This window comes from Pelobates fuscus, chromosome 4 (genome assembly GCF_036172605.1).
Source record: "Pelobates fuscus isolate aPelFus1 chromosome 4, aPelFus1.pri, whole genome shotgun sequence".
Classification (NCBI taxonomy): Eukaryota; Metazoa; Chordata; class Amphibia; order Anura; family Pelobatidae; genus Pelobates; species Pelobates fuscus.
The window spans coordinates 37,297,709-37,358,656 of NC_086320.1; the positions used below are offsets into that span (position 1 = coordinate 37,297,709).

The 60,948-nt window shown below is 39.3% G+C and overlaps 1 protein-coding gene across 1 annotated transcript; it reads right to left on the reverse strand.

Moving 5' to 3' along the window:
* Positions 1–20,285: 20,285 nt before the first annotated feature.
* On the reverse strand, positions 20,286–60,327 carry FAM83A (family with sequence similarity 83 member A). The gene is made up of 5 exons (XM_063450263.1): positions 59,794–60,327; positions 39,673–39,840; positions 39,201–39,325; positions 21,855–22,021; positions 20,286–20,960 (listed from the first exon to the last, which is right to left on the reverse strand). The coding sequence occupies exons 1-5, from the start codon at positions 60,274–60,276 to the stop codon at positions 20,446–20,448; spliced, it is 1,458 nt and encodes a 485-aa protein (XP_063306333.1). The 5' UTR covers positions 60,277–60,327; the 3' UTR covers positions 20,286–20,445.
* Positions 60,328–60,948: the final 621 nt, after the last annotated feature.

Below are 60,948 nucleotides of genomic sequence, written 5' to 3' on the forward strand. Positions count from 1 at the left end.
CACAGATATACACACTGACACAGATACAAACATACACCTGCACGCATACACATACCTTGGCACACACTCAGATACACACATACACACACACTGGCACACACAGATATACACGCTGACACAGATAAAACATACACCTGCACGCATACACATACCTTGGCACACACTCAGATACACACATACCTACACGGACATATACACACACTGGCACACACAGATACAAACATACACCTGCACGCATTCACATACCTTGGCACATACTCAGATACACACATACCTACACAGAAAAATACAAAGACCCTGGCACACACACAGATAGAACCCTGACACACAGATTGTAATTGAACAGAACAGACAAGAAAACAACAAGACATTTTCCACCTCTGCTTACTTCCCAGCTCAGCTATTTTAGTAAATATAATCTACAATTTCCTTGTCGATTTTCCTAAATCTTTGCAATTCTGTTTTCAATTCACTACAATTTTCTGTTTGATAAGTGAACCAGTGAACTACATGTTTTAATATCATAGCAGGAATATCCCAGAAAGCCTACGGAAGTAGTTAGATTGGAGTCAAGGAGGCTTATTCACTAAATAGTTTAGTGTAATGACTTGAAAACTGAATATCAAAATTATTTGAAAAAATCATTCAGCAGGTCAGCTATTATCTCACCTTGGATACTTTACACTGAATTGTAACCATTCACTGTTTAATAATTACTAAGTAAAGATAAAGAGGGGGGGGGGAAACAGGATTATTAGTTACTAAAAATGTGCCGTGTAACAAGGATAAAAACCAATGACGCCTTGGGACGCTTGTTTGTTCGACAAACAGCATTTCAATGCAATCATTTTTTCGCTGTTCGACTTCCGGACGCTGTACTGCCCCAGGCTTGATGAGTGACGGAGGGATGAGTAACAAACACATTGTTCCGCGCTCTGTCCCTGAGGTGAATGAACTCTATCGTCAGGCCTTTAGATCTTTAATACTTGGGGATCTATTCACTAAACAGTGATTAGGCTGGTGTGACACCTGAATTGTAACATATGGAAAAAACAAAAAATAAGAAAGTTGTAAAACAAATTCTCTAAAATCTCAATTTGAGCCTGAAATTTCAAGTAAGTTCTCAGTTCTCAAATGAGCATAACCGAGAATCTGATAAATAGGCAGCAAGACTGCTATTTAGAGAAATATTTTTTTTTAAAAAGTGTTTTCCATTCATTATTTAACATTTTTGTATTACTTTAAACCATTGAGTTGGAGTACAAAACTTAGCACAAAAAGGCTACTTTAACATAAAAAAAAAATGGGTTATCAATTTATTCATCAGCATTAGTTTATATTTTTGGCTGTCGTGTGTAAATATGTAGTAAAGTGATTTATCATTTTTTAACTTTGTGGTTTTTTTTGTATTCATTATTCACCTCTCTTTAAACTCAGTTTTGAATAGAATCTTTTTGTTTACTTATGGGTTAAAATAAGTAAATCCTATTAGATTTTTAGTAACAACTTCCCATGATGCATCACTCCTGCTCGCCCACACAACGCCTAAGGCTCTGAGCTCTGAGTACCCGATCCCCTAGTGTAGAACAGCTGTATGTATTTACCAAGCACTTCAATGATCAAACGCCGTGTGTCAGTCAGCCATTCTTACAATACACAAACACCAAGGGAATGGGGAGGGGGGCATTCTGACATCATTCTATAAATATTTCAAGGTACCACAAATACTATAGCTCCTTGCTACATACATGATTTATATATACGCTGTTTGCAATCTTATTATTGAAGAGATATGAGTCATAGAAATGTTCTGATTAAGCACATCATGGCTTATTTGCAAGGGGCCTGGAAATCTAACACGGAGCTGCATGACATGGGGATCTGCTTATCCACCAATTCCCCCCACCAACTTATATGGAGGGGATTAGTTCCCCGTCCCAAACACTTCCTACAACCATATCTTCCTACACCCTACTGTTACTGTTTTACCTTCCACCAATGCTTATACATTCTTTGTGTTTTAATCAATAAACCCTCTGTTAATTTTTTAACTCAGTCTTACAATCAGTTACCTTTCTTCGTTAAAGAAACAATATAGTCACCCATTGTCCTGGTCCTATTAACCCTAATTACAGGATTAAATCCACTTCTAATGGTGGGCAGTATGACAGTCACTAGAGGCATTCCTGCTGCTCTGATCGAGTAAAACTTGTCCACGTGTATTGGTTGCCCTCATGGGAAAGCATTGACTCAGTGTTTTCCTACTGGGAATTTATAGTGTGCATGTGGAGCTCGAAGCGCATGCGCATTAAATCCCCAATACTCCTTTATAAGAAACATTGGGTTGGAAATCATTGGAGGAGGCTACTGGGGGAGGAGAGCAAAGCAGCACCAAGGAGTTAAAATGTGAATATAAGTAGGGAAAGGGATATAATTCAGATTTATGGTTCCTAACGCTATAGTGTTCCTTACATAGAGCCCTCTACATCTCTAATATTTGGGGATCTATTGTCTAAACATATACAAACAAAATCCAGGAAAGTTGTAAAACAAAATCTCTATAATCTCTGTACCAAAACGTTTTCTTCTATAACATATGATAGCACAAGCGTATTCCATAGGTGCCAACAGTCCCGAATTAGCTGTGACTGTTCCGTATTCTGTGGTACTGTCCCTCTGTTTGAAATTTGCCGGCAGGAGGGGGAGTGGGCACTTGGCCAGAGAGCTTCAGCAATACTCCGTGCATGGCCTGCTGCCCTCCTTGGGGGAATGGGGGGGGGGTCAGGCTGTCAGTCAATCTGCCCAACCTCTTTGAAGCAGGGCCCGCTCCCTTTTACAGACCCCCTGCCCTCTGCACACCTGCTCACTTTCCTGCTGATCTCTGGCCCAGAAGGTGGGCAGGGAATGTTGGTAGCTATGTTTTTTGACAGTAGAACCCCAGGACCCTTTAATATAGCATAGTGTCTGGCGTTATAAGAACATTACAAAGAAAGGTGACTCTTTTCAGACTAATAACAACATGCATTAATAAGTAGGAGCAGAAAGGTTTGGTGAATCTCCCATTGATTTCTTTCAGTTGGTAATCGCTGCCTCCTGGATAGACTGTTTCCAACTGATCTGTTAATGTCTCCGTCCCGCTTATGGAATGAATGATAGTTCCTGCCACAGTTTCTCTGTCTTACAAATCTCACTTCACGTGTATATCAAGACTCTTTTTGACTATTCTTTTATGTTTTTATTAAAAAGTTACTCCAAGCATATAACCACTACAGCCCGTTTAACAATGGTTTGCCTTGTTACCTGGGCTCCTGTCAGTCTCTGATGCTTCCCGGAGGTCCGGTGATGCACTTCTAGCTTCTGCCGTTCAGAATTCATTAGCTGACAGTGCCACCTGACCGCTCTCAGCCAATGACTTTAATTCTGCGCAGCAAAAGTTGCATGGAATTGACATTAGCCAGCCATCTATGATCCTGCTGGAGATGGAGTTACACCTCTGGCAGCAGATGGGTTAATCTCTGTATGTGCAGCATTACAAAGGAGAATGAAACACATACAGACTCCAGGCACCATAACCACTTCAAATCAACGAAGTGGAGTAACCCTTTAAAGAAGTGAATTCATTGCAAAACAATGTGGAGATTGCTGCAAAAATGTAATTAACATAAGGTAAGCGTGATTTTGCCACATTTAAATTTCACTTGCATGCATTATTTTTATGCACAACAAAAAACATGTATTGGAGAGATTTGACCTCTTTTACAATTTTTATTTTATTATCAGGAGGTTGATTTTTATACTGTGGAGAGACTGTATGTTTTAATTAATTAATTACAAACGACTGTTTGTTTTAACTTTTACCAGCACCCACACTGTCATTTACTATGAGTGTATTGTGGAGATACACAAGGTGTATTATGGCGATTTTATTGAGTTTGACATTGCAAAACATGCAAGCAATCAGTTGTAACATGACAGGGCAGTATTTTTTCCATAGTCTTGAGCCTCCTATATCTCTGTCCTGGAGGGTTCTATCACTACCAGGTTTTTAGCATGTACCTTCTACCGTTGTAGTGAGTTGTGATTGCATGTGTACTACGAGAAACTCCTACAACCTGGTGTATAATAACATAGATCTGGCCAACCGCCCTCTCGAACACTAAGCTGGCTTTTGATAGTCACAGTGTAAAGTTGTGATCTATATTTACCAAGGGCCTACTCACCATCCCACACTTCGAGGCATTTCTTGAAACCAAGGCAACTGATGGCTGTGTGTTATGGTAAAACTCTCAGGCTTCTTCCTTTGCCTTCGGGCCTCTGACATTATTAGTGTACAGATAAGACCTGAGGGTTTTGGTAAAGTTAACTCCTATAAATGCCACCTATGAATATAACGTATATTTATATCTGTTTGTCATCTTCCTTTCATACACAACATATTGCTTATTTATCAATATACAATCAGTCTAAATACATTTTTAACTTTGCGCACGTACCGTGCAGTGCACACCTGAGCCGAGCTTCCGTAGCGCTCCCTGCATGCTTTTGAAGGCCGGGGGCCAGCTAGGAGGCTGTCCGTGAGCAGGCACGCCAGTTTACTTTCCTGGGTCGGCCTGCCTACTATGGTCGTCGCCAATGACATGGGTTACATAATTGGCCACGCCCTCTCATGGCTCTGCCAAACTTATCCCAATTTCATACCTCCTGTTTTTGGTCGTTATATGCACACTGCGCATGTGTTTAGTTGACAGAGGCTTCCACGCCTGCTAATTCATGTGTTAACATAGCCTGCATTTAGCTTATTCTATTGTTTAATAATTTAATTTCCAACCATCTTCCATAAAGGAAGGGGGAAAAAAAGAATCTAATTTTGAAGTAATAAATTGCTTTTTCCACTATATGATATGATGTGCATATAAATTTTAACACACGTCTTGACTTCTTGTTTTTTTTTTTTTTTTTTTTTTTTTTATTAAGCAATTTTCAAGTTTACAGTGAACATCATTTGTACCTATCTGCATACAATTGCAATGTTTACAGAAAAAATTTTTGGTTATGTGGTATCATATATACGCGAAACATGTGTCCACTCCAAACAGAATTTTTTAAATGAGAACTGGGTTTGGGAGGGAGGGGAGAGGGAGAGGTGGTGGGGGGGGGGGGGGGGGGGAGGGGGGAGGGAGGTTGGCCGGGTAGAGAGCTTAAGCTTGAGTTATCCAGTAACTATTTTTGGTTAAAGATGATCCTATCATGAATCTATGAAAGCCATAGAATAGAGGGTGTTTCATGATGTATCAATAATTGTACCACGGTAGATTGCTATTCCAGAGGTAGGATATCTTGGAACAATTTGTGACATTTCGTAGCATTTTTGTAATAATTTGTGGCATTTTGTAACATTTTGCTGCCATTATTCTCATTGTAGGTATAAGTAGGCTAGCGGCTATGATGGTGAACTCGGCTGTCGGGACCTCACACCATGTGCTATGGTATGGCAAGGGGGGGAGTTCAGGTTTCCAAAGGCCTCCCAGCTTTGCCAGGCTTGTTTCCAGAAAGTTGTAGTGGCATGGGAAGCTATTCTGCTCGCCAACTCGTATTGTCGGGTTATGCTTATGAGTTGGTGACATTGGGATAAGGTTGGTGCTTCCGCTTTTTTCCATGCCCTACTAATTAGTGTTAGGGCCGCTATGTTGATTTGGTAAATCAGATACCTGGTTGTTTTTGTAAGATTGGGTGGGTAGTTGTGGAGCAATAGGCAATCCAGGGTTTGAGGCATGTGGGCTCCCGTACATTCTTGGATCAACTTGGTGATCGCTGCCCAGTAGGGACGTATTATCGGGCATGTCCACCATATGTGGATCATTGATCCAGCTGCGGAGGTACAACGCCAGCATTTATCTGAGGCTTCGGGATATATACGTTTGAGGCGAGTGGGTACTAGGTACCATCTATATAAAATTTTCCTTGACAATTCGGTATGGTTAGCGCTACACGTGAGGTTTTTGGGAGTGAGAAAAATCTTCCTCCATGTTGCCTCAGGTAGACTTTGTCCCATATCTCTTTCCCATGATGCCACAAAGGGGTATCTGAGTGAGAGATTATGTTGCAATATGTTGGAATACAGCGTTGAGAAGGTTTTGTGCGTTGGTGTCAATTTGAGTATGGATTTCTCGAAGCCCGTCAGCCGAAGTTCACTTACAGTGTTACTTTTTACACCTTGATGTTTCGTTAACCATGATTGGATTTGTCTGTGTGAAAAGTAGGCTATGGTTGGGAGGCCATGGCGGTTTTGTACTTCTTGGAACGTTAGAAAGTGAGTATCTTGGTACAACTGGTGTATGTAGTGTAGACCGTGTCGTTCCCAAATTCTATAGTTAAAGTTGGGGATCATGGAGGTTAGAGCAAATATTGGCATCGCTCTGGAGTGTGGGGTTTGAGAGCAGCAAATGTGTTTAGTTTTGTCCCACACTTGTAGTGTCACCTCTGTGGTTGGCAATATGTTGGCGGTCTTAGGTCTATCTCGTTTGGGCGACCAAATTAGAGGTATAAGGGTGTGTGGGTGTGTCGCGTTGTTTTCTATTGTTACCCATTGTGGTTGCAAGCTTTGAGCGTGAATTGGTATCATGCTATTGAGGATAGCGGCTTGGTAGTATATTTGAAGGTTGGGTGCATTCATCCCACCTTCGGGCGTTTTTTGGTAGAGGATATGTGCTTTAACCCTTGGTTTTTTGTGGCCCCAGGCGAATCGGTTGAGTAGTCCCTGTGCTTCCTTAAAGTATGCTGTTGGGAGGCGGATGGGCAGCGTTCGGAACAAGTATTGGAATTTGGGGATTATGATCATTTTTATGGCAGCCAATCTGCCAGTCCATGATAGGTATTTTTTGCGCCAACTCGTTAGTGTTGCTCTAGTTTCTTTCAAGAGTTTCTGGTAGTTGGCTTTGTAGAGGCCTGGGGTGGTAAGTGTTAGGCTCAGTCCTAAAAAGGTAAGGTTATTCGATTTCCATTCAAAGTCGTACGCATTTTGTAGGGATGTTAATTGGTGTTTCTGCATATTGATGCCTAAGGCTTGTGTCTTGGCCACGTTGAGCTTATAATATGAACATTTGCTAAATTCCCGTAATAGTTAGAGGAACGTGGGGATGGAGCTGTGGGGGTTCGTGAATGTGAGCAGAATATCATCTGCGAACAGCGTGAGTTTATACTCAGCCGATCCGACCCGAACTCCATGGATATCTGGGTTTTGTCTAATGAGGGTCGTGAGGGGTTCCAGGGCTAGGACATATAGCAGCGGGGAAAGGGGGCAGCCCTGTCTTGAGCCATTAGATATATTGAATGGAGTGGATGTGAATCCCCCTCCCGCTACTTTTGCTATTGGGTTACTATACAGGGTCTGGACTACCGAGATAAATGTATCCGGGAATCCATATTTCCTCAGGACTGCGAGGAGGAATGGCCAGTGCAACCTGTCAAACGCTTTCTCAGCGTCCAGTGAGAGGAATACACTGTGCTCACCCCTCCTCAAGGATTGCATTAAGTTTATTACTTTACGTGTCCCGTCACTTCCCTGTCTCCCCTTGATAAATCCTACCTGATCTTGGTGCACGATTGTCGGGAGAATATTAGAGAGTCTATTTGCATAGATTTTTGCAAATATTTTTATGTCTGTGTTTAATAGCGAAATGGGTCGCAGGTTTTGCCCTTTATTTGGGATTTTACCGGGTTTGGGGAGGGCTGTGATGTGCGCCATAAGCATATCTTCAGGCGTAGAACCTTGTTTGGTCATTGTATCATATGTTTCAAGGAGTTGTGGTGCCAGGATGTGTGCATATGTTTTATAATAGATGTTGGGGAATCCGTCTGGGCCTGGCGATTTCCCCGGGGGAAGCGATAATATCGTTTGTGTGATCTCTTGTTCTGATATAGGTGCTTTTAAGGTATCGGCGTAGTTTTGTGGAATGGGTGGTAGGGAGATGTGCGCTAAGAGAGACTGTATCTCTGTCGTGGTGGGTTGATGCGTGTGCGGGTCAGATTTTAGATTGTATAGTGCAGTGTAGTAGTTGGCTAGCTCATTGACTATATCTTGCGGGTTGTATAATTTTTTCCCCTCTGCAGTTAAGATATATGGAATTTTGTTGTACCCATATTTGAGCCGAAGTTGTGCTGCGAGTATCTTGCCTGTTTTATTATTCTGGTGGTAGTTGCGGGTTTTGAGTTGTTGCATCATATGTGTCGTTTTTGACATAGCCATAGTGTTTAGTTGGTCAGTAAGGTTTCCAATTTTCTCTAATAGGGATTTGGTGGGCCGTATGTAGTGTTGGGCAGTGGTGTCTCTGAGGTCCCTCAGTATTGCTATGTGGTTTCTTTGTGTTTGCTTTTTAAGGTACGAAGCTCGACTTAGAAAAAGGCCCCGCATAACGGATTTGTGCGCCTGCCATACCATTAGGGGGGAGGTGTCTTCAGTGTTGTTGGTAGAGAAATATGCATTGAGCTCTGTTTGGATGGTGTTGCGGAAGGTGTCATCTCTCAGGAGAGATTCATTCAGCCGCCAAGGAGCATACCCTCTGGATGCAAATTGTGTCGATATGGTCAAGATGTTGGGTGCGTGATCAGACCAGAGAATGTCTCCAATTTCATTTTGTAGCACTCTCTTAAGGAGGGGACCTGAGGTGAGTATATGATCTATCCTCGAGTGTGTCTTGTGGACTGAGGAGTAGTGGGAATAGTGGCGTTCTGTAGGGTGTAGGGCCCTCCATGTGTCATAGAGATTAAACTCCAGTATCAGCTTCGTTAAGGCCTGGCAATTTGGTTTGAGATGTTGGCGGCGGGAGGCAGAGGTGGTCAGGGATGTGTCTAATGTGTGGTCTAATATGTGATTTAAATCCCCGCATATCATTGTATGTTCAGTTCTAATGTGGTCAGTTTTGGAGAGAACTGGGTGTTGGGGCTGTATATGTTCACTATGGTATATGTAACGTCGTTAATCGTGCATAATACTATGAGAAACCTTCCTTGACTATCTGTGATTAGTTTAAGTAATTCAAAGGAGAGGGATTTGTGGATGAGTAGAGATACGCCTCTGGCTTTAGAGGTATGTGCAGCGTGGAACTGCGTAGGGTATTCATTGAGGCCAAATTTTGGAATGCGCTGTTTTACAAAATGTGTTTCTTGTATACATACTAAATCTGCAGAGGCCCGCTTGAGGTCTTCTAATAATTTGCGGCGCTTGTGTGGGGTATTGAGACCCCTTACATTTTGAGAGTAAATTTTCATATTAGGGGGCGCTTGCCCCGGGGATAGCGTTTTCATAGCCATTGGTATGGGCTTTGGGGATCAAGCTTCCCAACAAGGGATGGACATGGTGTTATGATCGAGTCTGCTGGGTTAGAAAAGCGATAGGGCGCTTGTCTTGTGCTCTCTTGGGTCGCAGGGCGAGGTGTTGTGGTTGGGGATTGAGAAGGGATGTGTAACCGGGAGGGGGAGAATAGGAACACTATATACATAATTCCCCATCCATGGGGAGTGGTGCTTGAGGGGTGCACCTCGGGGTTATCCGTATTATCTATACGGTTCACGTGGCTACTTGGGCCTAGTTGTAATATACCTTTATGGCTTAGAGAAGTCACAGCAGTTAGTGGGAATTAACAGTAAATAGAAATATGAAGCATAAAATATATAACAGAAAATCAACATTTTCAACAGTGTTAGCAGACATTATACATTGCGGCTATATGAGCTTTGCCCCCCTCCCTCCTCAATGCAATCGTGGTTAAGGAGCTATAATGTTACCCCATCAAAGTGGCATGAGTTTGAATCCTGCCTGGTCGTGGGATCCTTGTGTGTTTCCCTTATGGGTCTTGGGCTTTTTTTTTTATTTTTTTTTTTATTTTTTTCCCCATATACTAAGATTGCCCCTATGTGTTGTGAGTTCCACTGCCCCTGTCCTTATTTGTATGCCAAGCACCTCTGACGGGAGTAGAGTGACTGATCTATGTGTCGTGTGTGGCATATTAGTTAGTTTCGAATTTCCCCTAGGGGGGGTTGGGGCTAGGGTATGCAGGGTTTTTTTTTGTTTTTTGTTTTTTTTGGGGGGTGTTACGGTTGCAATACTTGCGTGCCCAGCAACCTAATTAGTCCAAATCAGAGGAATGGAAGGTGCATTGCTCAGTCCTGTTTTTTTTAGGCTGGTGTCCAGTCGCTGTTCAGCTTAGTGGGCGAAGAGGAGGAAGGTTGTTGTTTTGCTTGGGAGAGTTGTAGGCCCCATGCCCGCATAGCCGTCATTCCGTCCGTCGGTGTACATAGAGGGTTGAATTCGCCATTTCTCCACACGAGGAGCTTGGTGGGGTAGCCCCATCTGTACCTGATGTTGTGGTCTCGGAGAGTAGCAGTTACTTGTTGGAAGGCCTTCCGTTTCTTCAGAGTCGCTGCAGACAGGTCCGCGAATATCTTTATGTTTGCGAATTCGGATGGCAGTCGGGCTGTGCGGCTGTTTTTTAGGATTAAGTCCTTCACATGGAAGTAGTGAGACCGAAGCATCACATCTCGCGGTATGGTGGCTGTTAGGTGCTTAGGTTTTGGGATCCTGTGAACCCGATCGAGGAGCAACATGTCGGAGGGGATGTCTGGCACTATTGTGCTGAAAAGGTCCCTGACGTATCTGGGTAAGTCATCTAGTGTGACGGTCTCCGGGATTCCCCTCAGGCGGAGATTGTTCCGTCTGGATCTATCCTCAGCATCCATTAGTTTTGTTTCCATGTTTTCTATGGTATTTTGCAGATGTGAAACTTTATCCGCTAGCTCATTATGCGCGGTGGCGTATTCCGCCATTTTCGTCTCTGTGTGGGCAGTTCTGGCGCCCAGATCGAGGATATCTTTGCGGAGTGTATCCACGCTGGCTGTCCATGACTGGATCAGTTTGGCTGACAATGCATCCATGGCATCCTGCAGGTGTTGCTTCGTTAGTGCTGTACCTGGGGTTAGATCTCCTATCTCTGAGGGCGATCCGCCTTCATCTGAGGAGCCACCGCCATCTTGGGCCCCGGCCCGTAAGGATTGAGCCGCGTGGCTGGGTTTCTGTGCGAAAAATTTCAGTTTTGCATCCTTGGATGCATTCTTCTTTTGTTTGTTTTGTGACATATTTGGGTCGGCTATGTTCTGTTAGCTGGTAGCTTCTCTGTGTTGCTGAGCTGTGGAGCCCATGTGCCGGAGCAAAATTTTAAGCAGCCATCTTGCTCGGCAGTTAGCCACGCCCCCCGACTTCTTGTTTTTAAAATAATACAGTGGGAAAAAAATAGCAAAGACAACTAAAAATGATTTGTGGTTTTAAAAAAAAGCCCACTACATGAAATTCTAGAATGTGTTATTGAAACAGAGTAACCAGATATCATCCTGAAAATACTTGAGCCATACTGACTCTGTTTCGTCTATTAAATAATTAATTAAGATATTAAGGTATTAAGGTATTCAGTGACATTTAGTATATTCTCCAAGTTATGTAATTGAGATTTCAATGAGTAAGACAACCTTGCTTTTTACCTGTGTGTTTATATGTCAGCTATACGTTTTTTCCATACTTTACGTGGCTCTTTACGTGCTGGAATAATAATTCTGGCTTCCTCCTGTACTAGAATACAACATTCTGGCACTCTTCGGTACTACGTTCTTTTGTAATTTTAATTCAGATCACTGTACCTCTAGTGATTACCCTGAAGAGAACACCTAGCAGAATTACTCACTGAACTGGGATTTTTAGAGGATTGAAGGGATCTGCAGATAAATATCCAAAATAGCCCATTTGTAAATTTTTCTAAATTAATTATCTTTAAAAATATATATATTTATTTAACATATTTTTCCCATTAGGGATATTCAAGTAACAGAAGAGAGAAATGTAGTTCGTAAGTACAAACATCAGTTGTACAGAGACAATCCAATACAGCTTGTTATAGCACCTATGATCAAACATACATAAGCTGGGATATTAGCCGAGGCATTTTCTAAATCAGTCAAGCCTTGGTTTACACATTCAGGCACGTAGGTCGTATATTATCTCTGGTAAATTAATGTAAAGAAATAAATGCGTAAAGGGTGAATATGAGAGGTGGATGTAGAAGGAAACGCTGAATCTGCAACGCATCCAACGCCCCCCACCCAGCCCCTTCTGCCACTACCGGTCACAGTGCCCCAAGTTTCCTCATCCTGCTGATCTCTTTTCCTTCAAGAGATCGCCGTGGGGTAGCAGTCTTAATGTTTAGTAGGTCCCAGTTTACCCATTCTCCCCTCCCCCAGTTGTCCCAGTGTGACTAAAAATGTAAGCATCCCAGGGGTACCTTTGTTCTGTGTGTTTGGTAACTGTGCCTCTTGCGGGGGCTATCAAATATTCTGCTGCTTTAATCTCCATGATTCTATCGAGCTAGCGTTGCTTAGTGGGTGCCTCTGATTTGTTCCAGAGGGCAGGTACAAGTCATTTCACAGCAATCAACAGGTGACTTAGAATCATTTTTTTGGATTTGGAAATTGGAAAGGGTGTGGAATTGAGCAAAACATTTACAAATGCAAATATAAGTGGGGCATGAAATATTTTAGTGTGGGCATCTCTGACAATCAACCAGTATGGCCAGAGCCGTGTTAACGGATGGACATGCTGGGAAGTTGGCTGTGGGCCCCATGGACTTGCCAACTTTCAGTGCTTTAAAAAATATAATAAAGAATGTGTGTAAATCTACTGTTTCCCCATTCCTTTCAATTTACTCTTACCACCACACATGCATGCAAAAAGCTTTGTCTCATTTTCTGAGTCTCCAAAATTGAATCTTAGTTGTTTGGTTTCCATGAAAAAAATTATTCGCACAAACCATGCATGCAAAAGTATAATATATAACAAATGTTGTCATTATAGAAGATAGTAAAGATTGTGCGGGAGACTGGGAGAGTGAATTTCATTCCAGGAGACTCCCGATATATGGTAGGCAGGACCCCAGTGCACTGCTTTGCCTGGGGGCCTACAATGCTGTTAAGACGGCCCTGAGTAGGACTGAATAACCGGGCAATCCCACCAAATGGGCATAAGAGATCGGAGTCGGGGAGTCTGATAAAATAAGAGATGCAGGTCGGGGAGGCTGATGAGAAGACCTTGTGTAGAACTTTGGGGATATGGTACCACTGAGAGCAGATTGTAGTTAACTCCTGATATCTCAAGCTGATAGAGCTCTTATGGTGCATAATAAGAACTTTAACTCATTGACTGTCTGAGAAAGAGGTGTCTGATATTTTCTCCCCCAAAATCACTATCTTGACCTAAAATATGCAGTTTGCTTGCCAAATGTCTGTAATTCCCTGTCAATTGAACAAGCACCATTACACATCAGTATAGTATCTCTCTGTAAGAATAGCCAGTACGTTAGTATGTTGCAAAGCTTGTTTTACAAGGCCCCGAATACTTCTGTCAAGATTAATTTGTTCCTGTTTATTGAACAAAGAAAATACAGAAGAAAAGGGGTGATGATAAACTAAATATAGGGTGACATTTTGCAAACTTGACCTATGTGCAGTCTACTTACAACAGGCTTTTGAAAAGAAAACAACAGTAACATAAATGTTTCTCTGGGAAAGATAGGAAAGGAAGTAAGTGATGGTATATTTAGTGCATACTCCCCAACCTATCACAGCTGTTGCCATATAAACTATCTTATCATGCGCAATCATTGGAACAAGATGCGTCCTTATGGACATATCATAACTTGATCGAATCAATATTAAAATAACAATTTATTTAAAGGTTAGTTTTCAAACATTAACTTTTTGTTTCCTCCAGGAACTCTTAATTTAAATAAGATAAAATCTGCAAATTGTATCTGCATGGCATTTCGTACTTCTACTACAAAAGAAACAAACAAAAATACGTTTACTCTTCTCCCCCTACCCCTCTTTTTTATGTCATTAGAGTAATTAACAAACCAAGAATACAGCTGTGAAAAATGTTGCCACGAGTAGTCACAAGAAATCTCCCCTGCTCTGACATGGGTCTGTGACGAGACTCAATCCCTGCTTACAGTGCCTTATTTAAACCTTGCCCTCCTATTAACTCTGCATTATTCACTCGAAACTGTCCCTTTCTTTTGTGTTGTAAATCTTTTACTTACAGAACTAAAACAGCAACATTGGAATTTCAGCTCAAGAGTCTCATGGTGTCATGTAAAACATTCGAGGAACAATATGTTTTTGTGTTCTTGTGTCAATCTTTAGCTATTCCTCAGGTCACAGATGTTGCTGAAAATTGTTGTGTGGTTGTGCTTTAAAAACAGTGAGAGTTGTTAATTAAACTCAAAGCTCTAATACAACCCCAATAATCCCCTAATCCCTCCCCAGTTTTATTTTCCCCAGCTTCCTAACATCCCTATCAACCAGCAATAGTTAGAATTACACTACCCTACACCCTTAATTCCATAATAACCCCACCCTCATATACACCTCTCTTCAACCAGCTACCACATTACCCAATCCACTTTAACCCCTTAAGGACACATGACATGTGTGACATGTCATGATTCCCTTTTATTCCAGAAGTTTGGTCCTTAAGGGGTTAAACGGGCACTATAGTCACCAGAACAACTACAGCTTAATATATGTGTTCTGGTGAGTATAACCATTCCCTTTAGGGTTTTGCAGTAAACACAGTTTTTTCAGAGACAAGACAGTGTTTAAGTTACAGCCTATCATATGGGTACTAGAGGTGCTTCCTGAGGCAGTGCTGCACAAGAGGTGCTGAATGGCCACGCCGAGACTGACATTCAGTGTCTCCACCTTCTGCATGCAGGCACAGAATTTTCCTCATAGAGTTGCATTGATTCAATCTATCTCTATGAGGAGATGCTGATTGGCCAGGGCTGTGTTTGAATTGTGCTGGCTCTGCCCCTGATCTGCCTCCTTGACAGTCTCAGTCAATCCTATGCTTCCCTATGTGAAAACATTGTGTTTGGCTTTGATGAACACTTCTGATGATGTCAGCCAAACAGGAAGATCAGGGGCAGGTAAGATTTTGCTATATTTTGTTGGGTCCAGATGGTGATTTTAACACCATAGGTTCAGGAATACATGTCTGTGTTTCTGACCCTATAGTGTTCCTTTAATTATTATGACGTTACCCCAATTCTCCCCAAGCATCATAATGTCATAATTATTGCACACAGGTAAAAATTTAAATCTCTGCTAGAACATCGATTCTCCACTGTGAGGATCCACAATCCCCAAAGTACATGAAAATGCAGAGATCCACAGGCATCACAATGTAATACCACAAAGGGAAACATTAATGGATCAATAGGACAAAGGAATACACAGTACTTTGGCCTGGTGGCTTTAACCATGTAGATACATGAGTAAGGTCACCAGGCCAAATATTTATTTTCAATCGGCAAAATTCAGCCTGAAATGACCAGGCTGTTCTGTGAATAGGTATGTTGAAAATGTTGTCTATATCAGCTGTTTTGGTTTTAAATTTTGCAGTTTTGATTTTTATTCGTCATAAACCCCTTAATAACTGTTATGGATTTCATTATATAAGAGGCGTTGGTAGGTTCCAGAAAAAACTTGGGCTTCAGCCCGCAGAATAACTTAATGACCCCGATACTAACAGAGAGGTGGGGATATGTCCTGACAATTCCCCATCTTTCAATGTTATGTCCCCTCGAACAGTGTGTTTCTGATACTCAAAATATTGCCACTTTCTAATGAAAGTGCTCCATGTTACCTAAGTAATAGAGGGTTCAGCAAACTGTGTTCCCCAGTTCCTCCTCCCAACAGTCACCTTGTGGGCACCACCACCTCCCCCGAAGTGAGCTGGCAAGGCACTATACTAATGATCTTCATTTTTATAGTAGGTGTCGGTATGATAAAAAAATAAAAAGTGCTCTAATATCATCCTGCAATCTCCACCAGCCGTGGAACTTTGAGGCTTCAGCCCCCAAAACTTTCTCCTAACAACGCCTGTGGATTAAAATGGTATTCGTTTTAGACCTGTGAACCAATCCTTTTCAGCTGCGTCGAACGAATCAAATGTCAGTTACACTGTGTGAATGAATCGATTTGTTCAGCCATAGATTAACAAGCATGTAATTCGTTCAACGTAGCCGAATGGGATTTTTAAGTCTTATTCCTTTAAAAAGCAGAATCCATTTGTATTCTCGTTCGGCTTTCTTTTTCTTCATGTGTTGTAATTTAAATACCATGCAAATAGGATACTTTTAAAAGATAATAAAAATAGAATTTAAAAAAAAAAAAAACTTAAAGAATATTGTTGTTTGACTTGTTCTAATAAAAAAAAAAACTGTTGCAGTGTTGATGTAAGAAATTCCAGTGGCGTTTCCCAAGCATCTAACTTTGAACAAATCATGCAAATATTCGGAGCGTCTCTGAAAAAATAATAATTGTAGGTTATAGTTTAGACGTAATTTTTTGGGATATTATTTCTAAGTGTTTTTGTTGTGAGGGGAGCAGACAGGAAGTTCAATATTCATAACAAATATTTCCCGTGTTGCAATTTTTCAGTATCTTTGGTGCCTGCAAGTCTAACACATTGAACTCGCTAACTGTTGAGGTTTATAATTTTTACTAACGAAATTGTATATACGTTTTTTTTTTCCGTTTGTTTGTGTTTTTTGTCTGACAATATTACATTATGACATTGATTTTCCTTGATGCTTCTGACCCACGGACAAGGGCCAGTGATGCCTTTGTGTAATTTATTTTTGCGGCTGGTGTGAGTGCCGTTTAACTAGCCAATCCCTTTATAAATGATTCTCTTATATTCCTTGTCCCTTTCCCATTGATAGATGAGCATCATGGTTAGTGTAGTCCATTGACAATAAAGGAAGACTCTAATTTAAGAAATGCAATCACTTATTGCTAAGGTTAGAGTTTCTTCTTAGTATTTTAGATACAGGGCCCCCATTTCAGAAGAAAAGAAAGAAGATTTATATACCTTTAACCCCTCACTGCTCCGGTGTCATCATGTCCATCCCTTGCTGAGATCATCAATGATGATACTTTTAAGCAATCCAATGCTTCTCTATAGCAAAGCATTCAGGGCTACTTTGTAAATTACCGAGCTGTGCCAGTCATGATCTCTTCACAGAGAAGCATTTATTCTAATGCATTCTATTAGGATTGCACAATACTCTCAGAAATCAAATAAATGAATACAATTTATTTATTTTATTTTTATTAACGGGGGTATTTATTAAAGTAAGAATTCCAAGCGATTTTCACATTTAAGACCAGAGTAATCAAACTGAATACATAGCTGACAGAGAGGTTTTCCAATATGACTATTTTTACCTTAAATTTGAAATTCACTTTGAAATCTCACTTTTCTGAAAAACCTGTTAAACTTCTTTCAAGGAAAACAAAACGCCTACAGTCTGTACACACACACTCATCGACTCTCACTGACACAGATTTTCAATGACACATACACACATTCTTTGACCCATAGAAAAAAACACACACAATATTCCATAAACACACACAGCCTCACTGACCCATACCCACTCACAATAAGTGACACAAGCTCAGTGTTCCATACACAAACACAATGTGGGGTCATAGAAACCTCACCAATCAAAAGACTTATCACCTTTTTAACTTAAATGTTTTACATTGAAAGTCACCCTTGGTTAGTAGGTTATGACCACATAAACCCCAATGCCATCCGGTGCTAGTCATAAGTTCCATGAAAAACTGTTTATATTACCATGGTTATTCACTAAAGTATGGGGAATTCAAAGCAATTTTCAAATTTAAAGTCATAAAATTTAATTGAATAGAACATATAGCTGATTTGGAGAATTTTTCCAATTATGATATTTTGACATAAAATTCTAAATCAGCTTTTCATTCACGTTTCATTTTTGGTATTTAACAAGTTATCAAATATCCCTGAGAGTATGGATTGGCTTAGCATTATAGAACTAACTACTAGTATGGGATATATACCCAACCCTGGTATCGTGTGATGTGTGATGTAGCAATGCTTGTAGGAGATATGATGTCATAAAGCAGATGCAATGTCGGAGAGCAAGATGTGATGGGAACTTATGGGTACGGTTATAGAAAGTGGGTGTGATGTCAAAGAGTGCTGCAACGTCAGTGCACATAGTATGATGTCATAAAGTAGATGGCGATGTCACTATGATAGTGACAGCAAGAGTAGTATCAGAGAATAACAGCACTATATGACTTGCAGGTGTAATTTCAGAGACTGTGTATGATGTCAGAGAGTGGAGGGAGGAAGGAGGAAGTGTAACTATGACATGATGTCAGAGAGTGAATGCAGTGCCAGGATTTGATGTAAGAAAGTGAATGTGATTGCATTCACACAGACTTATTTGCTAAAGTGAAAATTCAAAGTGGATTTCAAATTTAAGGCCAAAATAGCTACATGGGGAAATTATTCTTAGTTAGCTTGCTTCACTTCAGCTATTCTGGCTTCAAAGGAACACTATAGTCCCCAATACAACCTTTGCTTAATAAAGAAGTTTTTGTTTTTTTTGGCTTACAGATCATGCCTTTTGAAGTTTCAATGCTCAATTCTCTGCCATTTAGGAGTTAAATCACTTTTGTTTCCGTTTATGCAGGCCTAGCCACACCTCCCCTGGCTGTGACTGACACAGCCTGCATGAAAACAAAAATTGGTTTCACTTTCAATCAGATGTAACTTAGTTTGAAAGTTTTTATTTCCTGCTCTGTAAATTGAACTTTCATTTCATACAACAGGCTCCTGCAGGGTCTAGCAAGCTATTAACAGAGCAGGAGATAAGACATCCTAAATTAAACAGAATTTGCAATAAAGGAAGTGCAAACATTAGATGACTCTTTACACAAAACGTTTAGGGAGACTGTGCAAGTCACATGCTGGGAGGTGTGGCTAGGGTTCATAAACAAAGGGATTTAACTCATAAATGTCGGAGAATTGAGCAGTGAGATTGCAGGGGCATGATCCATACACCCAAATTGCTCCTTGAAGCTAATGTTGTTTGGGTGATTATAGTGTCCCTTGAAATTCAATTTAAATTCACTGTGAATTCTCACTTTAGTAAATATCCCTGCCAAATGTAAGTCCTAATATGCTGACCCTAAAGAAAGGGATGTCAAAGTATACTTGTATATGCAAATTACTATACCACAGTAAGTGTCTATAAAACAGTGTTAAAATTGCTGTGAACTTTATTCACTTGCATTTGTGATGTATCAGGAGTGTGTTTTCTCTAACATATTCTTTTAAATTGAACATAGCATATTTTGTCCTTTTTATTTCATAATGTATAGTTAGCATTTTTACCTATGCGTATCATAAAATATTTGAAATGTAAGAAAAATATCTTTGCTTTCAGAAAATACAAAAAGTAGACAACATTAGCAATTTTCGGAGAAAATAATGTATATTTATCCCATACACGTTACACAAATAATACATTTTAAACATGTACAAGATTTAATATCTGCATCCATTTCTGCGCAATACTCTATTTTTAGGTTAAAAAATACATTTTTAACTTATTTGCACTTAGGCTCCTAAAAACACAAATTTGAGATAATATATTACTTGAGTTATTAGAGAATGCCTGTATCTGTATATTAAGTAAAAAAAAAATTGTTTACACTTTAGTCTAGTGTAGCTTAATTGTACCTTACTGTGAGATTTCTAAGCATCTGTTGTTACAATGTTGTGTTACAATGTTAACACATCATCATTGTTCGTTATAGCAAAGCGGCAGCCATAAAAAGTTTGCAAACGTATACGCAAAATGTAAAAAAAGGATATCTCATGAGAGTTTATTTGACCTGATCCAGGAAGTGAGGAGAACCTATAAAAGAGTTTCAAATAGTCCATTGAGTCTAGCAGTTTCCTTCTCAAATCTCTTTTTCCCAGTATAGGGAATAAGCAATAAACTCCCTAGAATTATGTTTCAGTACTACATGATAAAAAAAAAAATAACTTCAATGTTGGATCGCCATTTGATAAACTGATTCTATTACAGGGAATATAATCAAATTAAAGAAGAAAAAATCCACAGCTGGATATTAATTATAAATATTAATTTCACCAGCTTTAACCCTAAAAGGAATCTGATGCACAGTATTTAATTGGTTTAAAAAAAAATGATTCTTCACAGCACCTACTTGCAAAATCAAAAGATTCAGAGATTGTGCATAGATAATCTTTATTTTTCTCTAATTGGTTTTAAACTATGATATATATACCCTGTTATATTTTTATTTTAATATTTGTGCAGTTTCATTCTTAGTGCATACAATATCAGTGCATGGACCAGGGGCTGCAAATTTGCAGCGGCTGCTGGATTTCAGTGCCCAGCATGCTCAGCCAGCAGAGGACATGAGCTGTCCAATTGTGACAGAGGGAGCCACTTAGTTTTAAAATGAAAGTGTGGTAGATTAAGTAAATAATCTCCAGCTTTGAGTAAACCTGGAGGTGGTAAAGTCTTCGCGCCTCTCTCTCAGTGACCGATATATGTTGGCGTTCTTGTTGTAAAGGAATGTAGGTGTCTCTTGCACATGATTCCTTTGGTAATAAGTAGGCTGATAGTTGGTTGGAGAAGTTGGAGTCCTATAAGACGAGTAATTATGGAAGGAATTCATTCTGTGCAGTGATGTTTGGGCAGGCGTTGATGTGTTTGTTGGGGATGAGGATTGCCGGACAGGTGGTGGGATGTTTGTTGGGGATGAGGATTGTCGTACAGGTGGTGGGATGTTTGTTGGAGATGAGGATTGTCGTACAGGTGGTGCAATGTTTGTTGGAGATGAGAATTGCTGTAGAGGTGGTGGGATGTTTATTGGAGATGACGGGCGCAGCGAAACCTGGGAGAAGCTCGTTGCAGAAGAACCACTGAGCTTTTCAGACGTCGTATTGGGGCTGATTGCAGAACTGCTGTCGGACATCATACTAATACCTGGAATTATATGAAACAAAGAGATATGGATGAGCTATGGTTTCTGGTTCTTTATTTATTTATTTTTTAATTCTTTATTTTCGCTTGAGTGGTAGACAGTGGAATACAAAACAATATTTGACATATATAAACCGTCATGTGATAATAAAGGTAACAGCGTTGACATCATTAGTAAAACATTAGTGCCAGAGGGCATCTTGCAGGTTTACAGTTATTCATGACCATGGTGGAACATGGGTATAGTGTAACGGTGGGTACCAGCCTAGTGGGGCCAAGTCCATGGAGGCTGCTAGTCATGTATTGTGGTCGGGGAGCCCCTGTCTTGTCCGTGATATGCCACCGGGAGTCTTTTCCGGCTATGTTTCCGCCTGCTGGCAACAGGGATCTTTAGTCACTAGTCTGATGTCCGCCCCTCAAGTATCTTATTGGTCGGTTTCTGGCTCTTTAATTCAATTTCAGGTGCCTCATAATTGATCAGCAAAAATGTTTTTTAAAAAAAAATAGGAATAGATATATATAAAAGTATTCATAATTAAAATGCATACATTTCCTCTATATATTCTTAATTTAATTTGATTCAATTCACCTCTATGAGGAGATGCTGATTGGTGGAAACCAGGTGAATCAGTGAGGGAAGATACATTTAAAAAACTAAAGAGGTGTCACCAAAGAAAGCCACGGTAACGATAGCTTAACAAAGCCAAATAAATTGTATTGTGATAGTTAAAATGTTTGGAACTGTGTCTTTTCTTCATTTGCAATCACACAATTAAATCTACACGTCGTGTTCCCAGCGAATCTACATGTTATTTTAGTAGGAAACTACAAGATTTGAAAGTATCCCGAATAAATATATATAAAAATGACTAATACTGAAATATTCTGTGCTCTTACTGTTTTGCTGCTTTAATACAGGTGCCATTGGTGCTGGTGTCTTTAAACCCATCACTGGCTTGGATGAGCTATACAGATGTTGGAACTCCTCATCGAACAATTCCACCACACGTCCGGAAAACTTGGACAAGAAATTCCGATGAACTTGACCCGAGAGCCATGTGAAACTGGAATTAAATAAAACAAATAAACAATCTTTGAATTTTATATGAACTAATTATGTACAGAGAAATAAGGATGAAATTCAAATATATATATAATTTATTTCAGTACATTATTCGTATCTTTTAACATAAGCTACGGTTAAATTTCCGTTATATCTGCTGCTATAAATTCACCCCTCTCCCATTAGATTCAGGAGAGGAGCTGGGGAGAAAAGTTGCATGTATCTGTCTCCTCAGCTCCTTTGTGCAAGCAATATAATTATCATGAGAAGGCTTAAAGGATCACTAAAGGGTCAGGAACACAAACATGTATTCCTGACCCTATAGTGTTAACACCACCATCTATCCCCCCTGGGTTCCTCATGCCTCCATAAATATAGCAAAATCTTACTGTATTCAAGCCTGAAGCTGTAGATCTGCATGCTGTTTGCCTCGAAAAAACAAGCAGTCTGCTGACATCATCAGAAGTGGTAGCCTGATCCAATCACAATGTTTCCCCATAGGATTGGCTGAGACTGACAAGGATGCAGATCAGGGGCAGAGCCAGCATGATTCACACACAGCCCTGGCCAATCAACATCTCCTCATAGAAATGAATTGAATCAATGAATCTCTATGAGGAAAGTTCAGTGTCTGCATGCAGAGGGAGGAGACACTGAATGTTTGGATGCATTTTAGGCAGCCATGACCCAGGAAGGATCTCTAACAGCCATCTGAGGAGTGGCCAGTGAAGTTATCACTAGGCTGTAATGTAAACACTGCATTTTCTCTGAATGCAGTGAAGGTAATGATTCTACTCACTAGAACAAATTCAATAAGCTGTAGTTGTTCTGGTCACTATAGTGTCCCTTTAATTAAAATCATAGCAGCTGCAGATATCAACTTCTGCCCAAAAGCATAGCACCAAGAAATCCCATATGTTCCAGCACTTCAATGAGACAAGGAGTGCCTGCATTATGCAGTGTCGAAATTGCTCTTTGTTTGTCGCTTCTTTGCGACTTCTTATAATTACTTGATAAATAATTACATAACCTGAGTGAGTTTAGCTGCTAAATATAAAGGAAAACATTTATGACAGCAAAAAAAATTTGCCAGTCAGAAAGCTTTACGGAGTTGAAACACAATTTGAACAATTTAGGTAAAAAATCCCGAGTTACAAAATACCCCCCACCCCACCCACCAGCTGTCAATCAGTCAATTGGTCATGTTACTTCCTGGTCTGGTTAGCTCAGTGGAACTACACTCAAGAAGAAGGAATTGTCCAGAGCACCTGCCTTGCAATGACTACTTATTCAGATGCATTGGGCTGTAGTTGGACAGCCACAAAAAACCTGGGGACCCACTAACTGAGATGAGTAAATAATGACAGCTATGGGAGTCCATAGTTTTTTTTCTGAAGAGGAGGAATTTTCTCAAAATTAAACACTAAAGTGAGAATTCAAAGTGAATTTCAAATTTAACGTCAAACTAGCTGAAAATAAAACATTCTCTAACTCAGCCATGCTTTAGTTTGAATACTTTGTCCTTAAATTTGAAATGGACCTTGAATTTACATTGAATCCTCAATTTAGTGAAAAACCTTGTTACTGTTTTGTGAACTGACCTCATAATAATGTTGAAACACAATTAGATGAGGAGAAAATATTATTCGAACAATGGGAAATTGCCTTAGAATAATCTGAACGAGGAGGACAAGGCAGGTGTGTTCACAAATGATATTTAGTTTATTCAGACCAATAGAGTGTACAGTTTTACTTTAAACAAACAGACTATGTAGCATATATTTTTCTGAAGTTTGTATGGTTAGTTGAGACTTATAAACAAACTACAGGATTAACTCCTTCACAGTGAGTTTATTCACAAAAAAAAAAATAATGTTAAGTTCTGAGATTTTCATGTCAAACTTCTTGCATAAAAACTTTTTTTGGGGGGTACAACGCCTTCTAAAAAGTTGAAAAACTTAAGAAAATGTATATATTTATGTATTAGTCAATAAATTGCAGATATTTAGCAGGGAAATTAACCAGACATCAGGTGGATCACAAGGCTTTCTTAAGATTCAGAATTATGTGTGCAGACGAACAGACCTCTTTTAGAAGCCACGCTACGTATGACATGATAAAAATATATCATTATATAAATACTGATTTTGATAATATATATATATTCGAACCTATGCCTCTATCTGATTTAAAACAATGTATACATTAAAATATAGGTACATAGATAACTTTTAACAGTTCCCTTTAAGATGGATTTGAAAACCTGTGGTCCATAGCGCATGGAAATATTGTATATCGGTTTCCCAATCTGTAATGATTGTAGTAAAACTTTATCCCAATAGAAAAAAAAATTCTGATTTCAGTGCGTGCATTTTGTTTATATTCAGTACCCCCACGGTAATTTAAAGGGCAGGGCTGTGATCTTCTGATCATGCTGATTAACTACGTTGGAATGCAGGACAATAATCACAGAATGTTTTCCAGCAGTGAATGATAATTATGAACAAGTAGGAACAAAGTTGACATGAAAGTGCATAATCTTACTGACGGCACCCCTGGCATTTACACACATATACCCTAAAGCCTGATCGGAGAGATATGTCCAGTTCTTCATTGGAAATGTTTACATTACTCTCGACCCGAGGGTTGACGATGACATACAGGTTAGTCTATTAAATTCAAGATGGTCCACTTTGGAAGCAACCAAACACAAAACAAAAATGAGAAATTATGAGATTACAATCTAGACAGGGGATTGTAAATGTGACCAAAGGCAAGAAGCCATCCATCTCAAGTGACTGACGAGAACAAGAGTGAAAATAACAACCGACCTATGAAGGTTCCTGTAATCCTGGTTTAATTAACTGGATTAAGTTAATGACTGCAGCCTGCCCAAATGAAAAGTTGTAGACAGTTTGCTACAGTATATTGCACATTTATATAACCTGTTATCTGAACAGATTCTGTGTATTACCAAAGGTGAATCTTGGAACTCCTGGCCACATACAGATTTTAAAGGCAATTAGATTTCAGGCAGGTCATAGTGTGCACCACACCAACTTTCATCATGGAGGTGCTTCAGTTTATAGATAAAAATGTTGTCCTATCGTCCACATACATGCAAGCCTATAGATGGGTAGGTCCAATGGTTCTTCTTAACGATGCAGAAGCACACTGTCCCTTAGTTCACGACAACATGGACAGTTGTGGCCAGTGTCCTAAGGGTCGATGAGTGGATCCAGAGTTCATTGAGCAGGAAGGCATACAGTTGCAAAGTTGAGGTGCCCCTAAAGATCAAAGGGGGCAAGTATAGCCTACAACAATGGGTCAGTTGTACACTGGGAGGGAAAGTGACTCAAAGCCAACCTAGACTTAGGAACCACATTCAACAAAAAAAAGTCATCAGCAGTTCGACTTTGTAAGATATAGTATGTTTTTCTACCGTCACATTATACACCTGTTAATACAAATTAGCTGAGAATCTAAAAGAAATGCCTGATGAGGATGCCAGTTTGAGAAGATACACCCAAACTTGGCACTCACTAGTGCCACCCTTTCCAATGTGCACATAATAAATATGCATTGGTGCCAAGAAAACATATTTACTTTGACTGCTGGCTCCATAATTTACACCTGTTTTAAAATAAAGTGATAAAACACAAAAGAGCTGTCAGATAAAAAAAAACAAGAAAGTGAGATTGCATCACATTCATGTGAAAACACTCTCCCTAATGAGTGTCATAATTTGATCATTATTCTTGATTGCATAAACTCTTTCAAGCAAATCAAGGAATTGCTAACTTATAAGAAGCCTTTACGCACCCCACAATTTTGTGGCATAACAAGCGAGTTCATAGGGAATCTTTAACCTGTCCTTCGCTCCTAACCTGATAAGATAATTGGAGCCAAACAGAAAATATATTATTATATATGCTAAATTGTTGAGACATTATTAACTAGACTCAACATTTTGGCAAATCAGAAACGTGACAAATAAACAGAGGGAAACATAATGCATGACATTCCCGAATGGAGCAAATGAGCTGCATAGCTACCAACCTGCAATCACATTATGAAGAGCAATTCTGGAGCAAAATACTACACATAGAGCAATTACCGTGAAAACCAATGGAATGCTGCAAATAATTGCTATTTTGTAACACTTTGTTCTACACACTGACAGGCCATTTACCCTTGCTACCTGCTAAATCAGTCAATACAGGTTATTTCTATGGCACGTTATATCCTTTAAATGGATACTCAGGAATCAGTTATGATCTGTTCATTAAACTGGAGATAAGGAATTATGAAAACCCTCAATTAAATAATCCTTTCTTTGTTGTATGTTTCGCAGTTTTTAAGCTCTGAACTGATTTTCTTTTATTCTTCAGAAACCTCTGAAGAATGGCTAATTGTATTTTTTTTCTCAAATTCTGTCTGTTCCAATTAATGTGTTTTCATCTTTTTCTCTTTTTCCATTCTAAACATTGTTTTGATGTTATAAAAGAAGCGTGGGTTCATTGGCTGCCGAGAATTATGGGAAGAGAAGACACCCGGAGGTCCTATTTACCCACCCCTGACATGACAAGATAAAGATATGTTTTTCTACATTTGAAAGAGACAGTATTGATCTGGCTTATCATGGGTTATTGATCATTATATTGGTTTCATGAGTGTTTCCTTATTAATAATGGTTTGATTAAAATAAATCTTATCTTGCATTATATTATTCAAGTGTCATCATCACAAACAAACTCCCTCTTAGATTAAATTTGTCGTCTACAGTGATATTGTCTTTTTTACAATGTTATTGTATTTTTGACATCTACCGTATATATATATATATATATATATATATATATATTTTTTTTTTTTTTTTTTTTCTATTGTATCCAACTAACAGATCGGAGTAGACATCATTATGTTATTCCTGTGGATGGATACAGTCTGACAACTTCCAAAAAAGAGGAAAATTATGACCAAGATTTTCAGCCTAGCTGGAAACACAAGTGAGATATTGGGCCCCAGCAACACAAAATTCCCCATCTCCATGAACCAGACATCATATTGTATTTATGTAATGTATTGCCCCATTGCGTAATTCTGCTAAAGAAAGACAATGTGCTGAAATGGATTGTAACATATTTGAGACTTTAAGTAGAAAGCTGTAGAGCAAACCCTCCATGCTGCAGAAACCCATATCTTATTGTTAATATGCATTGCCTCTCACCTCATACATACATTCACTTTTGCTTTATTTGACCGGCCTGGAATTCCAAGAACATTCTAAAAGAATTCCAGATTTCAGGGAAAATAAAAACAAAAAACTTTAGCTAACAAACCCTCCAGTGTAACACAGTCTACAATTATATTGCAGTTGTAATGTCACTAGAGACATTTTCTAGTATGAAGCCTCAGTTATCCAAATGGTAACAACCCTATCCTTTGTATATGATGATAAGGTTAATTTGTCACCTGCATGAAACTGCATGTTTGTAAATATGAGAAGAAGAAAAAAAAAACTTGCTTGCCAAGTTTGATAAGTTTTCTGCAAGTTCCTGTCACTCAGTTAAGGAGTGAACTATTGGATCTGACAAGTTAATTGAAGGGTAATGCTTTGGAAAATGATAGCGAGGCATGAAATATCCAATTGTAATAATCAGTCTTCGTGCCAGCTTTCACATGCTCGGTGTCACAATGAGAACAACCCCAAGATGTAATTTAGATAATTATCTCAGCAATCATTGTTAAAGTCAAGTGATATCTGATGATAAATTCATTGGGATAGTCAAATATTAAAAAATAAATATAAAATAAAAAATAAAAGTATTTAAAGCTTGATCACCCTATGCTTACCTTCTTCTCTTCCTCATTGATAATCCGTGCTACTTTTTAAATCTTTTTCTCCTAACATACATGTGACAAAGTAGGGACTATGGAGGGAATAAGTCCTTGTCTTGCTCATTGTGAAAATGTTTATGGAGGCCCCAGTGGTCTTGCGGGATCCCCTAGAGGCCTCAGTGTTGTACACGCGTGCATGCGTAAGAGTACAGCACTGACGTGGGCTCCTGACAGATGAAACGCCAGGAGATTAAGAGGACCCATTGGAAACAAATGTCGGTGGACAGTAAAATATACCTTCCACATCATTCAGACACTAAGGGGTGATGACACCATCGGGGGTCTTTGCAAATCATGGAAAGATCCCAAAAGGTAATAGAGTCGCTTTGACTAGTAAAGGTACATTACGCTTGACACTAGTTTCCAAGTATATCCTGTGGTCAAGTAGTGTTAACCAACTTACTGGATACATATTGTATCAATCAACATCATATGAAAAATGAGAAATAATATGGAATATGTGGCAATGCTTACAAATCTATCCCTACATGGATCATTAAGAGATAGATGAGTACTGTCACATTTTCTGTCTTTTTTATTATTGAAATAAAGTTTTTCTTTCTTGTTTATATTATTCTTCTATTTCGAGTGAACAGTCTTGCATTTGTTTTTATGTTATTTTTCGACTTTGGAAAGATCAACGACTGGGGTGACTTGACAGTAATTTAAACTATGACTCCAAGATACTATAGTGTCCTATCCATTGAACTATCACACTGATATCCCTGGTGAGGTTACTTCTAAATCCACTGAACTATCTCACTGATATCCCTGGTGAGGTTACTTCTAAATCCACTGAACTATCTCACTGATATCCCTGGTGAGGTTACTTCTAAATCCACTGAACTATCTCACTGATATCCCTGGTGAGGTTACTTCTAAATCCACTGAACTATCTCACTGATATCCCTGGTGAGGTTACCTCTAAATCCACTGAACTATCTCACTGATATCCCTGGTGAGGTTACCTCTAAATCCACTGAACTATCTCACTGATATCCCTGGTGAGGTTACCTCTAAATCCACTGAACTATCTCACTGATATCCCTGGTGAGGTTACCTCTAAATCCACTGAACTATCGCACTGGTATCCCTGGTGAGGTTACCTCTAAATCCACTGAACTATCTCACTGATATCCCTGGTGAGGTTACTTATAAATCCACTGAACTATCTCACTGATATCCCAGGTGAGGTTACCTCTAAATCCACTGAACTATCTCACTGATATCCCTGGTGAGGTTACCTCTAAATCCACTGAACTATCTCACTGATATCCCTGGTGAGGTTACCTCTAAATCCACTGAACTATCTCACTGATATCCCTGGTGAGGTTACTTCTAAATCCACTGAACTATCTCACTGATATCCCTGGTGAGGTTACTTCTAAATCCACTGAACTATCTCACTGATATCCCTGGTGAGGTTACCTCTAAATCCACTGAACTATCTCACTGATATCCCTGTTGAGGTTGCCTCTAAATCCACTGAACTATCTCACTGATATCCCTGGTGAGGTTACCTCTAAATCCACTGAACTATCGCACTGGTATCCCTGGTGAGGTTACCTCTAAATCCACTGAACTATCTCACTGATATCCCTGGTGAGGTTACTTATAAATCCACTGAACTATCTCACTGATATCCCAGGTGAGGTTACCTCTAAATCCACTGAACTATCTCACTGATATCCCTGGTGAGGTTACCTCTAAATCCACTGAACTATCTCACTGATATCCCTGGTGAGGTTACTTCTAAATCCACTGAACTATCTCACTGATATCCCTGGTGAGGTTACCTCTAAATCCACTGAACTATCTCACTGATATCCCTGGTGAGGTTACCTCTAAATCCACTGAACTATCTCACTGATATCCCTGTTGAGGTTGCCTCTAAATCCACTGAACTATCTCACTGATATCCCTGGTGAGGTTACCTCTAAACACATGGAAAGAGTCAAAACATAGGGGAGACAAAAACACAAATACAATTCCCGAGCCAATAGTGCAGAGCATTGGAATATAATTGTAAAAGCCCATTTACTACCTAAAATATTTGAGTTCAGTGCCAATTGGTCAAAATAGGCCACTTGTCAAGGAATAAATAGAATGACCATCAAGGGAGCATAAAAGGATAAAGTCACGTACTCGGGTTAAACACACACAGATACATACACTGACAGATATACTGAAACACACACAGACACCTACACTGACAGATGTATTGACACACACAGACATACTGACACACACAGGCATACTAACATACACACCGACAGGCATGCTAACACACACACACACACACATGCACACAGACATACTGACACACACACACACACACACACACAGACATACTGACACACACACACACAAACATACTGACATACACACACAAACATACTGACATACTGACATACACACACACAAACATACTGACACACACATACTGACATACACACACACACACACTAACACACTGACACACACACACACATAGACATACTGACACACACACACAGACATACTGACACACACACACAGACATACTGACACACACACACAGACATACTGACATACACACATACTGACACACAGACACTGACATACACACACAGACATACTGACACACACACACACACACACAGACATACTGACACACACACACACACAGACATACTGACATACACAGACATACTACTGACACACACACACATTTAGCCACGTTCCAGGTTCTTACCTTTTCCTGGAGGGTGGTTTCCCTGGGGTCCAGTGGCAGACTGAGGCAGATGGGAGTTCTCCTCTGGAACTCCCCTCCTCCCTGCCTTTCTCCTCCCGCGCGGCTATTATCTCCGGTGGGAGGAAGTGACGCGCGGCACTCACTTCCTCCCAGCCGGTACAGGAAGGGGTCCGGTCGCACTGCTTAAATGTCACAGCGCCCGACCGGCCCCTGCTCACACATGCTTACCAGGTGGCCCTTAGTGCATGGGCCACCCGGGGGGCCTCCTTAGTTGGCGTGCCGGTGCGGATCTGTGCAGCCGCACCGCAGGGTACATGGGGGCTGCTCAAATCACGGGGCCCACGGGGCAGCTGTTTTGGGGCCCCCCAGGAGCAACTGGGCCCGGGGCAGCTGCCCCGTTTGACCCGCGCTAAAGACGGCCCTGCCTCTAGACACAGTGAGCATGGGCCCAATGTCTGGAATACCCTTTCAACTTAGAGAGACCCTAAGCACATGCATTGCAACAAAACCAAACAGAAGATATAAGAAGATATGATTATCTGGGATTACTGTTTCTCGAGCAGAAAGAGTTATATTTTGTATCAGGTCCAATCTTATGGGTGGAATCTGTCTGATATGGAACAGGCCTGTGTTCTCTCTTTAGTGGTACATATGAGTATTAACTTGTTTGAGAGCTGAGCGGGGACTAATTGAAGGTCAAGCTATAGTTTGTTATTGTCATCGGTGTTCTCATATCCTCTGTTTGTCATATGTCACACACATTATCAAAGGTTTAACTGGCGTCCAAATGTCAATCTTGAGTTCAACTGCTGGAAAATCCAGTGTAGATGGAGGACTTTAAATTCCTCCAGTCAAATAACGCTGTTAATGCTATATTAATTTCATCATTATTATTATGTAATAGACAAATAGTTGTACCTACAGTGTATATTCCATTACACACAATCCCTCCGCCATTTTGTTAGTCACCATATTGAATACATAAACAGTAATCACCTCACAGAGATGGTACAGAGATGTTAACTCTTTAAATATAAAATGCTAATATTTTCCCCATTATTAAACTATTCCATGTTTACTACTTAAAAGATAAAATACAAATATTTTGCCCATCATTAGAATGGGTTTAACTTTTCCATTGGGGTTGCAAAATGGATAATTAATGTAGTTGTCAAATGACCCTCATTCAAACAGAAGGTTAGAATGTCTCGATCTTCCTAGAGCCCGGGGCTCTTTGCCTTGGAAACCTCAAATAACTTTCTTTAAAGGATGTGTCTGTCATTGTCAAGAAACCTTTCAGTGATAAGTGACCCGCTTTCTAGAAATGTAACCTTAACCTTGGGCAAAGTAAAATGCACACACAAACACAATCAACTGACAAATTCATTTTTGTAACAGTTTAGACCTCAGTTCAGTGATGGATTGGATATCCCTTGTTCTTTACAGATTATTTCGTATTATCTTTCAGAGTGACTATCCTGAAGCTGTCGCAGATGTGAGAGACACAAGAGATAGAGAAACAAGAGAAATAGAGTAATTAACTGTACGATTGAGAGTGTCATTTATGTTATAAGAACACATTAGCATGTACAATGTGTTTTAACTTGATGTCTGCCAACGTGCAAAACATGCGTCTACATTGTGAATATGTTTCGGGAATTTGAAAATGTAATAAAAGCTATATATTTTATTAATAAATTTACATCTAGTAGTAAATGAACAAAAAGTGGTAATTATTACTGAAATCTTAATACACCCTCCTTATCATCATCCATATATATCAGAGCTGTAATATCATTGCCTACGTTCACGTTATCTGTCAAATTTAGTTTCAGTTATTTCTAAGCAGAATATGAGAATTTTCGATGGAATTGAATACAGGCGGAATATCTGTATGTCTTTTGAAGAAAAAATAAAAATAAAAAAAAGTAAACTATTGCATGAAAGAGTGCGATATCTGTTAATATCAGAATATTAATACATTTCTGCTTTTAACCAACTATTTTTCATTGCATTTTTTTATATATATGATTGATACCATTCAAATAATCACCCTCTTAGCAACATTTCCAAATGTAAATGATGTAATGTATTGTTTTGTTATTATTATTGTTATTATTATTATTATTATTATATATTAGTCCAATCATTGTATAACACAGAAGAAGTATTAGCATTAAAATACACTATTTGTTCTAAACATAATTTTTAAGGAACCCTCCATTATTAATATGCGGAACCCTCAATAGCACTCATATATATTCATTCTTCTTAGTTTTAATAGATCAATATCTTCAGATAATCCTGGTAACTCCCAATATCTTGGAACAATAAACGCTCCTGTTTCCTAGAATCGGATAAACTGGAACATATTGGACTTTCAAGGTAAAATTGTAAGTACAGAAAGGGAGCATATTTACCCCGGGCTTTTCTATGAAAGATAATTAAAGCCCCAATTTTATAGGTTTTTTTCATCTCAGTAATTATACCTTTAGATAGTAAGGCTGCACCTACATTTTTACAAACATTAATGTGTCTCTCCAGGGCATTGCTTTTTTTGTAGGACTAATTCTTCGCTATTATGGTGACGTATCACATAGTGAATTCAGGCAAAGATTCTTCTATAAAGATATATGATAAAGCGGATTAAAGAAATTATATGTTTTGACTCTAGTCTGTTTGGCGCTAGGGGCGGAGCTAAATTGGCAGTATTGCTCTCACTATTTATAGAGCGTTGGGATATTACATGGCTCAGCACAATGGATGTACTAACAAATCAAATGCATAGTAACAAAGAAGGTGAACACAAACAAAATGTGTAAATGCTGCTCAAACCAAATTACAATTCAGGAGAAATGGGATATTACTTCACAAGGGATAAATAGCAATGTATTTAGAAAAGGAAGACTATATGCAAACCTATAGTGTGTTGGAGAAATGTAGCGAAAACGGGTGAGATAAGGTAAAAACGTTGAAGGAGTACACTTTTAAGAGAGGCAGATAAACGTTTTGAATTGTCCCCCAGTTTATATATATTTTTCTAAATAAGGGCATACTTCTAGCATACCTACCAATTGTCCCGATTTAGGAGGACAGTCACAATTTTGGGACCTAATCCCTCTGTCCCTCTTTTCTATCCTAATGTCCCTCTTTTCTATGAGCTTCATATTGTTGGTGTGTGGGAGCACATAACAGAGCTCCACAGCAATAATACTCCCAGTAATGTGTCTGCGTGTATAACAGAGCTCCACAGCAATAATACTCCCAGTAATGTGTCTGTGTGTATAACAGAGCTCCACAGCAATAATACTCCCAGTAATGTGTCTGAGTGTATAACAGAGCTCCACAGCAATAATACTCCCAGTAATGTGTCTGAGTGTATAACGGAGCTCCACAGCAATAATACTCCCAGTAATGTGTCTGAGTGTATCACAGAGCTCCACAGCAATAATACTCCCAGTAATGTGTCTGAGTGTATAACAGAGCTCCACAGTAATAATACTCCCAGTAATGTGTCTGAGTGTATAACAGAGCTCCACAGCAATAATACTCCCAGTAATGTGTCTGAGTGTATAACGGAGCTCCACAGTAATAATACCCCCAGTAATGTGTCTGAGTGTATAACAGAGCTCCACAGCAATAATACTCCCAGTAATGTGTCTGAGTGTATAACGGAGCTCCACAGCAATAATACTCCCAGTAATGTGTCTGAGTGTATAACAGAGCTCCACAGTAATAATACTCCCAGTAATGTGTCTGAGTGTATAACAGAGCTCCACAGCAATAATACTCCCAGTAATGTGTCTGAGTGTATAACGGAGCTCCACAGTAATAATACTCCCAGTAATGTGTCTGAGTGTATAACAGAGCTCCACAGCAATAATACTCCCAGTAATGTGTCTGAGTGTATAACAGAGCTCCACAGTAATAATACTCCCAGTAATGTGTCTGAGTGTATAACAGAGCTCCACAGCAATAATACTCCCAGTAATGTGTCTGAGTGTATAACGGAGCTCCACAGTAATAATACTCCCAGTAATGTGTCTGAGTGTATAACAGAGCTCCACAGCAATAATACTCCCAGTAATGTGTCTGCGTGTATAACAGAGCTCCAGAGCAATAATACTCCCAGTAATGTGTCTGAGTGTATAACGGAGCTCCACAGCAATAATACTCCCAGTAATGTGTCTGAGTGTATAACAGAGCTCCACAGTAATAATACTCCCAGTAATGTGTCTGCGTGTATAACAGAGCTCCACAGCAATAATACTCCCAGTAATGTGACTGAGTGTATAACAGAGCTCCACAGCAATAATACTCCCAGTAATGTGTCTGAGTGTATAACAGAGCTCCACAGTAATAATACTCCCAGTAATGTGTCTGAGTGTATAACAGAGCTCCGCAGCAATAATACTCCCAGTAATGTGTCTGAGTGTATAACAGAGCTCCACAGCAATAATACTCCCAGTAATGTGTCTGAGTGTATAACAGAGCGCCACAGTAATAATACTCCCAGTAATGTGTCTGAGTGTATGACAGAGCCCCACAGCAATAATACTCCCAGTAATGTGTCTGAGTGTATAACAGAGCTCCACAGTAATAATACTCCCAGTAATGTGTCTGCGTGTATAACAGAGCTCCACAGCAATAATACTCCCAGTAATGTGACTGAGTGTATAACAGAGCTCCGCAGCAATAATACTCCCAGTAATGTGTCTGAGTGTATAACAGAGCTCCACAGCAATAATACTCCCAGTAATGTGTCTGAGTGTATAACAGAGCTCCGCAGCAATAATACTCCCAGTAATGTGTCTGAGTGTATAACAGAGCTCCACAGCAATAATACTCCCAGTAATGTGAGTCTAAATAAGGTACATCGTTCTTGTTCGAAATTACATTTTAGTTGCATTAATTGTTAGTAGTAAGTCATCTAAAATGTATTAGTTCAGCCCTGCCTCCGGCCATACCCCACTCACACCCCCTAAAATTAAAGAGTCCCTCTTTGTTCATTTGACATGTTTGGAGCTATGTTCAAGTATGTATAGTATTATATGATGTATTATATGTTACAAAAATTGTATATTATAAAGTGATACATTTCATGTAAGAGCAGATGAGCCTCCAATGTACATCTTATATTGAAGACCTAAAATCCAGTATGCAAAACAATTATGTATATTCACTAATCGCATGCTGCAGATGTTCACTGGTGGGATTTCCTGTTCTTTCAATATTTAGACAGTTAAGGTCCTTTTACAAAGCCGTCAGTTAGAAAATATTCCAGTAGACAAACACAGCATTATATGTTTCCATTGTAGGAGGTTTTATTGGTTTTATGAAAGCAATTATATAGCTTTTCAAAGCAATACAATACTAAGGAATCATAGAAAATATGTTAAAATAGACTGAATAAGAAAAGAGGGTGTGATCTAAAAGTGGCCGGTAAGAAGAAACGCAATATGGGGATTCTCATCAATGGCATAAACCCACGTTAATCTATACAGTAACATTCCGTGTGGTCTTTTCAAAGTACCACATTTTTTTCAGGAACAGTAGTGCTCACTATAATATCTGAGTTTTAGAGATTTGAACTGATTTGAAACATTGAGAGTAAAATATTCCATTTGTGCAAAATATTTGTTTTGCACTTTCTTGCGAACTATACTCTTCCCAGGCAATTTGAGGATTTCAGTCACTAAGCAACAGCTTAATAGGAGACAGGATCAGCAGATAATGCGAATGCTGGCTGGAGGGATGATCAGGTCCCTTTATTATTTCAACATGTGTAATTTAGCCTAATTTGGAACAGGGGCAAATTTCAAATTTTAAGTCCCTATAGTTGAAATGAAAAACATAGCCGATTTTTAGAATTGATTTCGATTGAGTTATTTTGGCCTACAATTTGACATTCTCATTCAATTTGCACCATTCCACATTAAATAGATATCTACATATATCTACGTTTTGTAGAAAGTCTGTTGCTGGGACAGGGGCAATGATTTAACATTGTATAATTGCATGAATTTATTTAAACATAGTCTATTGATGAAAGATCCAGTGTATGAATTAACAATACCCGCGTCATATATTATTTGTATGATAAAAATAATGTTATTAAAGAATTGTTATGGCAAAGAGAGAATTGTATAATAATTTGGCTGTACACATGAATAGATGGCACATAAAAGGGAGTGCGTTTGTTAAACGCCCTACACATTCTCTGGCGCGGATCGTGTTTAAATATGTTTTTGTAAACAGGTTTGAAAAAGTAGTTAGGGTTTAAGTAAGGTCTATTTATTTTAGGAAGGAATGTTTAATTCAATCATTTAAATGTGTGTGTGTTTTAAAGGGACACTATAGTCACTATAGTCACCAGAACAACTACAGCTTATTGAATTTGTTCTGGTGAGAAGAATCATTACAAAAAGATAAGTCCTGCGCTCACTCCCATCACTCCTGGGCGGCAGCAACGACCACAGTACACATCAGCCCCAATATATAGTTGAAAACCAAAGAAACAAAAAGTTAACTGCGCTTTCTCCTTAATCCCTATGTATATTTAGACAAATGGAGGTCATTTAGTTACTCCAATAGCCATTGGAGGGAATGCCCGCCTGCCAACGTCAAGGCAGACCCCCCTAAGCAGGTCCTACACTGACCCTTCACCTTGCTTCCTTGAGTATTTGGCAAAGATATCTTCACTGAGACAAAGAGGGGTATTTTTTTATATACATCCCTATATACTTATTAACCCTTAATAGGGAACACATGGGATGGGCGGCTGCATTGTAACAAAGCTGTGTGAGCACAGGACTTATCTTTTTGTATTTGTATTCACTTTTTGTATCACACAGCTTTGTTACAATGCAGCCGCCCATCTCATGAGAGAAAATGCAGTGTTTACATTACAGCCTAGTGATAACTTCACTGGCCACTCCTCAGGTGGCTGTTAGAGATCCTTCCTGGGTCATGGCTGCCTAGAATGCATCCAAACATTCAGTGTCTCCTCCCTCTGCATGCAGACACTGAACTTTCCTCATAGAGATTCATTGTTTCAATTCATCTCTATGAGGAGATGCTGATTGGCCAGGGCTGTGTTTAAATCATGCTGGCTCTGCCCCTGATCTGCCTCTTTGTCAGTCTCAGCCAATCCTATGGGGAAGCACTGTGATTGGATCAGGCTACCACTTCTGCTGATGTCAGCAGGCAGTGGGCGGGTCTAAAGGAAACAGGCACAAAGCATGCAGCTGCAGACTTGAATACAAGTAAGATTTACTATATTTAGGGAGGTATGAGGGGACCACGGTGGCTAGATGGTGGTTTTAACCCTATTGGGTCAGGAATACATGTTTGTGTTCCTGACCTTATAGTGCTCCTTTAAAAAAAAAAAAGAAGAAGCCAAGAAATGAAATGCAACATATCTGTCATCAAGCATTATGTAGTCACAGATGTTATTCTTCTCCACACTACAATGAAAGTATAGAATTTTTCTGGTATTAACGTACCCCTGCCCTGACCAACATGACATCCTTAAAGAATAAACTTTAATCTCTACATTGAGCAAGTCAAAGTGCTGAAAAACGTATAGAAGAAAAGATATGTTGTACTTTGTAGAATTTAACCGTCCTGGTATTTACTGCTGATCTATCTGGGGCAGTGTTTGGAGCGTAGCCTAAAAGGATTATCTATAAGTTAACGGAGAGGACGTGGCATAAAACCCAATAATATTTACATTCCAGTAACGGGGAATGATTTGTTCTGTTTTGATTAATTAATTTTCAAACTTCGGTTTTATGTGATATTCGGAAAATATTAATTCAGATGAATGGAAATTTCTATGAAAATGTTGATAATTTCCTAAAATCGGACTGCCATTATTCACTATGTTGGTTGTCACAAAGCTACAAAGTACCTAGTAAAGGAGTTAACTGCTAAACTGCTGATCTTTCAACCGTTTACTAAATAAGCCCCGAATTTGCTATCTTTATTTGGGATTGAGATTTTTAATAATATGTAAAAAACAAAAACAAAAAAAACACACCCTAATGTGTGCTCCTTAAATATGGCAATCCCACATAAGGGTACCAATTCATGGAGTTATCTACAAAACTCCTGAAAGATCAAAGTAATGAAAAGCCCTTCTCAGCTGTCTATTAGGTATCTCGCTGATTGATATCCGTTACATGGGATTCCCATATTTAAGGATACCATATTAGGGAGCTATTTACTAAACAGCTAAAATATTAAAATTAATTTTGCTCTTTCCGTTGTTTAGTAGAGAGCTCCCTAATTTGCTATCTTTATCAAAACGAATGGATCCAAAATAAAACAATTTAATTAATTATGGATACATTGATTTTTTTTGTTTTGTTTTCGTACTGAGGCTATTCGGAAATTCTGATGCTTCCAAATAGTTGAATCAGACAAATTTTAGACAAAATTCGATTTGTTACATTTCTTGTGGGTTATTTCCTTTATAATTTATGTTGGGATATTATTGATCTATGAACATGTTGATAATCAGATCATGTCAAACTGGACCTACCTGAATGTCCCAGACAAAACACATCTCCAATCAGATATGATGAATTTCTCGCAGATTTGACCGTAGAATTTTTTGCCAGATTTTGCACAGTAAACTTCACCAGACACGCTCCTAACACAAACATTCTGTAAATAAACACAAGTGGTAAACTCTGCATTAGTTTGTAGGAGATACATATATCACATATAGATACATATATAGATAGAAAAGAACCATATTGTAAAAATCAAACCATTGATGGGTTTTAGAAACATCATCATAAACTACAATACTGAAAGCCCAGTGCTTTATGTTTATCGCCTAAATTACAATACGGTGTTATTTTCCCTTACAATTAAAAATGAAGGAGTTAGGATTCCAATAGACTGAAAAATGCTGCTTTAATTATTGCTTTGCCAGTTTACAAACCCCCTGTATATTGCATAATTATTAATTCTATGACTATACGGGAATATATAACTCTACAACATACCTTGAGATGGACATCCTTAACCTGCAATTTTTCACACATCTTAATGAAAAGATGGACTTTGGTGGCTTCAAGTAGCAGGTAGACAAATATATTTCTCTTATTAGCAGCTTCGAGCACGTCGCAGAATATTTCAGCATCCGTGAACTCGTCCATCATTATAGCTAAAACCTGAACAGAAAACAATTCATCATTTTACCACTAGCCTGTGAAGATGCACAATGGTCAAAGTATCTTTTGTCCTACGTTCTAGAGAAAATGCTGGTTTAGAACCAGCTTGCACAGACATTCTATTACCTAGAATGCCACCACGTGAATCAGAGAGACAAGTCTCACGGGGTGTTCAGCATTTTTAAGAAAACATGTTTGACCCAATCAAATTATACAAAGTGAAGAGTTTATTTCCATTTATATAAATTCAGTATCTGATCTCATGCGTATACACGTGTCTAAAAGAAAGAATTCACATCATTTACCTCTGCAGGCGTAAAGAGATCCTCACATTTAAAGTTACGACATTTGCTGTAAATTCCCAAGCTTTGTCCAGATTAGAAAGTGACTCAGCCTATTATAATGTTCTATAAGTTCCCTATGGCAATGCTGAGCTGATCCCATACATCTTTTAACAGTAGGACTTCACAGGAACAACAGGTGGGAATCTTTGTTCGGTAGTCCGCTTTCAACAGAAAGCCAACATCAGCTCTAAACACCTGCAAACCTCGCTGTGCAATCTATAAGGATAACACAGCTTTAAGAATACACATAATGACCTGTTTTATTTTATGTTTCTAAACATACCCAAAAGGTCAAAACGGAACATTGTATGGTTGGTGTCTGTCATTAGTCCTTTTGGATCACAATCCATGACATTTATATATATCTCATGGATTGTGATATATATATATTTATATCATGGATATGGTTGCGTTGACAGACACCAACCATACAATGTTACATTTTGACCTTTTGGGTATGATTAGAAACATAAAATACAACAGGTCATTATGTGCGTTCTTAAAGTTGTGTTATCCTTATAGATTGCACAGCGAGGTTTGCAGGAGTTTTACACAACAAAGATTTTTTTAAAAAAATACATTTTAAATAAATTCGTCAAGAAAAGCATTCCACTCAGGGGAGTCAACGTAGAAATGAAATAGATATACCCAAGTAAGACCTTATGGAAAGGACACCAACCCATTATTTTGTTTAAAAAGCTGTGTTTAAATCAGGTCTTTATTGCTAAAGTTTTAATTTTGTCTTCACATTGTCTTCACGTGAGCACAGGTGACGCTTTGAACATGAAGCACACAGACCTACCTAATGTTACACAGTAAGTGACACAGGGTTATTCAGTAAACACTGCAGTGGAGTGAATCAAAATCCACAAAAAAAACTCAGTCACATAGTAAATAACACAGAGCCACTTGCACATTTCTTTGCCGACTTTTCTTTATGGATAACAGTTTTCATTTTTAAAATGTTATTGTTAGTTTAACTGCAAGTATATAATAAATAGCAAACAAAACATGAAGCAAGAAATTGAGCACACCAACATAACATAAAATAATCAAAAAGTGTAAAAAGATTTTTTTTAATTTTTTTTTAAATTGATAACCAGATGCAGATGGTTAAAACACCAACTTGAACATGATTTGTTACAGTTTGAAGATTCGGGAAACTGTATCAATTTGTATGGCGTGTTGGAGTTTTTTTTTGCAACTATTCCATCCAAATGAAAACATGTCGCCGCCAAGCTCATCCTTCAAGCTGAGAATCTCTACTATCAGGCTTGTGACGTGTTTTACTTATAAATTCAAGATACAAGATTTTTTTTTTGGTTGAAATGTCAAATGTTTTTTTACTTTGTTCTTCTTAACCCCTTAAGACCGCAGCCAAATGTACAAGTTGTGATCCAAAAAAAATGTAAACAAACCACAGAATTTTACTATATGTCTGTTCAACAATAATTTACCTCTTTCATACTAAGTGCACCCACACTTATTATATATCATTTTGTTCAGGGGAAACAGGGCTTTCATTTAATATCAAACATTCATGTATGGAACTCCATTTTATATGAATAAAATCTAAAAAACTTGAAAAAATTATGAAATCTTGTTATTTTTCAATTTCAGCATGGCAATTTAACTGTTAATGTCAGAATACTATTCGGTTTTCCTGCAATAAAACATACATATTTGTATTCAGAAATGTCTCACGAGTAAAACAGTACCCCCCATGTATAGGTTTTATGGGGTTTTGGAAAGTTACAGGGTCAAATATACGACTTGTCCATTATTTTATTTTCTGCATAGAAATTTGACAGATTGGTTTGAGTGACCTAGGTTGCCTTTTAGACCGTATGGCAGCCCAGAAATGAAAATTACCCCCATCATGGCATACCATTTGAAAAAGTAGACATCCCAGGGTATTCAAAATGGGGTATGGCCAGTCTTTTGTAGTAGCCACTTGGGCACAAACCCTAGCCAAAGTTAGCGTTTTTTTTTGTGTTTTCTTTTTTTTACATAAAATCTGTACTTTCACTGATAATATTATTGTTAGTATATAGTTTACTGCCCTGAAACACTCCTAGTTCTGCTCAGTGATGTCTCACGAGCGCCATGGTACCCCCCATGTATAGGTTTTATGGGGTTTTGGAAAGTTTCAGGGTCATATATACGGCTTATCCATTTATGCTTTTTCACCTTGAAATTTGTCAGATTAGTTTGCAGTGTCCAGGCTGCCTTTGAGACCGTATGGCAGCCAAGAAATGAAAATTACCCCCATCATGGCATACCATTTGAAAAAGTAGACATCCCAGGGTATTCAAAATGGGGTATGCCCAGTCTTTTGTAGTAGCCACTTGAGCACAAACCCTAGCCAAATTTAGTGTTTGTTTTTTTTTTTTGCATTTTTCACATAAAATCTGTACTTTCACTGATAATATTATTGTTAGTATATAGTTTACTGCCCTGAAACACTCCTAGTTCTGCTCAGTGAGGTCTCACGAGCGCCATGGTACCCCCCATGTATAGGTTTTATGGGGTTTTGGAAAGTTTCAGGGTCATATATACGGCTTATCCATTTATGCTTTTTCACCTTGAAATTTGTCAGATTAGTTTGCAGTGTCCAGGCTGCCTTTGAGACCGTATGGCAGCCAAGAAATGAAAATTACCCCCATCATGGCATACCATTTGAAATAGTAGACATCCCAGGGTATTCAAAATGGGGTATGCCGAGTCTTTTCTAGTAGCCACTTGGGCACAAACCCTAGCCAAATTTAGTGTTTGTTTGTTTTTTTTGCATTTTTCACATAAAATCTGTACTTTCACTGATAATATTATTGTTAGTATATAGTTTACTGCCCTGAAACACTCCTAGTTCTGCTCAGTGAGGTCTCACGAGCGCCATGGTACCCCCCATGTATAGGTTTTATGGGGTTTTGAAAAGTTTCAGGGTCATATATACGGCTTATCCATTTATGCTTTTTCACCTTGAAATTTGTCAGATTAGTTTGCAGTGTCCAGGCTGCCTTTGAGACCGTATGGCAGCCAAGAAATGAAAATTACCCCCATCATGGCATACCATTTGAAAAAGTAGACATCCCAGGGTATTCAAAATGGGGTATGCCCAGTCTTTTCTAGTAGTCACTTGGGCACAAACCCTAGCCAAATTTAGTGTTTGTTTGTTTTTTTTGCATTTTTCACATAAAATCTGTACTTTCACTGATAATATTATTGTTAGTATATAGTTTACTGCCCTGAAACACTCCTAGTTCTGCTCAGTGAGGTCTCACGAGCGCCATGGTACCCCCCATGTATAGGTTTTATGGGGTTTTGGAAAGTTTCAGGGTCATATATACGGCTTATCCATTTATGCTTTTTCACCTTGAAATTTGTCAGATTAGTTTGCAGTGTCCAGGCTGCCTTTGAGACCGTATGGCAGCCAAGAAATGAAAATTACCCCCATCATGGCATACCATTTGAAAAAGTAGACATCCCAGGGTATTCAAAATGGGGTATGCCCAGTCTTTTCTAGTAGTCACTTGGGCACAAACCCTAGCCAAATTTAGTGTTTGTTTTTTTTTTTTGCATTTTTCACATAAAATCTGTACTTTCACTGATAATATTATTGTTAGTATATAGTTTACTGCCCTGAAACACTCCTAGTTCTGCTCAGTGAGGTCTCACGAGCGCCATGGTACCCCCCATGTATAGGTTTTATGGGGTTTTGGAAAGTTTCAGGGTCATATATACGGCTTATCCATTTATGCTTTTTCACCTTGAAATTTGTCAGATTAGTTTGCAGTGTCCAGGCTGCCTTTGAGACCGTATGGCAGCCAAGAAATGAAAATTACCCCCATCATGGCATACCATTTGAAAAAGTAGACATCCCAGGGTATTCAAAATGGGGTATGCCCAGTCTTTTCTAGTAGCCACTTGGGCACAAACCCTAGCCAAATTTAGTGTTTGTTTGTTTTTTTTGCATTTTTCACATAAAATCTGTACTTTCACTGATAATATTATTGTTAGTATATAGTTTACTGCCCTGAAACACTCCTAGTTCTGCTCAGTGAGGTCTCACGAGCGCCATGGTACCCCCCATGTATAGGTTTTATGGGGTTTTGGAAAGTTTCAGGGTCATATATACGGCTTATCCATTTATGCTTTTTCACCTTGAAATTTGTCAGATTAGTTTGCAGTGTCCAGGCTGCCTTTGAGACCGTATGGCAGCCAAGAAATGAAAATTACCCCCATCATGGCATACCATTTGAAAAAGTAGACATCCCAGGGTATTCAAAATGGGGTATGCCCAGTCTTTTGTAGTAGCCACTTGGGCACAAACCCTAGCCAAATTTAGTGTTTGTTTGTTTTTTTTGCATTTTTCACATAAAATCTGTACTTTCACTGATAATATTATTGTTAGTATATAGTTTACTGCCCTGAAACACTCCTAGTTCTGCTCAGTGAGGTCTCACGAGTGCCATGGTACCCCCCATGTATAGGTTTTATGGTGTTTTGGAAAGTTACACGGTCATATATACGGCTTATCCATTTAGGCTTTATTACATTGAAATTTGGCAAAGTGATTTTCTGGGCCTATATCGCATTTGAGAGAGCATGGCAGCCTGGGTAATAACATTTCCACTATTATGGCATACCATTTTCAAAAGTAGGCAACCCAGAGTATAAGAAATGGTGCATTGCAAGATGTTTGGTCTAACCACTTTATCAGAAATGAAGGGCCCACATAGGGGTTATAGCTTTATTTGTGCTTTTTCACGCACATGAACTCCATTTTCACAGGACATTTCATATTCCTGATATGAGTTATTGCAACAAAGCCTCACTATTTGTATTTAACATTGTCTCCTGAATGTAACAGTACCCCCATGTACTAGATTCTCTGTTTTGGGGGGGGAAGTCATGGGGACAAAAATATTAGATGTCCTTTTCAAAGTTGGCAATTTAACAAAGTGATTTTCTGGGTCTCTCTCGCCTTTGAGAGAGCATGGCAGCCTGGGTAATAACATTCCCACCGTTATGGCAAACCATTTTCAAAAGTAGGCACCCCAGAGTATAACAAATGGCATAATTTGAGATGTTAGGTCTAGCCATTTTAACAGAAATGCTGGGCCCATGTAGCGATTTCTACTTTGATTTTTGTCTTTTTAATCAGATAAATAGCATTTTCACTGGAAATGTCATAATACAGATATTAGTTAGTGCACTAGAGACTTGGTATTTTGATTTAACACTGTCTTCTGAATATAACGGTACCCCCACGTACTATTATTTCAGATTTTACTGATAAGTCACAGGGCGAAATATATTAGATGCCCTTTCAGCTTGTAAGTTTGCCAATATTATTTTCTGGGCCTATGTAGCTTTTCAGAGAGTATGGCAGCCTGGGTAATAACATTCCCACCGTTATGGCAAACCATTTTCAAAAGTAGGCACCCCAGAGTATAACAAATGGCATAATTTGAGATGTTAGGTCTAGCCATTTTAACAGAAATGCTGGGCCCATGTAGTGATTTCTACTTTGATTTTTGTCTTTTTAATCAGATAAATAGCATTTTCACTGGAAATGTCATAATCCTGATATTAGTTAGTGCACTAGAGACTTAGTATTTTGATTTAACACTGTCTTTTGAATATAACAGTACCTACATGTACCATGTTTCCAGGTTTTTATTATATCACATGAATAGAACAGTACCCCACATACACTTTGATCTGAAGGCAGAGAGAGGCAGATAGATCTTTGATATCACATAGAGAGTCACTGTGCGAAAAGTTTGAGAAGTAAAAAAAACGAAAAAAATAAACTATTTTTTGTAACCCTTTCAGTGCTAATCACAGCATTAACCCTGTGATCAGTTTTTTATTGGGAAGTCACATTTCAAGTACTACAAATGTAGTATTTTGAGTTGTTTGGTGTAGCCACTTTAGAATGGCTAGCGTAAACAGGGACAGGCCAAGGTCAGGGGAATCCAGAATTCAGAGTAGTCGGTAAAACAAGCCAATGGGTCGGTACAGGCAGCTAACAAAGCGTAGTCAGGACAAGCCGAGGTCAGAAATCCAGGTAAATCAAGCAAACAAACTGCCAAAGTCCCATACAGAGTGATTCAGAAATTCAGCTCTGTATGGTAGACTTTGAAACAGTCTGTTATGCAGAGGGCGGGTAGAGATGGGCAGGTTGGACAATAAAAACTGGAGTCCTTTCGGACTCCTTTCTTGTAGCAAACACGGCACTTTTTTTGGGGAGCTTTTTTACTAGGGGTGGGTGGGATTCGGGAAGGGAAGTGTTTGCCACAAAGTCTTTGGAGATCTCCTGATTCCAAAGTGGGATTGGGGGGCTGGGTAAATAACATACGGGACAAAATGCTTAATGTGAATTCGAGGAAAGGGCAGGGCCTACCTATGACCTCTTTTGTATAGAGGACATAGGCATTGAAAATTGCAATCTGGCTCACGTAGATTGCAATTTTCTTGTACCAGGTCCTAGTTTTTCGGTTCACCAGATAGGGCTGTATGCATTGGTCAGCCAAGTCTACTCCCCCCATAAACTTGCTGTAGTCTACAATGCACTTCGGCTTTTCCAGATGCTCAGTGCTACCTCTCACAGACACTGGCACTGTACTTTCGTCATGCATCGTAGACAGCATGTATACATCTTTCCTATCTCTGAAGCGAAGAGCAAGCAACTCATCCTGGCGGAGAGCTGAAGAGGAACCTCTACTGCTTCTGCCACTTGCCAGGGCTTGGGGGAAACCCCTGCGATTCTTCCTCACTGTGCCACAGGCTAGGGTTTCAAAACAATATAAATTTTTAAATAATTCTATACTGGTATAATAATTGTCAACCCATAGCCTATATCCCTTATTCAACAAGGGAAGGATTAGATACCAAACAATCTTGCCACTTGTACCCACAGAATCAGGGCATCCTGGTGGGTCAAGATGGCTATCCTTCCCCTGGTAAATGCGAAACGCCCATGTGTAACCAGTACAGGATTCACATAATTTATAAAATTTAACGCCATATCGGGACCGCTTCAATGGAATATATTGCTTAAATAGCAGTCGACCTTTAAATTTCATAAGGGACTCGTCAATTGAAATATCTTTATCGGGGACATAATTTTCAGAAAATTTGTCTGACAGGAGTTGAATAAAGGGCCGAATTTTATATAGCCTGTCAAACAGTGGGTCGTTTCTAGGGGGACACAGCGAGTTATCATTAAAATGAAGGAATCGCAGCAGTTGCAGGTAGCGATCCCTCAACATAACCTCAGGGAAAAGAGGTGTAGCCAGGATACGTTGCTTGCTCCAGTAGGACCTGATACTGGGCTTTTTTACAATACCCATCATTAGGGTTAAAGCCCGAAACCGCTTCATCTCTGCGACATCCGTGGGTCTCCACATATTCCTGCGACCATGATGGGACCCTGGATGTGCAGAGAGATACTGCATAGCAAACAAATTCGTTTGCTGAGCCATGAGCTCAAATATATCGTCTGACATAAAGAGCTCAAAAAAACGAATTGGCTCGCAGTCGTCCACTGTTACAGTGATGCCAGGTGTAACAGTGAACGGCGGTATTTCTGGGGCCATCATATTTGGAGGCACCCAGTCTCCGCCTGGCATTGGGCTTGCTGAGCGTCCTCTTGTGAGTGGTGGTGGGGCACCATCACTTGAGGTCTCACTCAGAGGCTCAATGTCAGAGGCAGTGATAGTGTCACTGTCTTGCAGAGTGTCACTATCACTGCCTGCCAGAATGGCATACGCCTCCTCGGCTGAGTAGCGACGTGCCATTCTAGGGGGACAAATTAATTAATTTATATACTAAAGTGGGTAATTAATTATCTACCTGCCTAACACCTACTACCCGCCCTCAAAAAATAATATAAATGTACTGATCACAGTATAGGCAGCTGCAATCAGTACACTGAAAGGGTTATTTTCAGATCTATAAAAATAACCCTAAAAAAAAGTCAGTCTGATCAGAGAGCCCTCTGATCACAGTGATCACTGATACAGTACTGTACAGCAGATAAACTGTACAGTTTAGTGATCACGGCAGCGGGGAAAGGGTTAAGGGAGATTTGGGTTGCTGCGACTGACACAAAGGGTCAAAAAAAATTAGAAATAATTTTTTTGACCCAAAAAAGTTTTTAAAACTGAAAGGGTTATTTTTTGATCTGTAAAAATAACCCTAAAAAAGGTCAGTCTGATCAGAGAGCCCTCTGATCACAGTGATCACTGATACAGTACTGTACAGCAGATATACTGTACAGTATAGTGATCACGGCAGCGGGGAAAGGGTAATGGAGATTTGGGTTGCTGCGACTGACACAAAGGGTAAAAAAAAATTAGAAATAATTTTTTTGACCCAAAAAAGTTTTTAAAACTGAAAGGGTTATTTTTTGATATGTAAAAATAACCCTAAAAAAGGTCAGTCTGATCAGAGAGCCCTCTGATCACAGTGATCACTGATACAGTACTGTACAGCAGATATACTGTACAGTATAGTGATCACGGCAGCGGGGAAAGGGTAATGGAGATTTGGGTTGCTGCGACTGACACAAAGGATCAAAAAAAATTAGAAATAATTTTTTTTTGATCCAAAAAAAAAATAATAAATAAATACCCTAATCAGGTTGATCACAGTAATATGCTGTGATCAGCACTGAAAGGGTTAAATAAAATATAAATTTTAAAACTTTGAAAAAAAAATTAAACTTTCTTTTTCCACAGGAGCTGCAAAAACCACGATCTCTCTGCCTCTCTCTCTCAGATCGAAGTGAGGTGAGGAGAGGGGCAGAGACAATGTGTCAGCCAGTGATCTGAGATCATTGGCTGACACATACTAACAGTGATCACAGTGACTGGCTGTCACTGTGATCACCTCCTACAGATCGCGGTAATTGGCCACAGGGGGATGCCTGGGAGGTACAGGCATGCCCCCACCGCGATCTGTAGGGGGCTAATGGCTGCAGTTACATGTGTCAGCCAATGGGCTGACACATAGTAACACTGATCGCACTGACAGGCTATGGCAGCCTGTCAGTGTGATCAGACTGCAGCCTGACAGTTCAGATCGCGGTCACTGACCCCAGGGGGGCTGCCTGGGGGGCCAGGCATGTCCCCCGACCGCGATCTGCTGCAGAAGAATGCGGCCGGCTCCATGTGTCAGCCGATTTCAAATCGGCTGACACATGGTAAATACCGATCGCAGTGACAGCCTGTCACTGCGATCGGAAGCTGCAGACCGCGGTCCCCAGGCACAGGGGGGCTGCCTGGGGGGCCAGGCATGCCCCCCGACCGCGATCTGCAGCGGCCATGTTCCGCCGGCCACGTGGGGCTGAAGACCGCCCAGGACGTACTATGCCGTCCTGCGGCGTTTAGAGCCACCAAAATAAGGACGGCATAGTACGTCCTGCGGTCTTAAGGGGTTAATCCCATGACTGGAAAAGTTGTAGATGGAGTTAAAGTGTTTTGTACACAACTTTGATAAAGAGAGGGTTAACCCGTACAACCGTCTCATCATTGCCAACTTGTTCCGATGTCTTTTTTTTTTTTCTTCATTTCATTATTTTTGCGGTCAGCGTTGAAATCTTAGCACATCACAAGTGTAAAGTGAAAATATCAATGTAGAGCAATGGAGCAGACTGGTCGCATGGGGATAGAGCTCCTGCATACTACCGGCTATTTTTACCTATTCTGGTCTTTAAAGTCCGATCTGCACGGGGGCGGGGCTGGACCGCCGAGCTGGATGGTCGCAAGTGAGACCAGCTCCTGCAACTCAAGACTAGATGAGCCTTAAAAACATGAATCCTGACATAAAACCGACCGGCAACGGTGACCCTTAGCGGGCAGAGGGCTCTGGAACCAGGGTGAGGCTGGCTTAAAGGGCTTCAGTCCCCTCGAGGAAGATTCCTCACTGACATTAACGAGGCCTACTCTGGCGGTGAGCGGGGCGGACGGCTGCTGCCCCGATATCCCACTAATCAGCGCTCAGCCATGTGTCAGACCCGCGGAGAAAATAAAAGCATTTTTTTTAAAGTTTAGCACATCTGTGAAAACGTATAACTGTCAAGCAATCACTAAGGATTATCAAAAGTTGATGAACAAAATATTTAACTGAATAGCCTTAGGACTTTGCAGAATAAAATTTATTAAACATTGAGCACGCACGTTTCAAGCTAAATTTGGCTTCATTCTTACATACAGAATACTGTATTACTAGACCCGTACATAGACGTATATACGGTAATTCATGTGATAAATCCCAGAACCGAAGATTACACCCACGGGGCTATTACCCAAGTTTCAAAGTAAATTCAAAATGAAATTCACATTTTAGTCTAAAAGACTGAAAACACAGCCAAGATGCAGAATACTGGATTTTGTGTGTGTTGTGGCCAAAAATGTAGAATCCACGTTGAATTTATCTTTAGTGCTTTTTTTTTAATTAAAGTGAGAATTGTTGGGAAATAAAAGTGATTTCAACGTGCTCTTCCTTACTTGCTTTAATGAGAAGCATTGCTGGCACAGTGTTCTATTGCCAAACATGGACACCCTACCTCCCAATACTTCTCAAAGATAAGTATTAGATTGAGATTGGCTTGGGCGAGGCTCCAGCGTCCTCAATAATTGCATTCATTTTAAATGATGAACTATTCCTGTAAGGCACAGAGAAGTGCATAACAAGTAAGGGCCTTTCCAAACATGGACATGTATATTAATATATTGCACGAGGTGAGGGATAGGATAAAGGGAAAGGGAAAGAGAGGAGGAAGGATGTAGGAATAAATGTAACTACTTCTACTCTACTGAGTCTCTTTATATTCTACTTTATTCCGTTGCTGTTAAAAGCATTGAGTAAATAAGTAAATGTAGAGTGTGTGTGATGGTTTATCCAATGGTTGGTCTAATTCGTGGGAAATAATAATATCTACAAACATTCCCATAGACTTTGGTAACTTCTACAGATAACGAATTTGAAAAAGTTTTTCTAACAGTATTGAATCATTTGGAAAGCTTATTAGCCACAGGCCTCTATTTAATATTGTTGTATAACCTTTCCAAATGATTTACTATTGTTGGATAGACCTTTCAACATATTAAAATATCTAAAAAAACGGGGGGGGGGGCCTAGGCCTGATGTCCAAGATGGCCGGATGTGTGTTTCAGTAGCTCATGCAAACTTCGAGTAAACTCCAGCTTATAAAGCCTCAAATCTTGATTTATGAAACCGTGAACCCACAGCAGACAGACACCTTAATTACCTGCAACCCATTAGCTCGAACAGAATTGAACCGTCCAGACCTCGCCTCGTCCATGACAAGCTTCTAGAAGTTAGGAGAGGCAGCCCACACACTGCACCCCTCACTACACCCTTGACACACACACACTACTTCCAAACATATATGTATATATACTACAGAACCACTCACACACTCACTGCACCCCTCACACACATACTGCACACATACCCCTAAACACATTACATTCAAGACATACACTAGATCTCTTACCCACGCCTCAACCCTTTGTCAGTCCTTGCATTGGTTTCCCATACGATATAGGGCTCAATATAAAATTCTGGTTCTTGCTTTCAAATCTCTACCTAGTGCTGCTCCCACCTATCTATCCTCCCTTAATACACAAGTATGTCCCATCTAGGCCCCTACGCTCTGTCGAAGACCTGCGTCTATCCTCTGTTTGTACTCCCACCACTGATGCTCGCCTTCAAGACTTCTCTAGGGCTGCACCGTTCCTGTGGAACTCCCTTCCCCGTTAGACGGTCACCCAGTCTCCACTCCTTCAAAAAATTATTAAAAACACACTTTTACACAAAAGCATATCAATTAAACTATTTAATGGCTCCACAAAAACCCTCACTAAGTCTTCCTTGAATACTACTCTACCAATCTACTTCCCTAATACTATCCTTACCTTTTGTGTCACTTTACCCCACTCCCTCTAGCATGTAAGCTCATTGAGCAGGGCAGAGCAGAGCAATACTAATACTAATAATAATAATAATGAGTCCATAACCTGTTAGAGATGATAACCTACGGAAGCCACCACTGCCGGGGAAACAATTTGTTTCTAATCTACAGAAACAGAAGGATTTAGTGGGTCATTCCAAGAATCATAACCACCACAACCTGCTGTAGGCACGGCCATATTCCACCTTACTGTGCAGTGATTGGCCGGCTTACCTAATCCAGCATCCTACCCTGCTAGTTGATGTGCATCCGCCTTCTGCATTTCTCTCCATCTCTCTCACATGTTGTCTCCCCATCTCTCTCGCATACTGTTTCCCCATCTCTCTCTGTTATATTTTTTTATCCTCTTTGGTCCATGCCTCCCTTTTATGCCCATACATAATATTTTTAAGCATTTTCACATCCACACCCTTTCTTTGCTTTTTAAACACACACACACTCTCTGCCTCGCACACACTGTATGAATGATTCTCAGTTATTTGATTGTGCACCTGCATGCTAAACTAGACTCACTAACTATTATAATGTGCTTGGCAGACCTGTGATCTAATTCGCTTAATTACAAATATACCAAATTTCTTCTAGTCAATGCCTGAACGAATCAGCCACCTGCGATATCATTAAATAGGAATTTACAGGTAAATGTTTAGAAACGAGGGAGTCTTGGCACTGGAAAAAGTAAAAACTCTTTTTGAACAATTTTTATTGCAAACGGTTGGGGTGGGGGCTCTGAACTAACTAGGGACTAGGAGACTATGGCGTTAGGAATACAGGTTTTTACGCTACAGTGTCCCTTTAAGGTTTGCTGTTGTTATGTTGTTTTTTTACACATTTGTCTCTATGCGTGAGTGACAGATAAGAGCTTGTAGGCATTCTTTACCGTACTAAGACAGTAAGGATCATATGTTAATATAATAAATAATGATAATACAAAGTATCAAAAGCTAAATTTTCATGAGAGCTGCCGCTAAGAACTTAACATTTCTATACAAGCATTTTTTATTCTCCCTGCAGGGATTGTCCTAACCCTGAGTAACATGACAGCACCTACCTGTAATTCTAGATACATACATATTGTAAGGGCACTAGTCCTTCACCAATATGCCCTGCAGGCGTTCTGTAAACACATACAGCTCAAATTTCAACATGTTGGAGCCATGAGTCTTATACAATGTATAGAACTATATTTTTTTATGGGTAAGGAAAACATAAATTAGAAAATATGTGCAAGGCAACATGAATTACGGCATAATACGTAAAAAGAAAAGTAAACGAAAATAAGGAAAGAAAACACAACCCGCCCAAACACTTCCCAAAGGAAACCTCTCAATTTCTGTATATCTGATAGATTCTAAATGTTCTAAATGAAAAAGGCTTCAAATCATAGGTGACCAACCTTTGGCTTCCCCAGGCCACATTTAGCAAAGAGGAATTGTCTTCAACTGCAAATAAAATATTTAATATAATTCATTTATATAACAAAACATCAAAAGCCCTCTTCTTTTTTAATTAATTTGAATATTTCATGTGTTTAGTAGATAACTCCCGTATTTTTTTTATTATCTTTCTGTGGGATTTGCCATATTTAAGGATACCAAATTAGGGAGCTATCTACTAAGCATAGTTTTAAATTAGAGGGACAAAGGTTTAAAAATAATATCAGGAAGTATTACTTTACTGAGAGGGTAGTGGATGCATGGAATAGCCTTCCAGCTAAAGTGGTAGAGGTTAACACAGTAAAGGAGTTTAAGCATGCGTGGGATAGGCATAAGGCTATCCTAACTATAAGATAAGGCCAGGGACTAATGAAAGTATTTAGAAAATTGGGCAGACTAGATGGGCCGAATGGTTCTTATCTGCCGTCACATTCTATGTTTCAATGTTTCATACACATGTTTATACAAATACACACACATACAATCACAGACCTATACACACACAATCACAGCCACAGACATACACACAATCACAGACACACACACACACACACAGATATTCACACACACAATCACAGACCAACACACACACATACAATCACAGACCTATACACATAATCACACACATACAAATAGACATACACACAATCAAAGATATACACACACAGACATACACACAATCATACACATAATCACAGACATACACAAACACAATCACAGACCCACACACGTACACATACAATCACAGACCTACATACAGAATCACAGACGTACACAAACACAATCACAGACTCACACACATAGAATCGCAGACCCATGTTCAGAGGTCTTAAAGAGTCCATGCCTTGAAGCACCAGAGCTGTTTTCACAGCGCGAGGGGAACCTACACGATATTAGGCAGGTGCCTTTAGGGTTGTCGCTGATCAGTGTATGGTTAAAAACATCAATGATCTGTTTTTGCCATAAGCCTTTGTTAGCCACTATTGGCAAAAATGTTTAGCTAAGAATTGTGGGATTTGTAGTCCGCACTCAGCTTGAGATCCCAGTTGTTAAATCCTTGCATATTGTGATAGCTTTTTATATGTTCTCCTCTTAAAAAAGTAAAAGCACTAGCGCGTCTTGTTTAACTGATAGTAAAATAATTTCTTATGGCCTTGATTTCATATTTTAAAAACTATTTTAATAATTGTTTTTTTTTATATATATATTGAGTTTGAAGAAAATCATTTTAAAAGTTTATCCAAAAATACTAAGTTGTTGGAAAATATCCAGAAATATTAAATGGAGTCCTTTGTTGTCCAAAGCAGTGCGTTAGTGTGTCAGTATTCTGTGAGTGGCATCTTAGTCCTGGGTGTCGAATGAAAACTAAACAGAAGCAATTTATTATTTTTTTTAACACAAACCATTATTATTTCAGTATGTGTGGCCGATGCTCTGATACAATTGGGCTAATCTCTGACAACATATGCTATTCTCTCCCAGTGAGTGATGGGATTAGGAGAGCCAGGTGTGAGGAAGTCTATTACCCAATCTCACCTCTGAAAGGTTCACGAGTTCTTTTGAGTCTCCGATGTGTCATATGGCGTAAACAATGAGCTCCGATGTGATGTGTGAAAGTTGATTATGAAACCGCAATGCACATTTCCGCTTTATATGTGAAGACTCGTTGAATAACAAACCCTGCAGCAGTGCTGACTACAGGATCACTGTATTTACTAAACTGTGACTTGACTGCGACTCATCAGGTAAATGCAAATTCTGAGCCAAACAATCCAAGCTGGAAACATAACTGACTTGGCAATTTTGTTTCAGTTTGGTTATTGGGCTTAAAATTTACAGTTTATTGGTCAATTTCCAACAAGTCATGGTTTTGTAAAGTATTGCCCCTAAAACTGGTACTCCATTCTATATCAGAGGGTCTAAGAACAAGCACATTGTAATAAGCATGTCAATACCGACTTCCCACTATAAATTATTTATTGACGTGCAGTGGAACCCCCTCTGACACTGAGGGCAATGTGTAGAATAGCTAGGTTCTATTGTAGTACATATTATTACAGAGGAATATTGGGTCACTTAAAGTTGAAGAAAGAGCCACCCAGAAAGTGACAAGCACATAGTTTGAGCCTCTGACAAAAACATGTGAGAACCACTGGTGCAAATAACAAATTGTAAATAATTGAGAAAAATAGATGATTTTATTGTTGCTCAAATTGAACTATTTTTTAAACTTCACTTATATAGTTTCTATATTTATGCATTATTATTAGGATTTATATAGAACCGACCTATGCCTCGGCACATTACAATTATAGAAAGGGGTTATTTAGAGGTAAAGAAGACCTGGCTAAAATGAGCTTACAATCTAGGAGGGTTTAACCCGTTAAGGACCAAACTTCTGGAATAAAAGGGAATCATGACATGTCACACATGTCATGTGTCCTTAAGGGGTTAAGGAAGGCAGATATATATCGCTAGGTTTCTTGCTCAAAAACATTGACTGATGAGGCGGTCGGACTGGAATTTAAACCTGGATTTCCCAGTTCAAAGGCAGTGACATTAACATTCATAAAAAAATAAAGTAAAGAAATGTCCCAGCATGTTGATGTCAGCACAGTGTCAAATTTATCAAAGTGTCTTCAGTGTAAAAAGCAGAAAGGTTTTGACCATAACTATTTTGACGTTGCCACATTTACAATCTCCTTCCTTATTTTTCCCTCTTTTCACTGCATGTGCCACCATTTAAAGAGATATTGGGTCAAAATCATTTTAATTTTTTGCCTGTTTTTTGCAATACGTTCACAGAGCGATGAGGTCACCAGTTATTTTCCTGCTATCTGAGCAGTACCGGTGGACCTCATCCTCTCTGCTGTATGTTGAGCCTGCGGTACTCAGGGATGCTTAGTCTTATTGCCTTATGTGCATGGATCAGAAAGTTGCTCTGTATCAGAGAGTTAATCAGCTCTCCTAATGGTAAAAGAAAAGTTCCTTCAAACAATATTAATGTGTCACTTGACATAACAGACCATATCTGTCCTTTCAGACTCCTGCCAAGGGAAAATGAGTCTGGGAAAACAGATTAGGTAACTGGATAACTTTCTGTTTGTGCATGAGACACAACGATGTTGGAGTTTAGTAAATAGGCCACTTAGTAATTTCGCTTACGTATACCAGAAGATTGTATACAACCTTTATACAATCTACGGTGATTGTAGAATACATCAAATTGTTGAAAATAATAATAATTTAAGACTTGCTTATTATTGATGTTGATATTGTATTGATATTGATTTATAATTAACTAGGAGTTAAAGGATTATTGCAAGCACCATGACAACTTCAGGGATTTCTCCGATGTGTCATATGGCGTAAACAATGAGCTCCGATGTGATGTGTGAAAGTTTATTATGAAACCGCAATGCACATTTCCGCTTTATATGTGAAGACTCATTGAATAACAAACCCTGCCGCAGTGCTGACTACAGGATCACTGTATTTACTAAACTGTGACTTGACTGCGACTCATCAGATAAATGCAAATTCTGAGCCAAACTATCCAAGCTGGAAACATAACTGACTTGGCAATTCTTAATAATTTAAGACTTGCTTATTATTGATGTATTCATAATTAACTAGGAGTTAAAGGATTATTGCAAGCACCATGACAACTTCAGGGATTTCAAGCGGCGATGGTGCCTGGAGTCTGTATGTGCACCGTTATCATGTCAGTCATTGGCTGAGAGATAGCAGATGATGCTCTCGGCCAATGAATGGCAAGAGCTGCGGCTTCAGTGTCACCGGACAACCGGGGAGCATCGAAGGATCCTGTGATATTGGTCCAGCTCTGAAACATAGTCTGTCATAAAGGGGTTAAAATGGGCAGTTCATTGTGTTGTTTACTGAGATCATTTTTAGAATGCTCACTAACATCTATCTAAGCTTTGTGGTTTGAATGATGAGCCATAGCTTTTCACCCCGAGATAATGGCTTTGACCTCTCTTTAACCCTATAGATGTTGGTGATGTATTTTTTGTGACATTGAAAGGGCTACATGTCATATCTTGTTTGTGTGGAATGCTGAAAAGTGGGTAGAAAATAAAGAAAAATGGTAAGGAAATAGAGAAAGACATTGATCTAAGTAGATAAGAGAGAGATGTGGGTAGATAGAGCAGTGGGAGAGATATGGGGGGAGAGATGGGGAGGATGAGGGATACAGAGATGAGATTTAAAAAGGAGAGATTTGCAGAGAGACAGACAGAGTTGGTCCTGGGAAGGGTAATGGTTTGGGCCCCCCCTAGATTCTTCACAAATTGAAGGTGAATACAGCCAAGCAAATTAATTGTTCCGCAGACTAACTCCAAGGCTGTAGGTGGCCACCTACGGTCATCTCATGGCTAAAGGACCCCTAAAGTCACGCAGACCACTTCATCACTATAAAGTGGTCTTGGTGCAGTGGCTCTGTCCTGGCATCAAATAGCTGATAGCGGCATTTGATTGGAGGAGCGCAGCGTTTTCTCGCGCATGCATACTTCTAATACATTGCTTCTCTATGAGTAAACTTTATGAATTTACATTTTTAACACCAAAGGGGGGTGAACAAATAGGTGGTGGAGAGAAAGGAACCTAAAATTCAGGCAGAGAGAGGGAGAGAGAGAGAGAGAGAGAGAGAGAGAGAAGGAGAGGGAGGAAGAGAGAAAGAGAGAGAGAGAGACCTTCTTGTTAATTCATTCTCTGGACTAGACAGTCAACTGTGTATCAAGCTGCCTTAATAACACTGCTTCTACAGCTGAGTAGGATAAGTTTTATGGCTCTATTTTAACCTTACTTTTGATGCTCAGTTTGTAATTCGCAATCATTCGCTTTTTAGTGAATAATCCTAACAATGTACAAAATACAGGAAAAATCAGGGGAAATCAGGGGAATGAAACCGCCATTTAAAATAAAGATGTAAGCACATTTTTCTTTATCTGGTTAAACTGCTTACCTGACAATACAGGCGTCCCGTAGCTGTTAGTTACAATGCTGCAACGCTTTCTTTCTCCCGTAGTGATCGGCAGCAGAGCCCCAGGCGCCTTCTCCATTCATTTTCCAGAATTGTCAGCATAACACTAACCGAGTATGGTAGGGCCTTGGGACTCTGCTGCAGATCCTTTGAGCAGAGACATTTTTTATTTTTTTATTTTTTTTAAATGGTTGCAAGTCTGCAGCTTACTGCATGCATGATTTTTCTCTTGTCACATACCGTAAGCAGTTTGACCTAAGACACATACATGTTCTTAGCAGTCTTTATGTGTTTTCAAACAATGACTTTTCTGTGTAACTGTCAACATGAGATATATTCGTTACGCAGGACCTGCCCTCTGATATGAACGATGCAGCTCTACGAGATTATATTTCTAACTCATAATTTGCTTTACTGCCACTTTTAATGGCCACACAGTACACATGTAGATTAGTATAGCACCTTGCATGGAACAGACACACATGTCTATGTTTGCACGCACACTTAGTATTTACTAAAGAATGTCTTGTTAGAAAATCCAAGTGAATTTTACATTTTAGAACACAATTTATGAACTGGAAACATTCTCAAAGTCATCTTTGTTTTTAGTTAAGCTATTTGGGCCTGACGTTTAAAAATTCACTTGGGAATTATTTTGACAATTCACCCTTCAGTGTAAAGCCGTGACGAAGATCTACATATTACATACACCAACAAAAACGTATTGTCTAGCGTGACATGTACTTTCTTTATACCAATACTATACTTTCACTTCTTTGAATTAATAAGAGTGCTAGACCTGCCACAGTCGGTAATGGGCATATGTGGACTATAATATGCAATATATTATTCTTTTTACTGATTTTTTTTAACGTATCCATGCATATTATATACTTCTACACAACAGAACATATCACAGCTATCAAAACTAAATCTTGTGTTTGTGGGTCGTATCAGACTGTCCAGATTTGATCCGACAAATAAGAGACTCTGGAAAAGAAATGGACAGCCTCAATAATTTTGCGCTGAAGATTGACACCCACTTGAAAGTATTTCAAACTTGTCCCAGTATCTATAATTATCCTTGCCATCGGTCATGCCCCATGCGCACAGTACACAATTTGAATTAAATATATATTATATGTATACATTTACACACTGTACCTGCGTTGTCTTGTGTATACATCTCCTAATACTTTCTCGGATATTGTTACTCTTATCAGTTTGGAAGTAGACAGTAGTACTGGACTTGTCTTTGAGATACGGCTTGTCCTCAGAGCTCCAGTTGTGTAATCGTGTTTTGGATTCACTGTTATCTGAATTCATGGGGTAAAAACATTCGGACTCGTCTGAATGGTTTCCATTTGATACAGGCTCCGAGTCACCATCCGAAAGATTATCGTTGGCGTAGTAGGGCTCTTTGGCATTGGCTTTTATGTACTTGACTTCTTCTTCAGAAAGAAAGTCCACTTCTCCTTCGTCATTGAGAACTTTCTGGTAGGCTTCAAGACCCCCATCCAAAAGGGCGTCAGTTGCCAAACGAGCACTCTCATTGTGGCTAAATTCTACTTTTGTAATTCTAGCCCATCTATTTTTGGCTTCCTCCAGCTTTTTCTTTATTTTACCAAAGCATTTAGATCTGTTCATTCTTCTTTTTCTTTGTCGATCTGTTATTTCCAAATTTCACAAACAAATTTTTAACTTCTAAATATATTGGAGGATTGTCCACGGCTGTAACAGATTTTTAAATGTGTCGGTAATATTGCTGAAGGCTACAAAAGAGTTGTAAGCAAACCTTTCTATTGCTGTTATGATTCCTCGGTGCCATAAATTATTGCAAGCTCTGGCTTCTATGAGTCACCTTGTGAGAAAGCCTTTGTCACATCGGCAAGCTCAACAGTAATGTTCCTGTGTTGCAAGCAAGTCAAACACTGCAAGCTCTCTGAACAAGCAGCTCAACTAGGATCAGAGGGGAAGTGAAATCCCTGTCATTTAGCTTATCTAAGAAGACACACCTTACCTCCAAACCACAAAGTGGTTCAGCAACTCCCCTTGTAGGTCTGTCGTGTATATGACACTTTTCTTAGTAATTCAGCAAGTCAGGGGAAAAGCTGTTAATTAAACTGGTTTGGCTTAAAGAGAAGTTATGTATGGACTTTTAAGAACGTAACTCTCTATATCTATGTATTTCTATCTATCTATCTGTCTGTCTGTCTATCAGTTATCTGTCTATCTGTTTCTCTGTCTATTTGTCTGTCTGTCAATCAGTCATCTATCCTTCTGTCTGTCTGTGTGTGTGTGTGTGTGTGTGTATATATA

What these genes read in the sequence shown, in the direction of transcription:
- FAM83A (XM_063450263.1), bottom strand. Translation starts at nt 60,276, where the DNA reads ATGAACAGATCTAAATGCTTTGGTAAAATAAAGAAAAAGCTGGAGGAA. An exon ending in TTAAGGATGTCCATCTCAAG is followed by an intron (nt 39,326 to 39,672) that starts GTATGTTGTAGA and finishes GTTTATTTACAG; the next exon opens with AATGTTTGTGTTAGGAGCGT. An exon ending in TGTATTAAAGCAGCAAAACA is followed by an intron (nt 20,961 to 21,854) that starts GTAAGAGCACAG and finishes ATATAATTCCAG; the next exon opens with GTATTAGTATGATGTCCGAC.